Genomic DNA, 72,089 nt, shown 5'->3' with positions numbered 1-72,089 from the left:
CGAAGACCGCCCTCACAAACCCATGGTGACCCACTTCATCCCAATTCCACACAACAAGGCATAGCAATATCACAACACAAATAATCAAATAATGCAATTAAATGCAAGCATATTAAGTAATTAAACACTATCATGCAAGAGTGCAAATAAACATTCATATACCAATTCAAATAAATACAAGGGTATTAAATAATAAAATAATATAATAATTGGTTCTTCAAAAATAAATAAATAAATAAATAATAAAAATTAATACAGAACTTTATTTTAAATATATCGAGTTAAAGAATTAATCTAAATAAACTTATTAACTTAATTATTAACTATGATTAGCCTAGATTGTTTCAAAATTTTGGTAGGACCTCTCCTAAAATTTGATTAAACTACAATTCAATAATAAATTCTCAAAGCCCATCCATCGGGCCATTCACAACAGCTAATCCCATCCGCCATATCCATTATTCATCAATCATACCTCATCTACCATCTTTGTAACTCAATATCCACTATTGTACCATAGGTTAATACATTCTTTAACTAACAACTAAATTGCAAATTAATAAAGAAAACCAAGTGCTTATTATTGATTCATGATTCACACTTAGAGATAATAGGGTCCAGTATCATAATCATAAAGAGCTAAACATCCCTATCTTAAATTCACCACAATAATCAATTCTGGTTAATATAAATTATCGATTATCTAATTAGTTGACTAAGTCTTTCTAAGGTCACGGTAATTATTGCTTTACGTAACGATTTAGGGATTTAATTAAGTCGAATAGTGATTTTAATCACATATCCACAATCTACGAACTAATTCCTACATTTTGAGTTTAAGAATTTTTTGGACACTGGAAACCTTCGTAGGCCACCTTAATCACTGCCGCCCATGGTGACCGAAGAGTGGCAGTACCGGATTTCACGTTTCTCTACACCAAGTTGTTTCAAATTTCATGAAGCTCACAAATACCCTATCAATTTCTATAATTCATGCCCTAATCTAATATAATCACAATTTCTCACAGTTAAATCTTAAGTTCAAATTCTCCTAAAAACTCCAATTAATTCACAAACTTCAAAACCTAATATTTCAAAGACCTTCAATTAACTATCTGTTCGAAATCAACTAAATTACCCAATAAATTTAAATTTGGATTTTATACAAAAAAATGAGGAACTAGGTCTTAGAGCGTACCAATCGAAAATCGGACGACGATTTCACAGTCCACGCGAGGAGAAGATGATTTTGCCTCTTGGGGTCTCGTCGGAGACTCGCTGGCCTCCACGGTGACCAGTAAATTGATTTTTTACCAGAACTGTGTGATTCATACATCCCTAGACTCGAAATTTCATAGGGAGCTCGATTTTGTCGTCCATTTATTGAGCCAGTGGCTAGTTTGGCCGGAATAGGCATCAACAATCACTTCTATTCATCCCGTTGGAGATCCATTCAGCTTGAAGAAAGGCTGGAATCGAGTTCAGTGATAGGAGAGTAGCATTTCTACACCGGTCCCATCGACTGGGACTCCCCGAAAGTTAGGAAAAGAGTCGGCGAAGGTCAGCAATGCCATTGGAGAGACAGAGCGCTGATTTGCCTAAGTCAAGTTCCATCGATGACAAGAGACGCCAAGACTGAGATAGTCGATGTCTAGGGAGTCGACCGCCACTTAGTAGCCAGAAACTAGATTAGGAGAAGGGAGAGAGCCTCAGGTAGGTGGTGCCGAAGAAGAAAGGAAGAAGAAGAAGAAAAGAAAAGGAAAAAAAAAAGGGTTTCTAGACTATTTCAGTTTTATTCGAACTGGTTTTGTCCAATTCAGTGATTGACTCGATTTTTGCCTAGTTTACGGGTTTTCACCTGGTTTTTCAAAAATTCAAACTGGTTTACAGGTCTAGTTTAACAATAATAAAATATTTTTCACTGAATTTCATTGGCTAGAATTTATGATTACATTTTTAATTGAAAAATTTTTGAAAAATATTTTCCGGGTTGTTTCAGCCTCCTCCCTTATAAAAATTCGTCCTTGAATTTTAAAAAATATGATAAGGTAGGGAATGTACCATAAGCAAGGAGCATATAAAGATATTAACATAAATATCATCACTTGATTGACATCGAAGAATAAATGGAGGAGAGGTTTCATGATAACCCAAACCTTGAAACTCGCAAACAAGATTCCATCATATTCAGAATGAATTTCGTTCAACCATCTATAACATCAATTGCCACATGATTAAAACTCACAAGAAACTTATGCCTATTACCTTAACCACTAATTGCTATCATCAGTCAGCCACTAAAATCTTAAAAAAATCTTTCTTTGATAAAACCTTCCAATAAAACCGGGTTTAGCAGTAAAATGCATAATATATATATTTTTCTCAAGATTATTTAATTCTATTTGAAAATTTTAAAATTTATTAAATACCCCTCCATGAAGACCATGTTCCAATAAAGTTGAAAGTAAATAAAGCTAATGTTAAAAAAAAAAGCTTTTTCCATAAATCTAACCAAAACACGTATTTTATGAAAGCAAAATATTTATTTATGAAGACCAAACACATAATTTACAAAAAGTAAAACAACTAAAACTTGATTTATTTATAATAATAAGAATTTACTGATTTAATTCACATATACTACTATTAAGACTCTTCTTGATCAAAAATTTGAAAACTATTACTTTAATTCAAAATTTCAAGAAAAATCATCTTTATAACTTTCATTGTCTATAGTATCACAGGGCGATTTGAGCTCGCTCTCTTGGTCCCTATTTATACAAGTCCTATTCTCCCTAATATTCTTACCATATATCAATTCAACTATTAGATGGCTCATGGACTTTAAGGACCTCACTGCACTCCATAGCTATCTTATCTCTATGGAGATTTTACTGCTTTCTACTTAACCATCAATTTCTCTCAAATACTTAATCTCTCAAGTTATCCCAAAACTTGTCATTAATATTTAACCTTCATAATGACATCTTTTGCTAATTCACCTATTAGCTCTCTCAACTCTTTTTCTTTTTAATAACCTTCCATTCCACCTATGCTGCTTATTAGTCCATCCTAAGGATGTTAGAGTACTCTTATTAATTATTTCGTTTGCTTGGTTTCTTTCGTTCTACTAATCATCGTAATCATGATTTATCTAATTATCAGTTTTTCAGCCTATCACTTATTACCTACCCTAAATATTCACTGTTTACCTTGATAGGTGTCATTTTTACAGTATTTTTAATATAGTTTTTATTTGGAATTTTAGTAAATTTTATCACTTTAATTAATTTTTACTTCGTTTTAATTATAATTTTGTTCAAAGCTTCCTTGAATCATAATCCACTTGATCTTAAAGAAATTTGCAGGGTTTTGGCACAGAAAAGAACATTATAAAGCAAAACACTCAGGCTCTAGCACTCCCAGCCCGTGCACCTTAGCACGCCCATGCTAAACTTAAGGGAAATCAAGTGGAGACTCAGACTCTAGCATGGCTAGCCCGTGCTATCTGGCACGCCCGTGCCTAAAAGGACCTCAGGGCGTGCTTGCCTAGCACGCCTGTGATGCAATTTATCTTGGAAAGTAAGAGCCTAGCACGCCCTGCCCGTGCTATGGCTCACGCCCATGCCACAAGTACTCCTCTGAGCATGTTGCAGGGCACGGCCTGCGCTGAATCATTCATAGACTCAGACTCTAGCACGCCCAAGCCGTGCTATCTGGCATGCCAGTGCTACGAAGGCAAAACTGTCTTGAATAAAAAATGCAAGCCAGTCTTTTTAACGTACATGGGACCACCTCAGATATTTTCCTAAGAGAGAAGAGTCCTAACTAAGAAGAAATCCAAAGCCTAAACAGTTTATGATTGTTGACGCGTGTTTTTATGCCCCCGCCTAATCCAATGATGATATAAGGATGCGGAATAGGGAATCACGGTCAACCAGAAGTGTTTTTAAACCAAAATTTGATTTAAAACTGTTCAAAGAGTCTGACCTGCGTTAGGGTTGCGTCACGCAGCTATCGCCTGCGTGACGGCACTAGTAGTTACGTCACGCAACTCTAACCAGGCTGACATCACTTGGACAGGCCCGTGTAACGGTCTGCACTGTTTGTATGGATACGCGGCAACTGTATGAAAAGTAAGCTGCGTCACGCAGCTCGCGGGTCCGTCACGCAGCTGATGCCTACATGACACAACTTTGTTCTGTTGCCCTACCCATATAAATACAACATTTTCATTTTTAAACAGGACTTCTTTCACTTTTCTCTAGACTTTGGCATTTTTTTAGACTTAGAGAAATCTTATTGCGGCTAGGGTTTTCCCCAAGAACTCTAGTGAGTAACCTTGAGGAAGATAAAGCTATTAGAGATATAGATTGAAACTTAAAAAACCAAAAGTCATAAAAAGAGGAAAAAGAGAGAAAAGAAGAAAAGAAAAGTTTTATTGTTGAAACTTGGTACTAAACGCTTCTGGGATCGTGGAGTTCCATTTCTAAATCATCTAAACCGTATGCAATCCTCGAATCTGAGGGTTAGGTAACTATCTAAACCTCCCTTTTCATTTTTAGTTGTTTATTTGTGAAATATCTTATTTTCTTAGTATTTGATTAGTTTGGTTTTGATTAAGCAACATTTTGCCCATTTTGAGTGTTTCTGAGTTATATTAAACATCTGTTAATAAAAAGAACACGTAAAAAGAGTAGTTTGAAAGGTAGTTACGGACCAGAGCAGCTGCGTCACGCGGCTACTACCTGTGTGACGCAACTGTTCATGTCCAAAAGACCTTGACTTTGCTTGGACCACCTGCGTGACGGAACTGTTCGTGCGCATAGTTTTTATTTCGTTTTTATATTTTTATTTAATATTATGCTTAACTAAATAATTAATGAATATGGAGATTTTGATAAGGTCACGAACAGTCGCGTCACGCAACTAGGAGTTCCGTCACGCAACTGTTCTTCACAGAACAGCTGCATGACGCAACTGTTCTAGGGTTCAGAATACTTTATTTTATTTTATTTTAATTTCATGACATTAAATAAATGTTTAACTTCAATTCAAGAAATGACCAATAATGGGCAGATTGTGTTCTAATCAAATCAAACAAATTAATTTACTATGATTTTGAGATTTTAGGATTTATTATTTATATGGTTTAAATTGTATTATTAAATCCGGTTTGTGGCCCGCCTTTAACCATAAGGCAAGAGCGGGTCTTTTAATTATTTTTACTATGGGTGGATGATTGATGTGATTATGATTGATTATGAATGCAATGAATGAATCTATTTGGGGCAATTAATTAATTTTCCACATAGGAACTCGGTTCGATTTAATCGGGTTGGGTTTAATTAAATAATTTGGCTTTTCTAAAATAAAATCAATTAAAAATTGTATGGTAAAAGAGGCTGGTTTTCCGGGCGTCGGCTTCCAATGGGCCGACGTACCCAATTCCCTTACCTAGAACCGCACACGGTTCGCCTGACCAGTTTTTCAAATAATTGGCCTTAAATAAAAATTGGGTTAAATGGAGTCATTTTTATAAATTAAAATCGGAAACGGTCCCATTGCCGAAATAATGGGTGGCGACTCAAATATTTTATAAGACCGATTTATCGGCACCGCGTTCCCAAAAGGTTTTAACACCATTTTCCAATAATAATTCTAAACAAATAAAAAGAAGTTTTCCGAGGTCCATTTTCCGGGGTTTTAAAGGATCTCAACTCTCCATAAATAAATAAATTATAAATGGGAAGGAGGGGCGAAAACAGTTTGGCGACTTCACTGAGGATTTTTCACCCATTAATCCCCGGTTATTTTTAATAAATAAGTGGTTGCAATTAGGAATTGACTCTAAAAGCCTACTTTTTCTAAATAAAATTGGTTAGAAAAGCCGATGGAAAATTGTTAATCGTCCGTATGTGCTTAATTGCTTTATTTATTTTTTTTAGGATTTTTGCATTCATACCGCATTTCTCTCTTCTCACCACATTCTACCCGTATCACCCTTCGGTACTGGTGTTAACTTTGACGGTGGATCTAGCCTAAACTTCACGTTTTAGGTGCATCCATTCGAGAATTAACATTACTACCAACCGCAAGCCTAGTACCTTAAAGGTGCGTCAAAAGGAGTAGGCCCAACAAAGCCCGAATCCTGTTTACGGAACCCAGACTTTGTAAGCCTAATAAGACTAAAGCCAATGCATATAGTCAAAAAAACCATAGTTACTTCCCGTAAGGAAATACCAGGTTCTATTTGCTGTTGTTGTGCTGCATTCATTTCTGAGAGTTAATATCGTCAATCTCAAAATCCCCTGTTGGTTGTCGAGATTAGACCAATTCCTAGGAAACAGATGTCGAAATTTATACCAATGGAATCCGTGTGTGGGAGAAATAAGGTTGGAAGGCATGCATTTCCCAACTCCCGTTCCCCTATATGTTATAAACTGTACATATGTTGTGACATTCATGCACCATGTAACATTTTCTTTTTCAGCCATGCATCAATAAGAGCTAATTTTCGGTATGGACATTTGACCTTGGTCTTGAGACTGGACCTCAAATTCGTTTTGAATAATATAATGCAATCACTTATAGCGAATTTATACCCAAAAGAAAAGGGAGATATAAGGGGGTTGCGATTCCTTTATTTTTTTTATATTTCTCGCATTATTTGAAAGTAAGTGAGAGATTACAAAATTTTGTAACAAAATAAAATAAGATCCTGCATGGGGCCATATGTTCCAAGGCAAAAAGTAAGGATACAAAAAATACACAATGGAATAAAAATAATACAAAAATATCCCGCTCGGAAATTCTTTTATTCTGAGGCAAAAGTTAGGGATTCGAGAGAAAATAGTCGACCGTACATCCAAAAGGAATGGTCGATGACAGATAATGCCCGAAATGTTCAAATACAAAATAAGTTATTGCCATATTATTCACACCGAATTTTTGGATCCAGTCGTTGAAATTGAGATCTTATTTCCATACCGGTCTTTAGCACATTAGAAATGCATTTCTCATCCTATGTGCTTTCATTTTCTCATGCATACATGCAGGACCTACTTTAACTTAGACATTTTATGTCAGAATTGATCCTTCCCGGGAAGTTGCTTCGTGAACTTGGAATTGACGCCCTGGTCAGCGTTTAGTCAGAATATCCCCAATCCCCGAGTTTACTCCAGTCAGTGCTGTGGATTATTCAAGTTTGTCGGATTCAGACCCAGTGGAAATGGCTGATGATATGGAGAATGAGTCCAGATTCTCTCAAGCCCAGATAAGAACTATTGCTCAGATAGTGGCTGCCGCTCTCGCCCAAGATAGGGCACAAAATCAAACTCCTCCCGCTTCAAGCAGCCAACTTGTGGTTGAAGAGAGACAAATCCCAGAACCTGCTTCAGATAATCAGACTTCTGTGGGAAACACTGTCCCAATCGAGAATGATGTAATCAAGCAACTTGCTAAGCTGAAAGACAAGGTTGAGAAAATGTCTGTGGTGAAGGAAAAGGACCCGGTCACCAACTTTCATATAACCGAATATGTCTTGCAGCCAACCAGCTCCACTTCATTTAAAACATTCAAGCATACTGTGTTTGAGGGAGATAACGACCCCCGTTCCCATCTGTCTGAATTCCTCCGGGTTTCTCAAATGAACCGATACAATGAGGAGGATGTTTTACGAGCATTCCCACAAACACTACATAAGGATTATCGGAGGTGGTATGATGGTCTAGATGTGGAGATACAGAAGAATTGGGTCAAGTTGCAAACCGCTTTTCTTAAGCACTTTAAGACTGATGAGAGTGACGAATTTGGCTTGCGTGATTTGGAGAGTCTGAGACAGGGGAAAGATGAAAGTTTTTCTGAATATTACAGGAGGTGGAGAACAAAGCTATACAGGGTCCAGACAAGACCGAAGGACCAAGAGCTAATCAGAATTTTCAGTAGAAGCTTGCTACCCTTCTTTAAAGAGAGAATGTTGACCCAACCTCTCACTGATTTTGCTCTAGTTCAAAGAGCTGGTTTGAACATAGAGGAGCTGTATAAGGAGGAAAAGAAGAAGAACAGAGGGTTTAGCAACTATCGGACCTCCTACAATGACAGAAATGTCGGAAGCAGCAACCAGAATCAGTCAGGAAGTAATAATACAGTGGGGGCTTTCAATGAAAGAGTGAGAAGAGAATTCACTGACCTGGGAAGACCATTGAGTACAGTGTTGAGGTCATGTATCAAGAATGGAGTACTTTCAAAGTTGCCAGTCGATCCAACTAAACCTGTGCGTGGAAGGTATATGGATCGGAACTGTGATTACCACCAGTGCAAGGGGCATTCAACTGATGAGTGTTTCAAGTTGAGACATGACATCCAAGATCTGATTGACAGCAGAAAAATTACCAAGCCTTCTGATAGGAACAAGCCCAGCACCAAGAACAATCCACTCCCTCAATATTAGTACAACTATCCGCCCCGCAAGTCTTAGTCGGGTGGATCAGTCAATGCAATCGGAAGTGGATTGCCGGAAGAAGTTGTGTTGGCAGAGGCTGAGTTGGAAGAACGAATGTGTGCAATGCTAAACATATGGGATGATTGTAGCAATGATGAAGAAGGAAAGATACCCGTCAAAATAGAGATTGAGAAGAGCATTACTGTGAAAGTGGGCAAGGTACCGGAGGATGAAGACGAGTAGATTCAGCTCGCAATTCAGAAAAGCTTAGCCGATCAAGAAGAGCAATGGTATTATAGTAGCGAAGAGGATGTGAATGAGGTAGGCATCCAGAGCTTAACCCGGAGTGGGCGAGTATACAATCTCGATAGCAGTGTTCAGGCTAAGGGAAAAGAAGTTGCTGCTGATGGAACGAGGAAGAAGACAATAGAGAAGGGCGGAGAAGAGCCAAAAGAAAAGAAGAAGGAAGAGGAAGTAGTGAAAGTGCAGAAGAAGACTGTTGAAGTAGGTGAGAGTAGTCAAAACCAAGCACCCAGCGGTGTAACTGCCAGTTCAGTGTTAAGCCAATTGCAGAGGACAAGGGCAGATATTTCGTTATGGGATTTGCTGATTGCATCCAAAGAGCATAGGGAGTCTTTGTTGGAAGCCATGCTTTTGTCAGAGTGCCTGCTCGAATCCAGAGTGTAGATATGATCAATGTGCTGCAACGCAGAATTGGCGAAATCACTTTCTTTGATTCGGATCTCCCGCCAGAAGGAAGAAACCACTTCAAGCCATTATACATTCAGATTGCCGTTAATGGACGTGACACCCGAAATGTAATGGTGGATAACGGGTCAGCCCTATGTGTGTGCCCATTAAAGATGCTATCCAAGTTCAAAATCGAGGAGTCAGAACTTGAACCGTCAAACATGGTGGTCAAAGATTACGACAATACAATGCGTAATGCAAAAGGAACTTTCAGAGCGAAGATCTCCATAGGGGCTATAGAGAGCTGGGTGGATGTGGTTGTTCTTGATATTTTGGCCAACTATGCTCTGTTGTTGGGGAGACCGTGGCTCCATCCTCTAGGTGCAATTCCGTCTACCCTGCATAGAAAAGTGAAGATTCCATAGGGTACGGAGGTGGTGACCATTAACGCGCAAGAAGACTTGAATGTTGCAACTGTAGAAGGCTTGGAGGTGGCGGTGCCGTTGTCTGGTTTCCAAGTGGCAGTGATTGATGCGCCCACTAATGAGAGTAAGAGTGCAGTAAACAGAATGAGTCCTTTCTCGAGGAAAATGATGAAAAAGATGTAGTGGCAGTATGGCAAAGGGCTAGGCCGAGAGCTACAAGGAAGGTTTGAACCTCTCTCATCAGCATATGGACAACAAGATAGATGCAGGCTGGGATATTCAGAGAACAGAAAGAAGGAGAAGTATGAGATCCGGTCTCTGGTTAGAGGGCCAAATCTAAATCATATCTTCTTTGTCCCACAAGCTGCAGGAGAATTTCAGTGTAGGGAGAAGACTTACCCCGGCCTGGAAATATTCATGACAGACTTTGAGGAGAAACTGATCAAGTCTCCTGAACCTTCCTTGGAACAACTGGTTGAAGGAACAAAGTTCATGGTGGGTATGATGCAAGCAGATACTGAAGCTGAATGGTCGAAGAAGATATCCGAGTTTGAAGACTTCTTGGGGATTGGGGATGAAGCTTCTAAGATGGTGCAAGAGAAGAAAGCCAAGGCACGGATCCTCCAGTCGGTATTAGCTGCTGAAGACGCCGAAGAGGCAGAGAGGAAGGCGCTGAAGATGAAGCTTGAAGAGGAGAAAGCAAAAGCTACCCCGGAAGAAGAAGAAGATGCAGATGCAGATGAAGTAATTCAGGCAATAAAGAACACTTGTGAGGAATGTATTGAGCAGGCAATTAATCCTGTATTTTGTTTTTCTGATGTTTATTTTGAGAACAATATGGATGGTTTTCCTTTGTTATTTCAATTAATGGAAGTGAACTTTGACTATTTGTTTTCTTGTTTTCCTGATTGTCATGTTCATGGCATTGATTATACCACGCGCATATTTGACATAAATGCATTGCATCATTTTGCATTTAACTTAAGCACCACTGAAGATCCTAAAATAATCGAAATCGGATCAGACTTTAAACTTGAACTTAGACAGGATCTTCAAGAATGTATTAGAAGAAATTCAGAGGTATTTGCCTGGAGCTACGCTGACATGCCAGGAATCGACAGATCAATAGCAGAGCACTTCATTCCTACTGATCCGAGTGTTAAGCCGGTGAAACAGAAAAGGAGACAGGTCAGACCAGAATGGCAGGATAAGATCAAAGCTGAGGTCCAGAAGCAGTTGGACGCAGGATTCTTGGAAGTAGTACACTATCCGGAATGGTTGGCTAATATAGTCCCTGTGCTGAAGAAAGATGGGAGGATAAGGGTCTATGTCGACTACAGGGACCTGAACAAAGCCTCGCCTAAGGATGACTTTCCACTTCCGCACATAGATGTTTTGATCGACAGTGCTGCAGGAATGGGATGTTATTCTATCATGGACGGATTCTCCGGATACAACCAAATACTGATGGCCTTAGTGGACAAGCATAAGACTGCCTTCACCACGGACTTTGGTACTTTTTGCTATAAAGTGATGCCATTTGGACTGAAGAACGCCGGGGCAACATATCAAAGAATGGCTACAACATTATTTCATGATATGATCCATAAAGGATTGGAAGTATATGTAGATGACATGGTGATCATGACAAGAACACAGGAAGAGCATGCAGAAATGCTAGAAAAGTTCTTCACACGGGTCAAGCAGTACAATCTAAGACTCAATCCCAAAAAGTGCGTATTCGGAGTAACAAAAGGGAAATTGTTAGGTTTTGTTGTAGGACCTAACGGGATTGAGGTTGACCCCGATAAAATAAAAGCCATTCAGGATATAGAACCGCCAAGAACGGAACGTCAGGTAAGAAGCTTCTTGGGAAAAATTCAGTATATCAGCAGGTTTATTTCAAGGTTATCCATCACTTGTGCTCCGATTTTCAAGCTACTTAAGAAGAATCAGCCGGTTAAGTGGAACGAGGACTGCCAGAAAGCCTATGATCACATAAAGAAGTATTTGATGAATCCACCAGTGCTAAGTTCACCTAGACCAGGAGAACCTCTGGTCCTGTATTTGTCTGTAGGGATGCAGGAGTTGGAGCAATGTTGGTACAGCTGGACACCGCCGGAGTAGAAAAGGCCATTTATTACATTAGCAAGAAACTACTGCCTATAGAGGAGAAGTACAATTTGGTGGAGAAAACGTGTATGGCAGTAGTATGGTCGATAAAGAAGTTGAGGCCTTACTTTGATTCCTTCAGGGTCACTTTCGTTTCCAAAATCGATCCTCTGAAGTATCTGCAGAAAATGCCTACTCTAGAAGGACGACTGTCTAAGTGGTTAATTTAGATGTCTAGTGTGGACGCAGAGTTCGTAACGAAGAAAACAGTCAAAGGTCGGGTTGTGGCAGAGTTCCTAGTTGAAAACCCCATTGCAAATGAAGAATCATGGGAATTGAAGTTTCCGGATGAACACTTGCTGTGTGTCAAAACAAGAGCTTGAAAATTGTACTTTGATGGATCAGCCAACAGAAATGGAGCCGGAGCTGGTATTGTAATAGAAGCACCTAATGGCGAGGTCACCACAATGTGCAAAAGGTTGTTGTTCCCGTCACTAACAATATGGCTGAATATGAAGCATGCATCATGGGAATGGAAGCTCTTCTTGCATCAGGTGCTAAGGAAGTCGAGGTAATAGGAGATTCGTTATTAGTTATCGAGCATGCCAATGAGAGATGGAAAGTAGAAGAAGAGAGATTGAAGCCCTATGTTGAGTACTTGTTGAAGAAGGCAGCACTCTTTGATAAGATCACCTTCACTGACAGAGGAAGAACCTATAACAGAATTCCAGATGCCTTGGCAAATTTAGCATCGGCTTGGCAGGATTTGAGCAAAGTACCAAAGAAGCCGTTTATCATTATCGCAGCCAATATCTCGTGCTATAAAGATCATTTTGTGAACCAGGTTGAATCGGAGGAAGAACCCTGGTTTACGGATATTCTGAGGTGTATGAAAGACGGAACTTTTTCTGATGATGCGACGAGAGAAGACCGTGCAGTTCTCAGAAAAATGGCTTTGAATTATGTCCTGGCCGATGGTGAACTTTATAAAAGAGCTTGGGACCGGATGCTGCTAAGATGCGTGAGCAAGAAAGAGGGAGAAGAAATAATGAAGAACGTCCATGAGGGGGTTTGTGATACTCATTTAAGTGGCATGAGCTTAGCTAGAAAAATCATGAGGCAAGGTTATTTTTGGATGCAGATGGAAGGTGATTGCATTAATTATGTGCGTCATTGCAAAGCATGCCAATATCATGACAATAAAAGCCACTTACCTGCTGTTGAACTCCATCCGATAGCTCCCTCTTGGCCTTTTTCTGCATGGGGCATAGATATTATCAGGAAAATCACGCTAGCAACATCGAATGACCATCAGTATATATTGGTTGCAGTGGACTACTTTTCTAGATGGATTGAGGCTCAATCTTACAAAACCTTAACCGCCAAACATGTGGCTAGATTCATTGAACAGAACATTTTCTGTCACTATGGTGTGCCCCATCACATAGTTACAGATAATGGTTCTCATTTTCAAGTAGATGTTGGTTAGTTGCTTTATAGGTATAAGGTTGAGCATCACCACTCTTCTCCTTATCGCCCTCAGGCTAATGGTGCAGTAGAAGCTGCGAACAAGGAGATTAAAAGAATCCTGTCGAAGATGTGTGAAAGGTACAGAAACTGGGCCGAGAAACTTCCTTTCGCGCTCTGGGGGCATCGCACTACATTCAAATCAGTAAATGGAGCCTCTCCTTTTGAACTTGTATATGGAATGGAGGCAGTGCTACCGATAGAGCTCGAAAAGAAGTCTCTCAGGGTTTTGGTAGAAGCTGGTCTGACCGAGGAAGAATGGGTCAAGAAAAAATACGAGGATCTAGCGCTCTTAGATGGAAGAAGACTGAATGCTCGATTCCAGGATCAAATGAGAAAGAGAAGGATTGCTCATTTCTACAACAAACGGGTACATCCAAGGGCTTTAAAGAATGGAGATTTGGTATTGATTAGATTATTGGATCATGAAGCCCAGAATCACCCTGGTGGGAAATTCAAACCCAACTGGCATGGACCGTTCAGAGTTCAGAAGATACTAGCCAAAGGTACCGCTGAATTAATTACCATGGAAGGGAAGCTTGTCAACCGGATTGTCAATCAGGATCAAATGAAAAGATTTTATACCTGAAATGACGATTTCGAAAAAAAAAAAAAAAGGGAGCTAAGTTGAAAACCCGAAAGGGCGGCCTAGGCAAAAGTTAGAGCATGAATAAAAAATAATAAAAACAAAATTTTCGGGATCAACGCGTGGTGCTTAGTTTAAATGCGAAATCTATGCCATGCGTTCGTGACAGATTTGTGTTTGGTCGCTCAACGCCATCAACTTGACTTGAAGGAGAATAGGTAAATGAATAGTTAGAATAAATGACCATTGTATTAAAATAAGTTTTCTTTACTTCTGTATAATGTTGAAAAGAAGTAAGATTAATAAAGGGTTTGAATTTCAAATTTTTTTTTCTTCCTTTTGTTTCGGGGTTATGGTCAAAGAATGCAAGACCTTCCTCTCTGCTTATCTGCTTATCCGATCAAGATTGACTCATCTGGCTTAAAATGTTCTGGCTGTTGGTCCTGCCTAAGCAATGAATTCTCTTAAACATTGATCAGAAGGGCGAACACCATTTTCTCAGCGATTTCCCTGGAAAGATCAACATAAAACCTTGGATAAAACCCTAGTGCTCATATAGGTTCATGCATACATAATGAAGTTACATATGTTGTTTTTGTTTGATCTGTGCAGGTAATAAAATAGTCACCCCATTCTTTTTATTTCCAAGTGTAAGATTCTGTCTTTACAGAATAATTCATTTTTATAAGCTTTCATTTATTAACCCGGGGGCAGGAGGCCCAAATAACTAACACAACAAACGATTTCGTAAGAAAAGATTTGTTGTCTTTTGTTGATTCATGTGTGCAGAAAGCAGGAAATAATAAAGATAGAGTTATCGAAGTCATCAATTGAAAGAAAGCAGTACATTAATTAGGAGCTCATGGCTCGAGAATAAAAGAAGACAGAAAAAAAAACAACAAACAACATTTATTCTAGTAGGGCCTATTATCAGAGGCCGATATTCACAGAACCTAGCATCATCATGGGGTAAAGAACCAGTTGACATACACGGGCGTCACAATGTCCTGCATCGTTCCTTCATCTAGGTACCTGGTATTTCGATTTTGCCAACGGTCAGCCAAATTGGTCAATAGGTGCGGCGTTATGAGACCAGTTTCAAAGTGGTGGGTTCTGGGAACACGCTGTATCATTCCGTACTGACGGCTGATCTTATCTGGGAAATAAGCCATGGAACGGTCTAGACTGGCATACAACACGTAGTTGAGGTTCATGCTTCCGGTTGTGACCAGTCTGATCCTCCACCAAGGACAAGTCCACCGAATTATAGGGTTATCCCTAAAATCGAAACGTCCTCGAGTTCGAGACCGAAAGTTGGCAGGGCCATAGGTTGGGATCAAACGAACTGGGACCGGAAGAATCAGGCTTAACTTGTCTAGAGCCCAGGCTTGCAACAACATTGGACAATCGCGATGATGAACATTGAAGTTGGTGATGTGAAGGGCAATATCCCTAACCCAACACATCGTCTCTCCCATGATCATCATGAAGACAGTATGATGATACATTTGCATGTCACGAACCACTGTTAGAAGTCGAAAATCTCCAATGCCAGGTTCGCAGCTCTTCATGGCATACACATTCAACAGCAAGAAACAGCAAGCTCGAATCTAAGAGGGATCTATATCCATGGATAAAACCTTACTTAAAAAAGGATCCAAAGGAAGACCTTGATCCGTGTTTATGCCATCAAGGAGATAAACCGGACACAGGGTCACAATCTCGGATAGATCATACCTAGGGCCTGGGGGTAAAGCCGGAGTTTCATCTTGTTCAGGATGATGATCCATCACGGCACACATTTCCTCATAGGTCGGAGTTACTTCAGAGCCTTCAAACCGGAAAACCATAGTGTTAGGATTGAAATGTGTGACGAGCCAAGACAAGAAGCCATGGTCGGTGTAACACCCGCCGCCCGATCCCGAAAGACCCAACGGTGGATGCCACATTCGGTTCCGGAGGCACCGTCCTAACCTACATATAAACCATACAATCATATTATGAACGAGAAGTGACTTAGTATTCATAAGTTTAGCAAGTAAGAATATTTTGTTTTGAAAATGATTTGGGAGAGTCCTACAGAAAAACTGCAAGAGTTTCCCCTAAAAATAGAAGTTGCCAAACATATGAATACAAAGCACTCCCAAATCCAAACTCCAAACCCCATCAAACTCCAATAACAACACAATAGCACTTCTATCATTTCATATCCTCAATAACATTATAATATTCATCAATTCAATACATTCATTTAAACATATCAACTTCTAATGTTCTAACCATTAAATAAGTCCAAGTTTATCTCCCAATATATATACACCAAAATAATTTACAACAATATGCTTAAGTGATAAATTAAATAATACAGTCTTCAAAAATGTAATACTTATACATGCCATAATTCTTAGTTACAAAAAAAATACTAGGTAACTACCAAAATATCTCTTTAGCTTTGATGCTACTCTTCAGGTCTTTAAGCAGCAAGCACAATCTCCAACCTGCGCGTGATAAAATCAACGCGCTGAGTATAAAACTCAGTAGTGCTCCTAAACACAACAAACCAATGTTGTGATGACAACATACTTAAAAATCATTTATATACATAAAATCATTCAATTTGAACATGTATTACATATGTACACCAACACATCATGCTTTAAAAATTCATTTGATATCATAAATATGTTATGGTAAACTAAGAGTTATTAACATAATGTGATCTCATTTATTTCACTTCCTTAAAAATATTTTACAAGGGCTCACATACACTTAGGAGAAAAAGAAGCAGATAAGTTTTCATAGCTTATTCATAATGGCCTTAGGTCGCCAACCTTATCATAACATATAGAGCGCGTCCGCCCTAACATAAGACACCCACATGCCTAGCATATGATCATAGCTTCTTATCATAATGGCATCAAATGCCGAGCATGCTCATCATACATAATAAAATCAAATCATGCATCAAATCCACACCAAGTGTATTAGAGCCCAAAAACATTTCTCATAAAATTCATTTTCTTTAGTCTTCTCATAATAAAAACTTAATTTAAACTTAAGTAATTCATAAAAATTCTCATACTTAAACAAAATGACTTAACATAGAAAATTTCCAGCATAAAAGTAACATTGACCTTTGCTGTGTTTTTAAAACATAACTTGAGCTATGGATCTCCAAATTAAATGAAATCAGATTCAGTAGAAAGCTAAGAAAAAATGCTACAAATGTTAGGAAGGGATCACAGCCCAGATCAATATGGAAGATAACAAAACCAAGCTAGGAACACAAACTAACAGACCAGACCTGATTCAGCAGAACCAAGTCCAATGTTTATTGAATTCCTACTTAATCAAACACTCAAATGAAACCAATCCAGAACGAGGAAATTCTCAAGACACAGGGAAATAACCTTTATGAAGAACTCAGAACCTAATCTTGTCATTATAGTGGTCAAAATGGGCACTCAATTCAGTGATGCATGTGGCCCGATACAAACAGAGTCAGTTTGGGTGTTTCAGCCATAAGTTGAGCTATGTATCTCCAAATTGAACACAAGAGGATGGGTTGGAAAGCTAAGAGATAGACCTACAACTTTTGTCAAGGACTTAGACATAAATGGAAACTAGAAAGGATAAAAAAATGGTCCTTAATCTCACTCAAAAACACGTTTTTCCCAAATTCAGCTTACTTTACCCATGAAAGGAACATGAACAACAAAGATACAAGGGAGAAATGTCTACCACAACATAAATACTCATCAAACGTCACCCAAGAGCATGTTATTGCAACCAAAATTCAACAAATCAATCATTTCATACAAAATCCCAAAATATACACATGAGAGCATAAAGGCACAAAATCAAAAATTTGAGTAAGGTAAGTGTGTTTATGAATGCTAACCTTCAAAACAAGCTTTAACAAGCTTTAATCAAAGCTTCTCAAGCTTTGGTCTTGCCCTTATCTTTGTTAGAAGGCTCTCCACCCTCTACATGTAAGAAACTCAAAATCAAACAAAGAAAACAAATAAAAGAAGTAATTGGAGCATGATTAAGCATGTATATGCTAAAAGACAACTCTAAACCCAAAAATAATTAACTTATCATAAAATCACTTACTTGACCCAAGTAGGAAAATCACCAAATTCCTTGAAATTAGTCACCAAAAATGACTTCTCTAGCTTCACTCTCTAAGATTTAGTACTTAAATCAAGTTGGATGGGTGAATTTGATATGGTTACTAAGTGTTTACTAAGTAAGAATTGAAGAAAAGGAAGAAGAAGAAGAAGAAGGAGGAGGAGGAGAAGGAAACATGTAAGTAGAAGAAGAAGGTAAAATTTGTTGCTCAATAATTGATGGTTGCCTTTAATAAAGCAACTAAAGGGTATTTTGGTCTTTTCTCCAAATTGGAGGGTGTTTTGGTCTTTTCTCCAAATATTCTCTAATTAAATTCCTTCAAAATATTATTTATCTCCACAAAACTCTCTAATTTATTCCATAAAAATAATTCCTCAAATTTCCTCCATAAAAATAATTTCTCAAATTTCCTTACTTAATATAGCACCATAATTCACTATTCACTAAGTATCTAAATTCTCCAAAAATATTCCTTACTTTCTACCCATAAAAACCATGCATACATGCTCCAAAAATGTTAAATAAAATATAAAACATAAATAGTAATTTTTCCGGACAAAAAATAATACTAACTTCCGGACCGGTGGTACTATTCACAGACCGGTAAACTACTATTGAAATACAGGAAAAATGGGGCGTTACAGTTGGGTTTTAAGTCTTTGAAATATTTCAGCCAAACGAGTTGGTTCATAAGGGGAATTTGCCATAAGTCATCAGGGATGGATTGGACGAAGGATGACACTTGGTTTCTGAAGGCCATGGAAAATGATTATCTAAGAAATGGATGTGCTTTGAATGCTGGAAGTGAAGAAGACATAAAGGGAAGCCTCCATTTATAGAAGTGTAAAGGGTCTAACGAACAAAGCACCATACTTATTTGACCTGATATCTACTATCAACAGTGGATGAAAGGGCATTTATGCATGGATCGCTCCGATTGGTGGACATTTAAGCCTGCATTAATAAGAAGAACAGTTTGTACAATAAGGAGGTTGAGTCTTTATGACCACATTAACCGCCCTGTCAGGTAAATACTACGATCCACTTCTGATTATGAATTGATTTTTGTCGTATTTCATTTTAGGTTCATTATTTTATTCTTTATTTATTTCATTTTATTTCATTTATTCACTTACAATAAATTAGTCCATTGACTGCTAACGAGGTGGACCACTTTTGTGAATAAATGGGACACCTCTATTTTGTGTTTTTATGTTTGTGTTTTGTTTTTGCAGGAATAAGATCTCACAGTTGTAAAATATAAACATGTATGATAATGTAATAAAAGAAAAATAAAAGAAAAAAAAAATGTGTAAATGATATCATAGAATTAATAAAACTATACAATCAATCCTATAAACTACAAAATGTTCAAAAAAAGTTCAAAAATGGCTGAAACGTGGAAGCAAGGCTACCAACGCCTCCGGCTCGGACCAGCAGCCGCCTGAGGGGGTGGAGACGGTGGTGCGTCATTGGAAGAAGAACCGTCATCATCATCCTCTGAGAAGTCCAGCGGGATACCCTCCACCTCTAGCCTCGTCAGGAGCCGATCCACCTCCATCTGGAGTCGGGCCATAGCACCGGACTGGTGAGACTGGTGCCTCTGCAGTCTCCCGATCTCCAAATCCTGTAAAAGCAAACACATGTAAGAAGGTTTGCGAAGGAAAAGAAGCAGAAAAGAAAAAGGTAAAGAAATGCATACCCTCTTATGCCGCTCGGAGTAGAGTCGGCCAATGAAGGACCGGGTGAATCCGAACCGTTGGCACAGCTCCTAGTATCTCTGAGCTGGCACCTGCAAGCATAGAAAAGCATTCATTAAAGAACTATTCAAGTAAAATGTTCTTAACTTTGTAAATTCAGTTTACTACTTACGTGTGTGGCATGCTTAGGATCTAGTTGCGGTGGTGGAGGAGCCTGCCGAAGGTCCGCAGGAATAATGATGGCCGACCCCAGGCCCAGACCGGGATCCAGCACCACCTCCATGCCAGGTGGGAACGGGACATCGCCCAGTACTACTCCCGCCGGTCCAGCCGGAGCAGCCGCCGCCTCTGCCTCAGCCGTAGTCTCGGCTCTGTAATGGGCCGGTGTCTTATGCGTCTTCCGCTCCTGCGACAAGTCACAGAGGAAGATACTGAGTCAGTTGATTAAACAGTTGAAGAAAAATAAATAAGGTTAAAGATAAGAAGATCACCTAGGTGTACTCCAGGACCTCTGGAAGCCGAGCCTGCATCCGAGTGGAGAAGTACGCAGGGTAGTCACAAGCCGACAGAAAGTCACCAGCTGCGGAGCCCTCGTACTCCTCCTCCCTATCCTCTGCAGTCATGCCCTCCAGAATTCACATATGGCAAGGAGGAGCATGAGGCACTCGCCGCTGTGCCGGGGTCGCCGAGATATCAAAGACTCTCTCCCCCAGGAAGTACCGGTCAAGCCAGTACCCCTGCAGAAGGAGTCTAGATCGAGTGTGTAGCTCCGCGACCTCGCGACCCGGATAAGTACTCCAGGCTTCTCCCTCCCAGGGAGTCAAAAGTAGCTGCAAAACAGATGAATCAGTACTTATACAGTAAAAGAGATGGGAAATAAAGCTAAGTTATTCAGAAGGTTTTTGTACTTACATCAGACAGCACCCTATCATTAAGGAAGCTCCTCCTATACTCGGGATCCTCGGTACTGGCATAAGTATGGTGGCAGTGGGCCAGATACTGAGGGATCCGCCGAGAGTCCACCGGAGTATCACCGCTCGGACCGCCTGGGTAAATGCGGTACTCATAAGCCCACACCTGCAGTAAAGATTACAGTGATGTCAGTGTACAGTTGGACAATTGAAAATAAAATGACAAAGGAGAAAGGTGAAGAGATTAAGAATATACCTCTAGTGGCCGAATGAACTGCCAGTTCGACTCACCGCTACCACGTGTCCAGACATCCAGACCGTGATAGAGATGAGCCAAAGCTAAAGTGGCCCAGTCGAATGACCCGACTTGGCCCAAGTCCCTCAGGCATACTAGCACCGCTGGATCTCCCTTATTCTGGGAGGTGCATAGTAGCTGAGACGAGATCCTCCCGAGTATAAGCAGGGGCAGCAGGCTGGGCCTCCACTGGCAGCTCCCTCCATGCCGCCAGCCTCGTCCTAATCCTCTCGGCCCAAAATCGGTAAATGACCTCCCTGCACGGTATACCTGGTCTGGGTGGTCACACCGAGCAAGGAGCGGACCAACTGAGCTCCGAGTGTAGCGGTCTGGTACTGAACGTCCATGGGAGCGACTGGACCAGCAAATCGAAGACCCGTGATGGCAGCATAATCCACTAGTGTGAGTGTCATCTCGCCAAAGCCAAACACGAACGTGTGGATGCAGTCATTCCACCGCTCCATCAGCGCGTAGCGCATGGTAGGTGGAAAACGAGGCTGTGTGCGGCGGAGCCCCGCAACATAATCACCGAAGCCAGCAGCAACGACCCGAGCACGCATGGGCGGGTCCAGTAGATCCCAGAATGCCGATGTATCAGTGGACGATCCACCGGAGTGGGCCTTGCCCAGATCAACCTGTGTAAGAAAGATTTTCAATTTAAATAAATATTATACTGACAATTATTTACTTTTGTTCTATGACAGGGAAAATTAAAAATTCAAGCCTCGAGTTAAACCGTAGCTGCATCACGCAACTACATAGCCGCGTCACGCGTCTACACAGCTGCGTCACGCAGCTTGCCCAAGTTGCGCACCTTGAAGAATAGCTGCGTCGCGCACCTAAGTACCTGCGCCACGCAACTCCACAGCTACGTCACGCAACTGTTCAAAGTTTGGCATCCTAAGAACAGATGCGCCACGCACCCCCACAGCTGCGCCACGCAACTGTTCAAGACTTAGCCTCGTTGACGAACAGTCGCGTCACGGAACTATTCTTCCACAGAACAGTTGCGTGATGCAACTGTTGCAGGTACGCGAAAAACTAACTTATTGATTCAAATTCATTGTGTCTGTGTTATTTCTATGCATTTTTCAGGGCAAAATAAGTCACAGGGAAGAAAGGATCAATCATTCATCAACAAATCAAGCATTTAAACGCATGTAAGGGGCGAAATCTTAAGTTCAGGAAAGCTAGGGTTCTTTAACGCCTCGAACAGTTACGTCACGCAACTGTTCATCTAGAACAGCTGCGTCACGCAACTGTTCACGCAGGAACAGTCGCGTCATGCAACTCTTACCTGCGTGGTGCAACTGCCGACGCACATACAGACTGAATTTTCAACTAAAATCAAACACATTACGAATCAAAAGCAAGAAAATTGAAAAAAATTTTACTTACCTCAGTCTGAAAGCCGTGCATCCGGCTAGTCTCATAGCGGACCGGGAACTTGGTACCCGGCAACGGGAGAAGTTGCAGCGGTCGCGTCCCCGAAGTCAGTGGATTCCGGCTGACCGCCACCGGCTCGCCGTCAAAAGTCGAGATATCCGGGATCGCCCCTAAAGTCTCCATCTCCGGAGTATAGGCGGAAGCAGGGATTTCAGGAAGGTGAGACATTTTGGTTGTTTGAAGGTTCAGAGAATTTGCAGATAGCTTAGGGTTTGTGATAAGTGAAAATGAATTGGTTAAGAAGAAACTTACTTATAGTAATTAATTGGTCCCAAACCCACTTCTCCAAGCCCAAAGTAATGGACCCATCATCTTTTATCAAGCCCAGAAGGCCCACACGGCCCATCTAACGCCTGTAATGACCCGATCAAGCAATTTAACATCGGTATGCGGCTCGTACACTTCAACAATTTTGCCTACTCACCGCACAGGGGGCAAGAGCATCAAATTGCCCAGATTACCCTTAGGTAAGTTCTCTTCCAAACACTGCATCAGGAAGGCTATACCTGAAAATTCAGACTCAAAATTTTTTATGCCTAAATTTATGTTAAAATTTTTGCAAAATTATTAAACCAAATTTTGACAATAAATATTCAACAGTATGCCTTAAAAGCTAATATTTTTTATCCTAGATCGGAATTCCAGACTGGGGGCAAAAGTATAATCTTTTGCCCTGATGCAAATCCTTTATTTTACGATTGATGCATGGGGGCATGTGATGTCCCAACTTTTTTCTAACAAAAGGCAAGGTCTGTTTGTACACAGATATTGCTCTTTTGCTTGTGAACAATTTTTCAGGCCAATCGGTGATGGTTTTTCGAAGCTGATAGGGTCCACCGAGCAGTGATGCTGTATTGCGAAGCCGTTCGGATTAATTCTCCTACTGATTAGTGATGGTGCATTGCGAAGCTGATCAGAACAATTTCAACCTCCAAATAGTGATGGTGTGTTGCGAAGCTGTTTAAACTCTCTTTCCTGGTCAATGATGGTGAATTGCGAAGTTGACCAGGGCAAAACCAACGTCTTTCGAGCCGATCAAACCGAGTCTCGAGGATGTCTCTACTGATCTGACTGGAGCCGACGAAAGTCGATGAAACCGAGCTGAGTAGGTGGCCAGATGATCAAATTAAAACCCTTCAAGCCAATCAAACCGAGCTTCAAAGGTATCTTCATCAAACCAAATTTTGGATATCACTACTGATCCGACTGGAGCCGACGAAAGCCGATCAAACCGAGCTTCGAGGATGGTTGCCAAATTGAAGGCGAGTCAATGGACCACTTTAACATTAATTGTTTATACAATTAATGATAAAGTGGGGGGGCAAACTGTTGACGCGTGTTTTTATGCTCCCGCCTAACCCAATGATGATATAAGGATGCGAAATAGGGAATCACGGTCAACCAGAAGTGTTTTTAAACCAAAATTTGATTTAAACCGGTTCAAAGAGTCTGACCTGCGTTAGGGTTGCGTCATGCAGCTATCGCCTGCGTGACGGCACTAGTAGTTGCGTCACGCAACTCTAACCAGGCTGACATCACTTGGACAGGCCCGTGTAACGGTCTGCACTGTTTGTATGGATATGCGGCAACTGTATGAAAAGTAAGCTGCGTCATGCAGCTCGCGGGTCCGTCACGCAGCTGATGCCTGCATGACGCAGCTTTGTTCTGTTGCCCTACCCATATAAATACAACATTTTCATTTTTAAACAGGACTTTTTTCACTTTTCTCTGGACTTTGGCATTTTTTTAGACTTAGAGAAATCTTATTGCGGCTAGGGTTTTCCCCAAGAACTCTAGTGAGTAACCTTGAGGAAGATCAAGCTATTAGAGATATAGATTGAAACTTAAAAAACCAAAAGTCATAAAAAGAGGAAAAAGAGAGAAAAGAAGAAAAGAAAAGTTTTATTGTTGAAACTTGGTACTAAACGCTTCTGGGATCGTGGAGTTCCATTCCTAAATCATCTAAACCGTATGCAATCCTCGAATCTGAGGGTTAGGTAACTATCTAAACCTCCCTTTTCATTTTTAGTTGTTTATTTGTGAAATATCTTATTTTCTTAGTATTTGATTAGTTTGGTTTTGATTAAGCAACATTTTGCCCATTTTGAGTGTTTCTGAGTTATATTAAACATCTGTTAATAAAAAGAACACGTAAAAAGAGTAGTTTGAAAGGTAGTTACGGACCAGAGCAGCTGCATCACGCGGCAACTACCTGCGTGACGCAACTGTTCATGTCCAAAAGACCTTGACTTTGCTTGGACCACCTGCGTGACGGAACTGTTCGTGCGCATAGTTTTTATTTCGTTTTTATATTTTTATTTAATATTATGTCTTAGCTGAATAATCAATGAATCTGGAGATTTTGATAAGGTCACGAACAGTCGTGTCACGCAACTGTTCTTCATAGAACAGTTGCGTGACGCAACTGTTCTAGGGTTCAGAATACTTTATTTTATTTTATTTTAATTTCATGACATTAAATAAATGTTTAACTTCAATTCAAGAAATGACCACTAATGGGCAGATTGTGTTCTAATCAAATCAAATAAATTAATTTACTATGATTTTGAGATTTTAGGATTTATTATTTATATGGTTTAAATTGTATTATTAAATCCGGTTTGTGGCCCGCCTTTAACCATAAGGCAAGAGCGGGTCTTTTAATTATTTTTACTATGGGTGGATGATTGATGTGATTATGATTGATTATGAATGCAATGAATGAATCTATTTGGGGCGATTAATTAATTTTCCACATAGGAACTCGGTTCGATTTAATCGGGTTGGGTTTAATTAAATAATTTGGCTTTTCTAAAATAAAATCAATTAGAAATTGTAGGGTAAAAGAGGTCGGTTTTCCAGGCGTCGGCTTCCAACGGGTCGACGTGCCCAATTCCCTTACCTAGAACCGCACACGGTTCGCCTGACCAGTTTTTCAAATAATTGGCCTTAAATAAAAATTGGGTTAAATGGAGTCATTTTTATAAATTAAAATCGGAAACGGTCCCATTGCCGAAATAATGGATGGCGACTCAAAAATTTTATAAGACCGATTTATCGGCACCGCGTTCCCAAAAGGTTTTAACACCATTTTCCAATAATAATTCTAAACAAATAAAAAGAAGTTTTCCGAGGTCCCTTTTCCGGGGTTTTAAAGGATCTCAACTCTCCATAAATAAATAAATTATAAATGGGAAGGAGGGGCGAAAACAATGATCTCCAAAGAAGATTTCGTACTTAATAAGGATTCTATTTCCTAAGCGGAGTCAGATTTTCTCCCAGGAGGTCTATATAAAGAGAGGAACAATTCATTATAGAGCCATCTCGAGTTCTAGTATTTTTCTACATAGTTCTCTCTCTCTCTCAAAGATTTCAAGCATCCAATATTCGTGCCAAGATTCAAGGAAGCCATCCACGTATCTGTTGTCTATTTTTTATTTCTAAAATCTTAATCTTGTTTTCTTTTCATTATTCATTATTGATTATGAAGTTTTATTCAAGTATTATTGAGTTTTATTTAATTACTATGTCGAACTAAAACTCGCATACTAGGGATGTGATGTAGCTTAATTTGATTCCAATTTATAGTATTAGATTTGCTTTTCCTTGTTCATGATATAATTTATTATTGAACTTAATGCTTCCAGGCTGAGTTTCTCCCCTGGATTGATTTATTTCATTAATCACTATCGGGAGAAGGGTTTTTGATATAAAAAAAGTAATAAATTACATGAGAATAATAACTTGATGCGGAAGCTATATGGTTTGACTCATGGGGGGTTTTCATAAGTTAATGACCTTAGGTTATGAATTCACAAAACAAACCATAAAACTTAATGATTTAATTCATGCTTGATTGCGCTATTGGAAGATAGGTAATTAGACCGGATTAGAATAGCTAACAATACATCAGGTGAGCTTGTTAGTGATTTTAGGTTTGTTTCTCCTACTTCAACAATTAAAATTGATTAACAAACTAATAAAATAAATTGGATAGAATTAAGTGAAATCAAAATCCCTAGTAGTTTTAAAATCATTGATTTCTTCTCATCTAAATATTGATTGTTTGATTCCTTTCTATTTTATTTTTAGAATTTACTTTTCTTACAACAAATCTCTCTTGTTGTCGTTTAAATAAAAATAGGTTAACACAATTTTGGTACTTGATATACAATCCCTGTGGACACGATACTCTTTCACTCTATATTACTTGTTGCGATTTCGTACACTTACGAAAATCACCGTCAAGTTTTTGGCGCCGTTGTCGGGGATTGGCATTATCAATATCAATACTAATTACCCTATTATTAATTTAGACATTCTTTTTGTTTTATTTAATTCTTCTTTTAAGAATTATTTCAGGTGTTTATGCAAAGAAGATCAGGTAGGACTGAACCCCTAATCTTTGATCCAGAAATTGAAAGAACTTGTCGCAGGAACAACGCCGCAAGAAGAACACGTGAAAGCAAACCCGAACAATAAGCAGACATGGTCAACGAAGACGAACTAGAAAACAGACCTCCACCTCAACATCCGATCCGCACCTTGTGGGACTACACAACACCTAATCTTAATGGGACAACCTCAAGTGTCACAAGACCTCGGGTGGAAGCTAACAATTTTGAAATTAAACCTGAAATTATCCAAATGCTTTCCACCTCAATTCAATATGGAGGTTCACCTAGTGAAGATCCTAACGCTCATATCACAAATTTGTGATACCTTCAAACAGAATGATGTTTCCAAAGATGCCATAAAATTGAGACTCTTCCCTTTCACTCTTAGGGACAAAGCATGATCTTGGTTACAGTCAAGCCTTGCTGGAAGTTTCACAACATGGGAAGAATTAGCCCAAAAGTTTTTAGCAAAGTTCTTTCCATCTTCAAATACTGTAAAACTGCGCAATGAGATAATGACATTTGCCCACCATGATCAAGAAAGTTTGTACGAAGCTTGGGAAAGATTCAAGGACTTATTAAGAAAATGCCCACATCACTGTTTGCCTAAATGGTTACAGGTACAAACTTTCTATAATACATTATCTCCTAACATTAAAATTAATCTAGATGCAGCTGCAGGTGGATCTTTTGAGAAAAAAGAGATTGATGAGGCCTATGACTTGATAGAGGAGATGGCAAGCAATAGCCATTATCAAAACAACTCCGAAAGGAAGAAAACTGCAGGAGTCTATGAAATAGATGCCATTACAGCACTCAATGCCAAGGTAGATAATATGGTAAGAAAATTGGACTTATGGACCATTAATCCTGTAAATTCTATTATGCAAGTTTGTGACAGGTGTAATGGGCAACATGGGATTGGAGAATGCATGATAGACTCTTTGAATCCACAAACCTTGAAACAAGTAAACTACGTGACGAATCAAGGAAGGAAGAATTACCCATACTCCAACTCCTATGATAACAGATTGAGGAATCATCATAATCTGTCATATGGGAATCCTAACAATGCTTTGAACGCACCACCAAGTTTTATTCCTCAAGAGAAGAAATCTCATGATGATCTCCTTATTGCCCTTTCTAAATCGCACATGGATTTCATAAACGAAACCAGAGAAAACCACAAAATCCAGCAAGTTGCGATAAGGAATTTAGAGATTCAGCTAGGACAATTCGCAAACATGATGGCATCCCGACCTCAAGGTACATTACCTAGTAATACTGAAAAGAATCCTAAAGAACAGGTATAGGCTATTACCTTGAGAAGTGGTAAACAGTTAGAATAGCCACCAAAGATAAAAAAGAAAAAGGAAGAGCAGAAAAAAGTTCCCATCATTGACTTAGAAAAGCCGGAAGAAGTGAAACCCTATGTTCCACCTGTTCCCTTTCCATAAAGATTAAAAAAGGCACAAGATGACAAAAGCTTCCTCAAATTTCTTGATGTATTCAAAAAGCTTCAAGTTAACATTCCTTTTGCTGAAGCTCTTGCTCAAATGCCCAGTTATGCGAAATTTCTAAAAGAAATCTTGAGCAAGAAATGAAAAATTGATGATCAAGGAACGATAATGTTAATTGAGGAGTGTAGTGCAATTATTCAAAATAAATTGCCTCCAAAGTTGAAAGATCCAGGAAGTTTTTCTATCCCTTGCAATATTGGTAATCTTGATTTTGAAAAAGCTTTAGCAGATTTAGGTGCTAACATTAACCTTATGTCTTATGAAGTTTTTAAGATGCTAGGAATGGGAGAGCTAAAGCCAACAAGGATGTCTCTACAATTAGGAGATCGATCGATCAAATATCCAAGAGTAATTTTAGAAGATGTGCTTGTAAAGCTAGGTACATTTATCTTCCCTGTCGATTTTGTTATTCTTGATATTGATGAAGATAGAGAAGGATCCTTAATCCTTGGAAGACCTTTTCTTACAACTGCAAGAGCATTGATTGATGTATATGAAGGCAAATTAACTTTGAGGATTGGTCAAGAGGAAATTGTTTTTGATGTTCTTAAATCTTGTAAACTTCCTATGGACTATAATGATTGCTTTCGAATTGATGTTGTTCATGAATGTGTGGAAAACACTTTGCATATTAAAGATGACATTAATGAATCAAGCATCATGAATGAGAAAGAAAGTGAACCACCAAAGCAAGAACTGAAACAACTTCCATCTCATTTAAAACATGCATTCTTAGGTGAGAATCATTCTTTTCCTGTTATTATTTCTTCTCACTTAACACTTGATCAAGAGGAAAGGTTGTTGCTGGTTCTTCGAAAACATAAGAAAGCACTAGGGTGGTCAATTTCAGACTTACAGGGAATAAGTCCAAGTGTATGCATGCATAAGATTTTGATGGAGGAAGACTATAAACCTTCAATCGAGCATCAAAGGCGATTAAATCCAAATATGAAGGAGGTAGTCAAGGCTGAGGTCATAAAACTTTTGGATACTGGCATCATTTATCCTATTTCAGATAGCAGTTGGGTAAGTCCTGTTCAAGTCGTTCCAAAAAAGGGAGGTATGACAGTTATCTCTAACGAAAATAATGAATTAATTCCTACTCGAACAGTAACAGGTTGGCGTGTGTGCATTGATTATAGGAAGTTGAACAAAGCAACAAGCAAAGACCACTTCCCTTTACCCTTTATTGATCAAATGATTGAAAGACTTGCAGGTTATCCCTATTATTGTTTTTTGGATGGTTATTCAGGATACTTCCAAATACCTATTGCTCCCGAAGATCAAAAGAAAACCACCTTCACTTGCCCTTATGGCACTTTTGCCTATAGGAGAATGCCTTTTGGATTATGCAATGCTCCTGCAACTTTTCAAAGATGCATGATGTCCATATTTTCTAACATGGTAGAAAAATTTATTGAAATATTCATGGATGATTTTTCTGTGTTTGGTTCCTCTTTTGATGCATGTCTTTACAACCTATCTTTAGTAATGCAATGATGCGAGGACGCTAACCTAGTTTTAAATTGGGAAAAATGTCATTTTATGGTTAGTGAAGGTATTGTTCTAGGACATAAAATCTCACAAAAAGGAATTGAAGCGGACAAAGCAAAAATCGAGGTAATTGAAAAGCTACCTCCTCCAAATTCAGTGAGAGGAATAAGGAGCTTCCTTGGCCATGCAGGATTCTACAGGAGATTTATTAAGGACTTCTCCAAAATCACAAAACCTCTTTATAATTTATTAGTTAAAGATGTTCCTTTTAATTTTGACAAAGAGTGTTTGAATGCTTTTAACAGGTTGAAGAAAGAGTTGATCTCAGCCCCTATCATTGCTACACCAGATTGGACTTTTCCCTTTGAGCTTATGTGTGATGCTAATGATCATGCTGTTGGAGCTATTCTTGGGCAAAGAAAGGAAAAGAAGTTGCATGTCATTTACTATGCTAGTAACACATTGAATGATGCACAATTAAATTATGCCACTACTGAAAAAGAACTGCTAGCTATTGTTTTTGCTTTTGACAAATTTAGGGCCTATTTAATTGGAGCCAAAACAATAGTTTACATTGATCACTCTGCTATTAAGTATTTGTTAAAAAAGAAAGATGCAAAGCCAAGATTAATCCGTTGGGTTCTTTTGTTGCAGGAATTTGATCTAAAAATTCACGATAAGAAAGGAACTGAAAACCTCGTAGCCGACCACCTTTCCAGGCTAGAATTGGGAAAAGAGGATGCAACAGAATTACAAATCAATGAAAACTTTCCCCATGAACATCTTCTCCTATTGGCAAACACACAAGCTCCATGGTATGCCGATATAGTTAACTACCTTGTTTGTAAAATCACTCCTCCCAATCTTTCTTACCAACAAAAGAAAATGTTTTTTCATGATATCAAATACTACTATTGGGAGGATCCCTTTTTGTTCAAATATTGTAGTGATCAGCTATTTTGACGATGTATACCAGAAGGAGAAATGGAAAGTGTCCTTAGATTCTGCCATTCAATGGAATGTGGGGGACACTTTGGAGCAAGCAAGATAGCAGCACGTATCTTGGAAAGCGGTTTGTATTGGCCTAATTTATTTAAAGATACTTTTAACTTTGTTCGTCTTTGTGATCACTGTCAAATGTTAGGTAACATCTCAAAGCGACATGAGATGCCCTTAAATAGTATCCTGGAAGTAGCAATCTTTGATTTTTAGGGTTTGGATTTAATGGGACCTTTTCCATCATCTTACTCCAACCAATACATTCTAGTGGCAGTGGACTATGTCTCAAAATGGGGAGAAGCTGTTGCCCTTCCAAATAATCATGGCAAAAGTGTAATGAATTTTATCAAGTATATTTTCACACGTCATGGCACCCCCAGGGCAATAATCAGAGACAGAGGTAAGCATTTTTGCAACAAATATTTAGATTCCCTTCTTGCAAAATTTGGTGCTACTCATCGTGTAGGTACTCCATATCATCCTCAAACAAGTGGACAAGTAGAAGTCACCAATAGGGAAATCAAGAAGATTTTGGAGACCACTATTGGACAATCTAGGAAGGACTGGTCCAAGAAACTCGATGATGCTCCATGGGATTATAAAACTGCATTCAAAACACCAATCGATATGTCTTCATATCGCATGGTCTACGGTAAGGCTTATCACCTTCCTGTTGAGTTAGAGCACAAAGCATATTGGGCAATTCAATTTCTTAACTTTAATACTAAGGAAGTTGGTAAAAAACGATTGCTTGAATTGAATATGATGGATGAAATGCGCCTCCATGCTTATGAGAATGCCAAAATATATAAGGACCGCACCAAACAATGGCATGATAAGCATATTATCCTGAGGAATCTAAAGGCAGGACAACAGGTATTGCTCTATAATTCTAGACTCTGTCTCTTTCCTGGTAAGTTGCGCTCTAGATGGTCCAGTCCATTCACGATCAAAGAAATTTTTCCACATGGGGCCATCAAAATAGTGGATGGTAATCGAAGTTTCAAAGTTAATGCTTAACGTTCGAAAGTTTATCAAAATGACAACTTTGATCTAGTTAAAAATACCATCAGTCTTGTTTGACCTGAACTTGGTTGAGTGCGTCGAGCTTAAACGACGTTAAACAAAAGCGCTTGTGGGAGACAACCCATATTATTTTTCTCCAATTTCTTATTTCAATTTATTTTTGTTATTTCTGTTACAATTTTCCCCCAAAATTTCTCCATAATTGTTCCTCTGTTTTAGTCAAAATTCTTTCAGGTTCAAGTTAAAATCCACAGAGTGACACGCCCTAGCCGCCACGCCCCTTCCTCTCCATTTTTCTCTCTTTTTCTCCCTTTTCTCTCAAAAACACACTACACACCAAATTTCTTCACCATTCTCCTTCACCATGCCTCCCCGATATAAGCACAGTAGACCCTCCTCCTCGGTTGCCGCTAGACAACGGCCAATCGATCAGTCTTCAATTGCTCCTCCTCCACCGGTTCCACCTTCTTCAATGCCAGCTCCTCCTCCATTTGAGATTGCTTCGCCAGAATAGCAAGAGAGGTATAATAAACTATCCCTTCGACCTATTTTACCGAATAGATTTATTGATGAGTCTGCTCTAGCACAAGCGGGGCTTAGGGATGCTGTGATAGAACCACTTAGACGTGTAGGGTGGGGGCAGTTTATTGAAATGAAAATCTGGTTTATGCACCTCTAACCTTATAATTTTTGAGTTCTTATTCCTCTCTCATTAGAATATTGCCCATCGATTTCCCGAGCAAAATCCGCTTCAGGCTATTTGGTAGAACTTTTGATTTTTTCGTGAATGAGGTTAGCCATATATTTGGATTTCTCACTGAAAATGTTCAAAATCAAATACCTAAGGATTTTAATGAACGCGGTACATGGCGTGATTTGACTGGAGAAGATAATTATAATCCTAGGTTTTCAAAGGCATCAAAATTAAGAAATCCTGCCCTGAGATACATTCACAAATTCCTAGCTAACACTATTTTTGGAAGAAGTGAGAGCGATGGAGTACTAAGTTTAAACGAATTATATTTTGTATGGGCAATTGATCAGGGGATTTTGCTGAACGTTGGTTATTGGCTATGCTAACGATGGGCTAAGGTAGCTAGAGCAAAAAAAGGGGCTATTATGATGGGGTGCCTTGTGAGAGTTTGGAACTCCGCTAGACCAATCTATGATAGTGTGGGAGGGGGAAAAGGTACCAGGTTAGACTTAGATGTTATGATTCATATGAAACTGGTGGAAAAAATAGGAGACTCATACCGCTTAGTGGGTGCTAGAGAAGAAAGCTCTGAAGATGAGGAAGCTGAGGATGACGGTGACACTAACATGGATGAGGAAAATCTAACTCCTTTCCCTACTTTTACTTCCTCTGGTGCAAGTACCACTGCTGGACCATCCTTTCAGGGAGCCTCGAACATATCCACCGATGAAGTGCTAGGTCGGATGATGTCTTGAATGGACATGTTCAACAATCGTCTTAACGGAATGGAATCCATGATTGCTGACAGGTTCTAGTCTATAGAGATAATGAATGGGAGCCTCAACTCTCGCATGGATACCTTGCAAGGCCAACTCCACACTGTAATTTAGTTATTGCATCCACACCCGCCTCCACCACCGCAGTCTTGATAGATTTTGACTTCTTTTCGTTTGTTTTTTTTTTATTTCGATTTTTGTTCTTATATACTGAATATTATGTCTTGAATTTTTCTTTCCTTTTGTTTATGTTTTCCATTTCTTAGGATATTATTCTCTTAACTTTTTCTTTTATTGTTTTTCTGATCTTCTGGCTATGCTACATTCCAACACCCAGCTCTATTGTATTTTTCAATACAATTATGGTAATGCTTACTACACTCTCTTATTCTTTTCTTTTGATAATGTGATATGTTTGGGGAAGTAGGCTTATTTTGAACACATTGGGGACAAAGTGCTCGATTAAATTGGGGGAAAGAAAAATTTTAGTGAAAATTTTATTTTAGTTAAAAATTTTATTTTAGCTTAACATGTTTGGATTAATAGTGGACAAGCTTGAAAGTTATCATAATTTAGTAACTTGTGATAAATTTAGTTGATTTTCTAATCTAGAATGTTTGCGCCATAATTTTAATTTTTGGCTTAACATGATTCTTTGGTTTAACTATTTGTTTTTAATATTATAAACACTAATTTTTGTGAATTTTATGGTATATAGATATGTTTTAATCAAAATTTATTTAACCTTGGCATTCCTAGAATAAATTAGAATTCCCTTTGAGACAAAATTTTTAAATGCTTACATTTAGAAAGAGATGATTTAGGCATTCTTCATTGAACCCCTTATTTAGCCTGGGCCAACTAAGTTAAAATATGACTTTTGCAACCAATTTGAAGCCTATTTCCAAATTTTATTGTTCACCCTTATTAAGCCTAGCCATTAAACCAATTTAAATTCCTACCCTAAGTGCAATAATGTATAATTGAAGGATTTGATTTTTATTAAAACATAGTAACAAAAAGGGAGAACATTTCATTAATACTAGCAAGTGGACCAATTAGAAAACCCAAAGAGAAACACCCCATAGAAGAAGCAATCAATCAAAGAATTGAAGTTTGGGGAATTAAAAGCAAGGAAGAAGTTATTAAAGTATTATGAAAAGACCTTGCCAAAATATCTCTAATCGTGAGCTAGTGAAGAACTTCAAGATTAATCTCCCTTTACAAATTGTTTTGGTATAATGAAAATCTTGTTATTATACATTCTTTTATGCTCTTTGTCTATCTTTTTATCCTTTTTCTTTGATTAGCTAAATTTATACCTGGAAAACCTCATTACAACTTAAATAAAGACCTTTTGATCTTTTAAAATCATAAGCATTTCAATTGTGGAGAAGGGATGACTAATTTTGCATATGGGAATGTTAAACTTAAAAAGGATTAAATAATTTTTGAAATTTCATATTCTACTTATCATAGGTTGAATAAATTTTGGTGCTGAAAAATCTTTTTAACTTATGTTTAAATCAAGAATGTGTTTTATAAAAAATTGAATTCTCGCTTAGATATAAATTAGCATGGAAAACACTTGATTTATTCGCATATTAATAATTTTGATATCTTTTGAAACTTGTGAATAATTATCTCTAACCATAGTAAGCTAGTTTTGGCAGTTTGTTTTGTTCTTTCGTTTTTAGTTTTGTTGCTTGAGGACAAGCAATGGTTTAAGTTTGGGGAATTTTGATAGATGTCATTTTTACAGTATTTTTAATATAGTTTTTATTTGGAATTTTAGTAAATTTTATCACTTTAATTAATTTTTACTTCGTTTTAATTATAATTTTGTTCAAAGCTTCCTTGAATCATAATCTACTTGATCTTAAAGAAATTTGCAAGGTTTTGGCACAGAAAAGAGCATTATAAAGCAAAACACTCAGGCTGAACCATGCCCAGCCCGTGCACCTTAGCACACCCGTGCTAAACTTAAGGGAAATCAAGTGGAGACTCAGACTCTAGCACGGCTAGCTCGTGCTATCTGGCACGCCCGTGCCTAAAAGGACCTCAGGGCATGCTTGCCTAGCACGCCCGTGATGCAATTTATCTTGGAAAGTCAGAGCCTAGCACGCCCTGCCCGTGCTATGGCACACGCCCGTGCCACAAGTACTCCTCTGAGCGTGTTGCAGAGCACGGCCCGTGCTGAATCATTCATAGACTCAGACTCTAGCACGCCCAAGCCGTGCTATCTGGCACGCCTGTGCTATGAAGGCAAAACTGTCTTGAATAAAAAACGCAAGCCAGTCTTTTTAATGACATGGGGCCACCTCAAATATTTTCCTAACGTGCAAAACAAGATCTAAGCCTATTGAGGAAGAGAGAAGAGTCCTAACTAAGAAGAAATCCAAAGCCTAAATAGTTTATGATCTCCAAAGAAGATTTCATACTTAATAAAGATTCTATTTCCTAAACGGAGTCAGATTTTCTCCCAGGAGGTCTATATAAAGAGAGGAACCATTCCTTATAGAGCCATCTCGAGTTCTAGTATTTTCTACTTAGTTCTCTCTCTCTCAAAGATTTCAAGCATCCAATATTTGTGCCAAGATTCAAGGAAGTCATCCACATATCTGTTGTCTAGTTTTTATTTTTAAATCTTAATCTTGTTTTTCTTTTCATTATTCATTATTGATTATGAAGTTTTATTCAACTATTATTGAGTTTTAGTTAATTACTATGTCGAACTAAAACTCTCATACTAGGGATTTGATGTAGCTTAATTTGATTCCAATTTATAATATTAGATTTGCTTTTCCTTGTTCATGATATAATTTATTATTGAACTTAATGCTTCCAGGCAGAGTTTCTCCCCTGGATTGATTTATTTCATTAATCAATATCAGGAGAAGGGTTTTTGATATGAAAAAGGTAATAAATTACATGAGAATAATAACTTGATGCGGAAGCTATATGGTTTGACTCATGGGGGGTTTTCATAAGTTAATGACCTTAGGTTATGAATTCACAAAATAAACCATAAAACTTAATGATTTAATTCTTGTTTGATTGCGCTATTGGAAGATAGGTAATTAGACCCGATTAGAATAGCGAACAATACATCGGGAGAGCTTGGTAGTGATTTTAGGGTTGTTTCCCCTACTTGAACAATTAAAATTGATTAACAAACTAATAAAATAAATTGGATAGAATTAAGTGAAATCAAAATCCCTAGTAGTTTTAAATCCTTGATTTCTTCTCATCTGAATATTGATTGTTTGATTCCTTTCTGTTTTATTTTTAGAATTTACTTTTCTTACAACAAATCTCTCTTATTTTCGTTTAAATAATAATAGGTTAACACAATTTTGGTACTTGATATACAATCCCTGTGGATACGATACTCTTTCACACTATATTACTTATTGCGATTTTGTACACTTGCGAAAATTCCACCTATGTTGCTTATTAGTCCATCCTAAGCTTATTAGAGTACTCTTATTAATTATTTCGTCTGCTCGGTTTCTTTCGTTCCACTAATCATCGTAATCATGATTTATCTAATCATCAGTTTTTCAGCCTAACACTTATTACCTACCCTAAATATTCACTGTTTACCTAATACCCATCAGCACGAAGATCTTCGATAAAATTTCTTAAATCCCAACCTAATGCTGCCTTACCATCCAAATATCACATCAAACAAATAAACATTAGTAACTCAATTTCCTTTACCAAATTCTACGTTAAACTAAATAATTTATTCGTTTTTATATGAAATTTCAGTTTATACCTCAATTAAGAAACAATAACGAAGTTCCTATTTAGCATCTACATAAGCTAATTTTTTCATTTTCCATCAAAGTTTTAAAGTTTAATTATCAATCTCCTTCGCATTATATTAAGAACTCAAGCTAACGGTTAAAATAGTTGGTGTCATACTAAAATTGCAATAGAAGTAATAATCTACCTATTTCAACTTCAATTCGTATATTAACTTAACTATCTCACCTGTCTTTAGTCAATCAATCTTTTCCTTATTCAAGTCTAGCAAGGTATTTATAAATTCCTCTAATTTAATCTACCACTTGCTCCTAGTATATATATGTAACAACTTGTTATATATTATTCCTTATACCCTTAAACCATCCAAGTCCATTCCTAATGTTATCTTTTTCATTTAAACATTAAAGAGTCCTATACTCTAAATCTGGTTGCAACTTAGCTTTTGTACCAAAATTATCTTCTCAAACCTTTCCAACGTTCATGTTCTTAACTTGATTACGAACTGTCTGCTTACTTATTATCATTATTATCATCAACTATCTTATTCTTCTTCTTCAAATCTTCTTTTAAGTTTTAACTACCCTCGTGATCATTTCATTTTATTATCTCATCAACTTGGCCCCGTGATATAAATAGAAAATGATTTTCTATATAAATAGTCAATTTTAAATTATTTATCATAATATGATTTAAATTCAAAATCAAGCTGGGATTTTAAATTCAAATAATCAGTAAATAAAATGATAAAAATTTTATATTTTAAATAAACTCTAAAGGAATTCAGTAGCTGAGCTAAATACTTGAACACAGACTCCTAATTACCTTAAAGTTATTCACTCTTCCCCTACCTATAGTCTTAGACATGCAACAGAAAGACTCAAGATTATTTCATACAATTCACCCATTCCTGCAACTCTAATACAATCACAATCAATTGCATAACCATTTCACTTTGGTGGTGGTTTACGTGTAATAACTAGGTAATCTATTATCGATATTACTTCTATAGGTATCCATATTCATGAATCTCCCAAACAAATGAAAATCCTATTTATACTCTACACAATCCTACTCACTGACAGGAATAGAGTTCACATGAAAAGTAGTGTATTGGGTGATCAAGACAATCCACTATCATCAAGGTATTTACTCTATTCCCAAGCTATACGGTTGATACCTGCTTTAGCCCCAATAGGTATTGTGATAGGTTTATCCTATTGTTCATTACTTTCATTCAAATCCTTAACTACTTCTTTTATAGTTTACTGATTTACACAATAGGTATGGGTTTTCCTTCACAGGGTTTAGTACGTCCACCATCCCTAAGAAAGAAATCCCCAGGTTTCTTTCCTTATGTTGGTTACGGCCGATCCCAACATAAGGAAATCCCTATTCCATACCTATCCTAAAATGGTCATCCCTAAAAATAATTATTCAAACTCATCCTCATATAATCCAACTTCAAGAAATAGAACACACGCTCAACGAGATAGGGATTTATTCTATCCGTGACAATAAGGAAAACGCTGAAGTAGAAGGAAAGGAGACTGAGAAAGACGAGACGAGATTCCCTACACTCCACAGTTACATTGTAAGATTCTAACCTAAGATCTGATACCAACTTTTTCACGACCCATGTCCATAGGTCGGACCGACACTAGGGCATAGGTAAGTTTAAGGCCCCTGAGGCCCGTAGTAAGCCTAACCCATAAAATCCACACTCATTAACCAGATTTCTAGGAACAGCAAACCCATATTCCTAGCCCAACTTCAACATCTCAAATCAGTTTATGGTTCGGGCCTGTTTAGAATACACCTTGTTTATAAAATGGGCTATTGGTCCATATATGCATTAAAATAAATAATTAAAAACGTTCACAATTTAAGATTTTCATATTAATACATGATGAGAGACATATAAGTCCTACAACTGCGGAGTTCACTAATAGCTAGAAGTGAAGTTCTTACATATGACAATACATAAATTAGTCAATTAAAAAACTAGAAATTTACTTATATAGCCCGGCGGAGAAGATTGCAGAGCTTCAGTCAGATCGATAGGAACTCTACTTCCTGACAAGTTAAATAATAAAAAGAATGAGTTTTATAATGAATAATAATTATTGCATACACATGCATTCACACATTTGCTTAAATAAATCAATCTAGTCATCCGACTAGTTATATGATCACGCAAATGATCACACAAATCACATAACAATAGCAATCAAAAATATTAACACCTTCACATATTCACATCACGTGGAAATTGGTCTGTGGCGTCACCGAAACCCCCGATGAGCCATCCTCCCATATGGCCTATCCTCTCATGACGTGTGCACCAAGGAGCCGATCCCCCATACATGGCCGACTGGGCTAATCCTCACTTGACTATTGCTCTCATTTTTTTTATACTCTCTTCTGTTTCCATACCAACAGAAGGCCACCCTACGGTTTTCCATATAATCCATATCATCAGATGCACACGGGGGTGCCGATCTCCCCATACATGGCCGACAGTATCTAAGACTGCCCTCACAAACCCATGGTGACCCACTTCATCCCAATTCCACACAATAAGGCATAGCAATATCACAACATAAATAATCAAACAATGCAATTAAATGCCCGCATATTAAGTAATTAAACACTATTATGCAAGAGCACAAATAAGCATTCATATAGCAATTCAAATAAATACAAGAGTATTAAATAATAATATAATTTAATAATTGGTTCTTCAAAAATAAATAAATAAATAAATAATAATAATAATAAATAAAGAACTTTATTTTAAATATATCAAGTTAAAGAATTAATCTAAATAAACCTATTAACTTAATTATTAAATATGATTAGCCTAGATTCTATCGAAATTTCGGCAGGACCATCTCCTAAAATTTGATTAAACCACAATTCAATAACAAATTCTCAAAGCTCATCTATCAGGCAATTCACAACAACTAATCTCATTATTCATCAATCATACCTCATCTACCATCTTCATAACTCAATATCCACTATTGTACCATAGGTTAATATATTCTTTAACTACCAACTAAATTATAAATTAATAAAGAAAATCAAGTGCTTATTATTGATTCATGATTTACACTTAGAGATAATAAGGTCCAATATGATAATCATATAGATCTAAACTTCCCTATCTTAAATTCGCCACAATAATTAATTCTTGTTAATATAAATTATTAATTATCTAATTGGCTGACTAAGTCTTTCTAAGGCCTCGCTAACTACTGCTTTACGTAACGATTTAGGGATTTAATTAAGTCAAATAGTGATTTTAATCACATATTCATAATCTACGAACTAATTCCTACATTCTGAGTTTAGGGATTTTCCTAACATCGGAAACCTTCGCTGGCCACCGCAATCACCGCCACCCATGGTGACCGAAGAGTGGTAGTACCAGCTTTCACATTTCTCTACACGAAATTGTTTCAAATTTCATGAAGCTTACAAATACCGATCAATTTCTATAATTCATTGAAAAGGCTCAAAGCAGCCAACAAAAAAGGAATTTCATAAAATAGAAAGACTCAAAATTGAAAGAGGAGCTGATGAATGATAGCCTCCTCAGAATATTATTATTCCGTCATCTCTCCTCTGCATATTAGAGTAAGAATATATACAAGTGTGTATCTGTTAGAGTTATTGCTATTCTAACGCTACTAACAAATATCTGTTAGAGTTATAGCTATTCTAACGCTATTTTGACTATACAAAATAACCACACAAATCTACTTTATACTCCCCGCTCAAGCTGGAGTTGGTGAGAAATCAACCAATCCAAGCTTGCACACAAAATTCTGAAATAGCTGAGTAGACAAAGGTTTTGTGAACATGTCAGCTAGTTGCATGGAGCTGGGCAAATAAGGAGTACTAATGAATCCATTTTGTAACTGTGCCCGAACCACATGACAATCAATGTCGATGTGTTTTGTTCGCTCATGAAAAACGGGATTAGCTGCAATATGAATTGCTGCTTTATTGTCACAATGTAACAGAATTGGAGTAGGAACAGTAATGTGAAAATCAGTAAGTAAAGAAGACAGCCACCGAACTTCACAAATAGTTGAAGCCATAGCTCTATACTCAGACTCGGCGGAAGATCGACTGACAGTCGCTTGTTTCTTCGACTTCCATGACACCAAGGAAGTACCCAAAAAGATACAATACCCGGTAACAGATCGCCTAGTATCCGCACAAGAGGCCCAGTCGGCATCTGAGAAAGCTCGAAGCTTTAGATCATTTGAAGCTGGAAGAAATAACCCCTTTAAACTAGTACCATGTAAATACTTCACCACTGTCAATGCTGCCTGGAAATGCTGGTGGTGAGGAGATTGCATAAACTGACTTAGTTGTTGAACAACATAACTAATATCAGGTCTAGTGAGCGACAAATATAATAGTCTGCCGATTAAACGTCTGTAACGTTCTGGGTCTTGCAAAGGTCTGCCCATGTCGGAACTGAGTTTGAGTCCTTGAATGTAAGGACTAGACGCTGGTTTAGAATCTTGTAAACCTGTGTCTGCAACAATATCTATTATAAACTTATGCTGAGTTAACAACATTCCATCTGTTGACCGAGCTATTTCGATGCCCAAAAAATACTTGGCGTGTCCAAGATCTTTAATAGTAAATTTCCCATGCAAATAAGCCTTTAATTCATCAATCAAAGCAACTGAGGGACTAGAAATCAGGCAATCATCGACATAAACCAAGACAGCAATGAATGTATTACCGTTACCTCGAGTGAACAAACAGTGATCAAAAGAGGATTGGCAAAAACCTTCAGCTATAACTATGAGTTTGATACGGATCGGTCTCGTTACTTTTGGCGTTGATGGCGGCGATAATTTTCGCCAGATCGTCTGGGGACATCATCTTCTAAAAAAAAATCTCGACAAGGAGATACAAGAAATTGAATACAGGGATCAAATCAATCTATTATCCATGCTCTGATACCATGAAAAGGATCAAAGCAGCCAACAAAAAAGGAATTTCATAAAATAGAAAGACACAAAATTGAAAGAGGAGCTGATGAATGATAGCCTCCTCAGAATATTATTATTCCGTCATCTCTCCTCTGCATATTAGAGTAAGAATATATACAAGTGTGTATCTGTTAGAGTTATTGCTATTCTAACGCTACTAACAAATATCTGTTAGAGTTATAGCTATTCTAACGCTATTTTGACTATACAAAATAACTACACAAATTATAATCATAATTTCTCACAGTTAAATCTTAAGTTCAAATTTTCCTAAAATCTCCAATTAATTCACAAACTTCAAAACCTAATATATCTAAGACATTCAATTAACTTTCTCTTCGAAATCAACTAAATTACCTAATAAATTTAAATTTAGAATTTATACAAAAAAAATTGAGGAACTAGGTCTTAGAGAGTACCAATCAAAAATCGGATGACGATTTTACAATCCGAGTGAGGAGAAGATGATTCTGCCTCTTGGGTTCTTGCCAGATACTCGTCTGCCGGTCGCCAGAGCGTCGCCGGTTGTCGGTAAATTGATTTTTACCAGAAATGTGCGATTCATACATCCCTAGACTCGAAATTTCACAAGAAGCTCGATTTTGTCATCTGTCTATTGAGCCAGTGGCTAGTTTGGCTAGATATGCATCGACAGTCACTTCTATTCATTCTGTTGGAGATCCATTAAGCGTGAAGGAAGGCTTGGATCGAGTTCAGCGATAGGAGAGCGGCATTTCTACACCGGTCTCATCGATTGGGACTCGCTAGTAGTTAGGAAAATGAGTCGGCGAAGGTCAGCAATGCCATTGGAGAGAGAGAGCACCGATTCGCCTCCATCGACGACAAGAGGCACCAAGACTGAGATCGTCGATGTCCAGGGAGTCGATCGCCACTTCATCCCGTCGGTTTAGTAGCTAAAAATCGGATTGTGAGAAGGGAGAGAGCCCGAGATGAGCGGCGTCAGAGAAGAAAGGAAGTAGAAGAACAGAAAAGGAAAAAAATCTGGGTTTTTAGACTATTTCAGTTCGATTCGAATCGGTTTGGTCCAATTCAGTGATTTGACTCGGTTTTTATTTGGTTTATGGGTTTTTCACCTGGTTTTTAGAAAATTCAAACTGGTTTATAAGTCTAGTTTAGCAATAATAAAATATTTTTCGCTGAATTTCTTTGGCTAGAATTTATGATTAAATTTTTAATTGAAAAATTTTTGAAAAAAAGATTTTCCGGGTCGTTTCAATATGTAAAAAGCAAGCATTTTTTTCAAGAAGTTGACATATGATATTTTTTAAATGAATATTCTTCCCTTACTCTTGTCACATAAGGTTTTTAAATTTTAGTGATGACACATGAGATTATAATACCACATAGGACTTTTAAATTTTAATAGTGCCACATAGAATTTAATTATTAATTACAGTGTTATGTAAATATTGATATTAATTATCGTTCAATTATCATAATTACTACATGTTATTAAATAATTATAATTATTATAACATTGTAACCTATCTTTCTCAATTAAAATAACATAATATTTATATTAATTATCATTCAATCATCATTTTAATATGTATCAAATAATTAAAATTACAATATTATAAACTATATTTTAATTAAAAAATTATCATAATTTTGATGTTGATTATCATATTAATATGTATTATAACTTATCTTTTAAATTAATATTATTATAATATTGATATTGAAAATCATTATAATTGATCATAATTATCATATATTATTATGAATGAAAATTTTATATTTTAAAGAATGATAGAGAAGGTTAATGGTGAAAATATTTGTTAATAATTTTATTAACAATGAATAACCAAATATTTCAATATTTATTTGTCTTAAAATTGGAATATATAGTTGTCTTTATTAGTTTTAATGATAATATATTGAATTACCGTTAATTGCTTATTACTAAACTATAATTAGAGAGGGCTCTTTGAGGGTTGATAAGATCTTTTTTTTTTATTTCGATAATTCTTATACAATTTTTTTCGTCATTGACATATTTTTTTCTCTCTTTTAATTTCTATTACTCTATCAAATTAGAAAAATTTTGATTAAACAGCAGGGAAAGCGGTTTATATGAAATTATCTTTAAAAATAATATGTATACTTCTGTGGTACAATCTTTATTGTCCATTTTATTTTATTTATTTTATTATTTTTAATATCATCTAAGAAAATTTATTCATTCAAACATAAATTAAATCAATGAGTTTTAATATATATTTCCTTTTCTTTCAATTTTATTATAGACATTAATTTTTATATAATTAGTCTAATGTTTTGAATTTGAAATAGATGTTTTTTAATTTAAACAAGTTTCAACAAAATTAACAAATATGTATAAATAATTTAAATTATATATTTGAAAATATTATCACAATATCTCTAAGATTATAGATAAAGATATTTATTATGCATAGCACATGTATGCTGCTGAGTTTATATATAGAATAGATAGATTATAGATTATAAATAGATATAATTATAAAAATTTTTCTTATTTATTAAAGAAACATCATGAATAATTATATATTTTCTTCAACAATAGAAACGTAGGACCATATCTTTTTTTTTTTTTTTCAAAAAAAAAAAAAAAAGGAAACGTAGGATCATAGTATGGTGTTTACATCAAAATAAAAATAATTAAAGTTTATTCATCAAAATCTTAAAAGTTAGTAATTTATGGAGAATTTCCTGTTTAGAATTAAATTAAACTTCCTAATAAAATTTAGATTCAAATAGGAAATTAACATAATCAATCAAAATTAAACTATTTTTATTTTTAAATCAATAAAATACCAATAAAATTAAAAGTTTTCTAATTAGAATAAGAGTAAAATATCTTAATTAGAATGTGGCTAAATTATCTTTAATAATATTTTTAATTAACCAACAAAAATAAAAATTTTCTATTAGAACATGACTAAATTATCCCTAAAAATATTTTTAATCAACCAATAAAATTAGAGTAAGTAGGGGCATTTTAGGAATACAATGTTCCCTAATTTGCACTTTTATACATACCAGTGTTAGAAACCGCGCGATGCGCGAAGAAATATTAACGGATGAAATAATCTTTATAACATCATTTAAAAATAACAAAATTGCATAATAAAATAATTGTGAAATGTATTACAAAATTGTATCTCATTGAGATATGTTTAAAAAAATTGCAATGCTAAGATGTGTCTTTTTAAGTATCCTGCAAAACATTTTACCAAAGTATGCAATAGCAAAACCTATGCATGGTATGACCTATGGGTGTCAAAATGGATTGGCGTGTCAAGTTCGACACAGATTCGCCTAACACGTGACACGATTAGCGTCAACACAAACACGGCCAATTTAATAATTGTGTTAAATTTATCAACACGAACACGACACGAAAATTAGGCGAATCGTGTACACATGTCATGACCAATTTTGATACCTCTAGTATAACCTGCATTAAAATAGACACATACTATTAATATATTTTTCAATGGTGATAATAATTTTGAGAATTTAATTATTATATTGAAAAAGAAATTAAGTATTTTTTATTTTATGTTTATAATTTATTATAAATGATTGTTTATTTATTTGAAATATTAATGTATTATAACTATTTAGTATTTTGTGTCCTAAACGTGTGGATGTCCTACTTTTTTAAAAATTATCGTATCATGTATATTCCCGTATCTCTTGTCCCATATCCGTACAACCTAACTCTTGGTATATGAGACTACTCCATACATCAAGCTAATCAATCAAGATTTTTTTGATTACCAAGAAAAATGAAGTGTTTTTTTCTTTTGAATCTGTTTTTGTGTCTTTATTTTTTATTAATGAATGATCAGGAAAAATAAGAAGGAACTAAATTTTTTTTTCCAGAAAAAACTTACGTTACTTCTTTTTTGGATATAAAAAGAAAAATAAAATTAATTTTCGCTACAAATTAATTTTTATAATTTTTTATTTTCCCTCTAATTTGAAAAGATAATTATCAGAATTCTTTCCCTTATATTCCTTTCTTATTTCCAAATAAAATAGTTTTTCTTATTAATATTAGTTTTCTTTTCTTTTCTTTTTCCCCCTTATATGATATTATCTCAAAATATAAAATTTATCTTCTTACAATTGCTATCATTACAACTTATTTTCTTATAATTATGCTAAATAATTGTTCTCCTCATACTTGCCTGTCATTTAAGATAGACTTTTCTGCTTTTGTATATTATATAGATTATAGATTATAGATAGATTACATATATATGATAATAATATAAACACATGAATAGAAATTTTAAAATGGATGAACATTTTAATTTATTAGAGGTGTGATTAATATTGAAATAAAATAAAAATATGGTAAAATAAAAATGGGAAACTCTTCAAACAACAACAGATCAAGAAAAGGATTAAAATGAAAATATTAATATGTCAATGGCTTTTTAGTGATTTCATATTATTGCAAAGTGAAAAGAAGTTTAAGAAGCAATTTTTTTTCCATTGTTACTTAGAAAGAAAAAACAATTTAGTAGTTAATATTGAAAAAGTAAAACACCTCCGCTTAATAGAATTTGTTTATATATATATATATAAGAACAACATGAATTTTATAAGAACAATAATTAAAGATTGAAAATTGTAAGACAGACTCTTAACTTAGTATTTTTTTACTAAAGCTCATAATTTTTTTGGTGTAAATCATCGGTATTCGAATCCTATTATTAAGAACTGCCTAATTCTGCTCGGAGTTTAGTCACAGTTAAGACTCTTTGCCCCTCCCTGTAGTTGTGTTTAGTAAATATCGAACTTGAAAGCTCCTCTCACACGCCCAGCGTACATTGCCAGTTGTGTTTTGTAGACTCCATTTATTGGTATACTTTGGATTCCAACAATAAACAATGAAAAGTAAATTAACTATAGCCTATTGAATGTCGAATAAACAAAAAAAAAAAAAAAAAAGTTAGGAAATAACTCAAAATTAAAACTTAGTTAACGCTTAAATTATATAGTGCTACCCTGCAATTTTAGTTACAGCAAATAAATGCAAGAGAGGAACCAAAAAAAGACAAAAAGAAAAAAAATTATTTTGGGTTAAATAAATTCGTAAAATGAAAAAAAAATGTATTGATTATTGTTGATAAAAAAATCAATACCATATTAAGAAAAATAATAGGCAAAACTAATAGAGGAAATCATGTTAAAACAAGGAAATCTAACAAAGAACTCATGAAACTTTAAAAAAAAAAAATTAAATTGTAAAAGCAAAAGATAGTGATAAACACCGATCTAAACCGAGATTTGAGGACCATTCCACATAACGGAACAGAAGATACGTGCGTGATCTTCGGAGATAATACCCAGATATTTTTCCCCTGTATTCACGTAGCCTATTGTTACGACCCAAAATCATGGGTCAAACCGATACTAAGGCCCAAGTAAGCATAAGGTCCCTGAGGCCCTAGTAAGCTTGAACTACTAAAATTCAACCATATCAATATGAATTTCAAACAATCAACCAATAATGCCATACGTAACAAAATCTCATAATTATATTATACATTGGCCCAAATCTAGCATCTTAAACATTTCATAGTTCGAGCCCAACTATAATACGAAGCATCCATAGTATGGGCTAATTGGCTCATGCTTTCACATAGATGAACAACTAAATAACTACATAAGTTTATCGGTTATAATCCTCCATCTGCGGAATTCACTAACATATAAATATAAATAAGTTTTCTTACATATAACTATATAATAAGATAATTACTGAAATTAGGAAATTTTCTTTTCTAGCTCTACGGTGAAGAAAACAAAGCTTTAGGCAGGACAAAGAAGAATCTACTTCCTAAAAAATAAACGAAATGTGAGTTTAGTAATGAATAATAATTATTACATAACACAAGCATTCACACGAAATGCTTTCTAAAGTACTAAAATAAATACACAGCCGGTCAAGCATATGACACAACATCAGCATCCACAAGCAATTACACCTTCAGGTAATCAAACCAGTGGAAATTGGTCAATGGCGTCACCGAAAACCCGATGAGTCGTCCTCCCACATGGCTTATCCTCTCATGACGTGTGCACCAAAGAGCCGATCCCTCATACATGGCCAACCGGTCTAATCCTCACTTAACCAGCCCTCTCATTTTTTTTTTTTTACTCTTTTCTTTCATACCAACAGGAGGCCACCTGTGGTTTTCCGTATATTTCATATCATCAGACGCACACCGGGGCGCCAATCTCCCCATACATGGCTGACGGTATCGTAGGCAGCCCTCACAAACTCGTGATGACCCACTTCATCCCAATTCCACACAAACAAGGCATAGTAATATCACAACAAAAATAATCAAACATCGCACTTAATTGCAACACATTAATAAACAAAGATTATGCAAATGTACAAATATACACATATATACAATAAGTAGAAAAGTAATGAATTAAATAAGTAATAATCAAATAAATAGATAATTATAGCATATGTTGTAATGTAACTATGCATGATGCAGATGGTAGAGCACTGTTTATTATTATTCACAGTGATAAAGAAGATAAGCTTTTAGATTCTGATTCGCATGAGAGGTGGATGAACTCAGACGATTTAATAAATCATAAATGCAAAGGAAATAACTAAAGTAAATAAAGAGATTTATTTTAGATATATTAAATTAAAGAATTATTCCAAACAAACCTATTAACTTATCCATTGAATACAACTAGCTTAGATTCTATTGAAATTTTGGCAGCACCTCCCCTCAAAATGGAACTATCAACCTGTTCAAATATCCCAATAACACCAAATATTATTCAATCAATACACACAGTCCATCCATCGGGCAACCTGTTTAAATAACAGTAACACCAAGCATTATTCAATCAATGCGCACAGTCCAGTCATCGGGCAATCAAACAATTTTATTTCCCTTCCTCCATCCAAAGTAATCACATCAATATTTAATGGTCAATGTCAAACTTTAACTGACCATATAACGTTAAATAAATAAATAAATCAACTCAACGAAAATAGCTAAGCTAGCTGCTGCCATATAAAGGGAAACTTAGATTTCTGAGTAATTTCAATGCTACTTAGCACGTTTCCCTATTTAAGGGCTTGATTGCAACCTCTTATACTCGTGGTAAAAGCTAGAGTGATTAACAAAAAAACAAAAAAAACCTGTTGCCTTTAAAGAATTATTCTCAATTCTCATCAAACTCGATCATTAGAACATCTACTTTCGCAATAAATTATGAAAAGCAAATTCATACCACCAATATAATCTTATTTCTTATTTCAAGCAAAACCATGACTTTCTCCGGTTAGAGGCTGCCACCCTTAATTCATACATATTTCTAAGCTAGAACCACCTTAATCACACCAAAACACTTATCAAAATATGTTTTAACTATAACTATTCAGCTCTTTAATTTGTGAAATTGTATTATTATTATTATTATTATTATTATTATTATTATTATATATATATATATATATATATATATATTGGTTATTGCAAATATAAAATTGTCATCCAATAATTTATAAATATATGCATAAAGCACCGTATTTGTTAAACAATCCATTTAATAATTGAAAAATTATTTAAAATTACGTTCAATATATATAATTTTTTTAAGTTAAAGTATACAATAAGTGTAAATTCAATAACTAAAGATTTATCAGATGAATCTAAAAGTTAAAGGATAATATCACTGATTTTTTTTTAAAAAAAAATTAAATTGTAAATTTAGGTATTTAGCCTATTTATTGGACTAAGAACAAGTAGTTTAGATTCCACATCAATAGTTTACCTTTTATTTTCAAATTTTCATTAAGTTTCTATTTATGTATGTTTGAAACATTAATAAATAAAATATTTATATATATGATGTCATCTGATTACCTGGTGAAGGTTTTATTTTAAGCAATTATATTATTAGCTCAACGGAGAAATTAAACATTTGATTGGATAGCTTTTGTGGCCAAGTCATTATTGGCTGCTTTCCTAAAACTTTTTGAATGGAGATTTTGTTTTTGTTTGAGCAAAATAATATAATAATAATAATAATATTGTATCCATATTTCTATTCATATTATAATTTGTATTGGTCAATGGTCATAGTCAAATAGTCTGTAATATTATATTATACATTCATCTAATAATTTTTCTTCATAGTTTGTAACTTTATAAAAAGTTGAGTAACACAACTTTAATTTTTTTTTTTTTTTTTTTTTTTTTGAATATAGAGGAAGGGATGAAACCCAAAAGAAATATAAATAAACTCTCAAAGGATTAACTAGACATGGACTTATACCAAGAAATATCATATATATCCCAACTTAAAGGATTCAGAACTGAAAAAGATGCGTAATTTTTATTTTTGATTAATTAAATAATTGAATTTATAAAATTACATATATTAAAAATTTTAACTTATAATAAATTTTTGCTAATGAAACATAAATTTAAATATTTCGAATGCATAATGTGTAATCAATAAATCTAACTCTTTACGCATTATTTAGCACAAGTTTTCAACAATGATATTTACATATTATTGAATATCCAGTAAATATTTAATTAGTGCAACTTTCATAAGTTGGAATGTTAATAGAGCAATTTTACAAATTAAAATATTTAATAATTTTATAATTTAACAAATTCAACTGGATAAGCCTTTGATGGATTGTTTCACATTAACTTTCTATTATATTTCAATCTCATCCTAATTTAATTTTTATGTCAATTTTATCCAAAACTTTAATCTTCTGTAACAATAACACTCTTAATTGTAATTAGAACTTAAATTGCAAATACAAAATATATTTTTATTGGAACCACACTTGGACCTTCAGTTAACTTAATCTAAGTTTGCTCTCTCATACAAATTTGCTAAGTTTAATTGTTCTCTTAATTAAATATATATATTTTTTTTCATTTATGTATTTGCCCTTTTAGATACTTGGATGTAATAACAAGAAATCAAAATGTGAAAAAACGGAAATTACAAAACGGAAAAAACATATATATATATAAATATAATTAATAAAAATGTAATGACAAGATCTTTTAAAAATTGGAAATTACAAAAGCCACTTGTACAATTTTTTTTTTTCTTAAAGAAAGAACGAAATCTTCATTGTCTTAGGGAATAATAATCTACATATAATTTGGAATGCTATCTCAAATTTGAAACCGAGCATACTGGTAGGAGGCCCTAGTAAGAGTATGAGCGCTCCCATGTATTTGCTTCCTATCCCGTTTACTTGCTTGCTAACTCACTTGATCGAAATATTCGGTCTAGAATTTAAAATAAATTTACAATCCAAAAACTACCGGTGACAAGTTGAAGTAGGATTAAGATTAGGCTTGGGTTTCTAACACATTCTTCTAAGATGCTCATTCAAATTCTTTATCTCATATCTCATGTTTGTGATTTTCTTATAACCTATTATGTTTTCTGTCCTTAACATATATATTTAAATATAACGTGATTTAATCAAAGGTATAATGTAATGAAAAAGATATTATAATGAAATGTAATTAACATTCTATTACTATGTTTAGTCATGTAATTGAAAAAATTTATAAAATATAATCATCATTATCTCATTTTTATATTTGTTTGTGAATATGTAATGTAATTAACACACTGCTACTACCAACAATCACACTACCATGCACCACTCCATCACCACCAAGATAAAAATAAAAATATTCTTATATTTTGTTATAAGAATGGGAAGAATAGAATGAAAAATCACTAAAAAGATCAAAATACCCATAATTTTATATTGCAATTTAATTTATTCAATCAAAATATATTAAATTATATGTAAAAGAAAATAATTTCCAATAACTTTAATTTTTTGTTTTGTTACATTGCACCTTTGCAACTTATTTTCTTTTAATTTTCATTAGGATTTCTTATTACATCAGCGAACAATAATTATTCTAGTTATAATAGTTTTATTATATATCTGGTCTTCAGAAGAGTGGTCATGTCTTTCCTGTATTATATTTATTAAAAAAAATGTAATAGTCAAGAGAGTAAAAGTTATAAATTGGCTAATATCAATGGCAACAATAATGACTTTATTAATAGCAATAATACAGGGGCACAATAAGAAACTTAATTAAAAACTCTTCTTTGTTTAAAAAGTAAAAATAAAAAAGATTGAAAACCCAATATAGCATTTAATGACAACACTGCATACAAAAAATTCAAAGAGTCGCTACAATTTTAAGAACACATAATATTTAAATACGCCATACATAGGGATGGAAGCGCAATGACTATTCGCAAATTTTGAACTACCCGTAACCATATCCGTTTAGAATTTTATTATCTGTATCCGTTCCAAACTTGTTTAAATATTCATTTAAATATCTGAACCTATTTAAAATTTTACTACCCGTATGAGTAGGATATCCTTACATTTTAATCTATCTAAATCCAAACATATTTAAAATGTATTTTTTACTAATAAATGGGTACTCTCATCCAACGGATCGGAGCGGAACGGGTACCCTAAAATATTTGTCTCACTTCCGTCCCTAGCCATACAACTAAGAAGATTCCAAGAACTCAAAATAGGCCATAGAATTAGCTTTATTTACTAATAAAAAATCAGACCCATAAAGCATGCTTTAAGGCATAATAACGTCGTGAAGTAGAGAATCAAGATGGTTTATCTTCGGACAAAATTTTCCAACGATCATGCCTGACATTTGATTAACCAAGTAAATAAACTTTCAAAGATAAGGATATATAAATTTTAAATGTGAGAGAACAAGTAAATATGAATCTTAACCACGTATGACAACAAAGAATTTCGACAATTCGACTGCATTCTTACATATTGATTATTGAATTAAGCAATTGCAATAAAAGCATAAATTTATTCTCAACTTAGGGCTTCGGCAATATTAGCTATTAGTTATTAGCTTGTAGCTGTTTAAATTAGAAGTGATTGATAAAATAGTTGTTTAGTTAGCTATTTAACTTAAAATGACAAACGAAAAACATTAGATATTTAAATAGCTGAATTCAACGAAAAAAATGGATGTGATTGTCAAAAAAAATTTAATTAATCTATGTGAAACACTAAAATTAGAATGTTTAATCTTTGATAAAAAGCCCTCTTAAAATGTTAAAATCAGCTTTGTGTTAATGATTCTTCCTAAAACAATCCAAAAGTGTTAAAATAGAAATTTTAACAACTGCCTTGAATATGCCCTCTACTTGTCTGTTGGAATCATTGTAAGCCTTGATAACAACATCTGATAGTTCTAGATCTGACACTTCAAACTTAAACTTTGACAGAAGTTTAAATGGACATACATTCAGAGCTGGGCCATCATCGATCATAATATTGATTTTTCTAAAAAAAATAAAAATGAAAAAAGAAACTGTGGAATCTTGATCCAAATTAAATGAAGAAGGAAAGTACCATTTTTATGACAACATTACAACCAAGGCCTCAAGAGTCAATATACACCATTTGCTATTAGTTTTTGTCTTCATAATCCTCAACTTATTAAAAGATAAATGTATCAGAAATACGAATCAAGAGCTTAGGCATAAGTTCCATGACAAATACAAATTACTATTGGGGCAAAAGCTGTTTCTGTCATTTTATTTTTCTTTCCAGATTTGTACTCTTTTGGTATGAAACTAATCTTATTTTTAAGTTTTACATTCCCTATCTCTTTTGCCTTTGTTAGTCCACCATTTTCAATCAATCTTAGATGTTCAGTTTTTTTTTTTTTTTTTCTTTTTTCTAAATAGTGATTTTAACATATATTTTCATTACTCTTTTTACATATTTATGCCATACACTTAATAAGTTTTGAAATAATCACTGCCATAACCAATAATTCAATGTTACTATGTTAGAGTTAAAAAAAAAAAAAAACAAAAGTCCAACTGAATTAATATAATAAATTTGGATTTCTTTTTTGAGCTTGGGCGAGCTACTAATCAACTAATCAAGTCATATTAAACCAAAAATTCAAATATATATTAATTAAATAACTTGCAATAGTACACATCACTTAATGTAACATGAACTTGGTGAGAGAGGCATATATTAACCATACTCATCCTTATTATGCTACAATACTCTCTTTTGAGATTAAAAAAAAAGAAAAGAAAAGAAAAAGAAAAAGAAAAAGAGAAACTCTTTTTATTTACTACAATGTAGTGAATTATTATGAGGATATTAATTAACTTTCTGCTTGGAGAAAAACTCAATTAATAAAGCTGATCTGGATCAACCCATTCTTCTTTTTGAAGTTTAGTCACTAAATCCTTATCAAGATGGAATGCTCTTGTCAAAACATCAGGATTTACTGATGGGGTAGCTCCAAAAATTGTATTTGCAATAGTAACAACTCCTGGGTTTTGGCTATTCAATACAGCTAGAGCGACTGCAGGAGTCTTGCCAATATTTAACTGGAAGTGAATGAGTCCATGTGGAAACACAAGTGCATCTCCTGGCTTTAAGATTTTGGCGAAAAGGCGGTGATCAGGATTTCCTGTAATAAAACCCGCATAAAGAGTTCCTTCTAAGACAGTCAGTATTTCTGCTGCTCGAGGGTGAATATGGGGTGGGTTTAGACTGCCATTTGGAGCAAAATCAATGCGGACTATGGATAAGGCATTAGTGTTGAGTCCTGGAACTTGATCTACGGTTGAGAGGGTGAGACGTACTCCTAATTGTTTTGAGGTTTGTTTACGAACGTTAAGCCCTGTAATAAAGAAATCGTCTGCTGTCACTTTCTCTGGATCTTTGCAAAATTTTCCATTAACGAACACTGCATCAAAGTAATGGAGTTAGTTATATACTTAGAGACAATGAAAAAAGAAAGAAAGAAACACAATTAGCTCACACTTACCACCATGTTTGGTATCATTGGTTGCAACACAAATGTCCTGGAGAGGACTAGGGTCATAAGCCATGGCAGAAGAGAATACCAGAGCCAAGACTGCAAGAGCTACGAGGAAATTAGCAGTTTTCATTTTTGCTTAATTATAATTCTACAACTTGTTATTTGCTTCGATGAGGTGTGAGAAATCTTGCATGGCTATTTATAGATGAAGGCTTTTAGTTCTTTTTTTTTTTTTTTAATATAAATATTTGATAAGCAAAGAGACAATTGTCGCCATATTTGATAAGCTAAAATTAGATTTTCAAAGTACGTGGGCTGCTTTACAAATAGTTACAGTACTGTAACTTTACGGCCGCCAAAGGTAATCGATTTGTATTTGTTTGACAGTGCAAGCCATTAGTAGGGAGTTTGGGTAAGTATATTGGTGTTCCATTACTCCATGAGTTAGTTTTTCATGCTTATAATTGATAGTGGTTAATTGATAAATGTTCGTATTTGGTAAAATTTTGACAGCTGTTATTGTTAAAATATAAAACAACAAAGCATAATTGTTTTTTATATTTCTTTTAATTTAAGGTGAATGTATTATTTTACTTTACTGTATTCCATAAATAAAAATATTAATTAAATTTTTTAAAATAATACTTAATAAAAAATTTATTTTTAAATAAGTACGATTAAATTGTCATAAAAAATATTAATTTTAAAAGAATAAATTTATTAGCAATTATTTGTATGATAGTAATGAAATTCAAATATAATATAAATACAAATCAGTCATCAACTATTAAAAAAAAACTCCAAAATGTGCTTATCAAACACCCAAAACTTAATTAGTTATTAAGTACAAATAAACTATCATCTGCATGAATTAATTAAACTAAATGCCGGACTATTTGATTTAATTGTTACTGAGCTCAAAGTAGACTGTTGTTGCTATTATAAAATATCTCATATTATTTTTTAGTTAATTTATTATTCAAGTAAAAATTAGAAAATTTTGAGTAAACTGAATTAGCTATATTTATTGTTAAAGTAAATTTTATGGTAAGTGAAGAGTTGAATTCAGTTCCTCATTCATTGAATATTTCTAGAAAGATTGAAAAAATTTATACAGTAAACTGAATTTTGAGAATTCATCAAATAATATTTTCAATTCTGTTTGGTTTAATTTATAGATTTTTAATCTTTAAAAATAACTAAGAGTTAATTTTAAAAATATTTAATATTATTTAAAGTTTGATTTTGCTATCCAATCACAAACCACCAATCAGGCAGCTTAATTAACTTGGCTTTGAAAGCTATATAATATCCAATACTAGTAAATAGCTCAATGCAGTTTTCTTTGACTTATGAGACCTTAATCAAAATCGAATTTCCCTGCTGATCGCTGACACGTCACCACTCACAGAAGTCTCTGCTGTCCAACTGGAATTGCCCATAATCATCAAATTCTGAGCTCTTTTATTCATCGTGACTGCAAATGGCTAATTTTTTAAGTACAGAGGAGTAAAACTATATATTAAGAATGATTTTTATAATTTATTAAATATAAAATTCCATTTTACAAATAAAGTTTTTACCAAATTTATTTTCAATAAAGTAAATTCCATATAGATTTATTATTCCACAACAACAATGAGAGGCAAATAAGTGATGATTTGTATAACATTCTACCATTCATAAGGCATAAATGTTACCATATTATGAAAGAATATGCATTATATATTTATGGATCAGAAAACTTGAACATAAATTCCTGATCATATTTATTTAACAATCTATCAATTTGTTTATTTAGTGCAATTTTTTTTAAAGAAATCAAACTAGAAATTTCCTTAAGTGAAAACTGTATACAAATATGAGATACAGATCAATATGTTTCTATACTTTTATGTAGAAAGTCTAATAATAACCACTTATACAAAAAAAAAAAAAAAAAAAAAAAAAAAAAAAAAAACAGACAATCTTGATTTGAAGTATCTGATTAAGTTGACAGAGTACTTATGCCATAGGTGATCGCTTACTCTACTTAGTAGCGATTCATGGCCATTGTTCGACTCCATAGTCTTTCTACAAGTCTGATCTGATCTGGTCACTTTCAAATTTCTTCCTTCTACTAGAGAAGAGATTTGCACTTCTTTCTGCATAACTGTCCAAATAACAAAACACACTAGACAAAATCACCATAATGGTGACAAGAATAACTTAAAACTAAATCTAAGAATAAAATCCTAAAATATGAGTAATAATAAATCCCAATATTTAGCAATAGTAACACAAATCTATAGATCTGATGATTATTTAAGAAACAAACAAAAAAAAATGAAAAAGAGAAATGGGTGACCACCAGTGAGAGCTCAACGGTGGCCGCCAGTAGAAAAAGAAAAGAGAGCATCTAGGGTTTGAAAGAAAGGGATAGTCGGCTAGAAGAAAGGAGTTGAACAATAGAAAAATAAAATGTCCCTCTAAATTATAATTAATACAACAGATTTATTTAGTGCAAGTTTTAAGTTAAAATACTTGGTGATAGAATATAAATATTTATTAGAGACTTAACCGTGATTCAATAAGATCTAATTTTACTTTAGGATCAAATATTATATTTTCCATAGAATGAGAATAGGATTACAATATTTCATTTCTATTCCTCCACAAACACTCAATTGACGTCATCATTTCAAAATACTTATTTAATTAGTAATTCCAAATACGTATCCAACAATAATTCTAACTCCAAGTCTAATCAAAGTCTTTTTACCTCTATATAAAGGGGATCAAACTCCCTATTCAGGGACGCAAGATGTGACAGGTCATCTATTCAATTACGATTGTTTATTATTCTTTTATTGACTTAAGCATCAACGTAGTTTCTTGTGAGGATTAAAGCAGCCAGTATAAAGTTAAATTCATTTATGAAAGACGAGCCCACTTGAAAGCTACCTCTGTGTTCTTTTTTTATTTCTATCCTTTTTCTATTCAAGCTATTATGATTACTTATACATAATTAGCCACAGTCCTAACAGATGAGGAGTGTGCGTTAGTAGAGCTATTCTAACGGGAGTTAGGAGAGCTATTCTAACGGGATTACAATACAAAATGCAAATAGTTGCTGACACATCACATATCCGTTATACCCCCCCCCCCCCTCAAGCTGGAGTTGGTGAGAAATCAACTAACCCAAGCTTGAGAACAAAATCACGATATGAATAAGATGGCAGAGACTTAGTAAACATATCAGCCAGCTGCATTGTAGAAGGAAGAAAAGGAGTGCTAAGGAACCCAGCTTGAATTTGATTCCGAACCACATGACAATCAATGTCAATGTGCTTGGTGCGTTCATGAAACACCGGATTTGCAGCTATATGAATAGCTGCCTTATTATCACAATGAAAAGGAATAGGTCGATGAACAGGAACATGAAAATCAGTCAATAAGGAAGATAACCACTGAATCTCGCAAACCGTAGTAGCCATGGCTCTATATTCCGATTTAGCAGAGGATCGACTAACCGTAGACTGCTTTTTAGTCTTCCAAGAAACCAAGGAAGTGCCAAGAAAAATACAATAACCAGTAACTGAGCGGCGAGAATCCGTACAAGATGCCCAGTCAGCATCAGAAAAAGCTCGAAGCTTTAAATCATTTGTAGCGGGTAAAAACAAACCAAGATAACTAGTACCCTTCAGGTAGCGCAAAACTGTAAGAGCTGCTTTGAGATGTTGAGTATGCGGAACCTGCATGTATTAACTGAGTTGCTGGACTGCATAACTTATGTCAGGCCGGGTCATAGACAAATAAAGTAACCGACCAACAAGCCGCCTATAACTTTCTACATCGGACAATGGGTGTCCCATATCTGCTGTTAACTTAACACCTTGTATATAAGGACTAGCTGCAATCTTGGCATCTTGCAAGCCAGTATCAGAAATAATATCAGAGATAAACTTATGTTGAGTTAACATAATACCAGCGTCTGTACGTGCCACTTCAATGCCCAAAAAATATCTAATATCACCAAGATCTTTAACAGAAAATTTCTTGTCTAAATAATGCTTCAGATCAGAAATAAGTGTAACAGATGGACTAGTTATCAGACAATCATCGACATAAACCAGCAAGGCAATAAAAGTTTTCCCAGTACCTTTCGTGAAAAGACAATGATCAGAAGAGGATTGCTTGAATCCCTGGGATAATAAACTCGAAGTTAATTCTTTATTCCACTGTCTACCAGCTTGCTTTAACCCATAAAGTGAGCGCTGCAATTTGCAAACTTGCCCTGTTTCAGCTTTATCATAACCAGGAGGAACTTGCATATAAATATCCTCATCAATGAAACCATGTAAATAAGCATTATTAATATCAAGTTGCTTGACAGACCAGGAAAGAAAACCCTTACAGTAACAAGCTTGGCAACCGGAGAAAAAGTCTGATTATAATCCAGGCCCAGTAACTGATTGTACCCTTTGGCGACGAGCCTTGCTTTATATCTATCAACACTTCCATCTGCATTATATTTAACCTTGTAGACCCACTTACAACCAACATGTTTAGTATTAGGAGGCAAAACAGTTAATGTTCAAGTATTATTTTGTTCCAAAGCAGTTAATTCATCACGCATAGCATTCACCCAATTCACATTATTTTTAGCATCATTATAATTGCAAGGTTCTTTAATTTTAGATAATTGTGCAACAAAGGTTATATGAGAAGAGGAAAAATTGACACGAGAATTGGTAGTGGGATTAGTAACATAATCATCAAACCAAGCAAGTGTTTTCGTAACCCTTGTACTACGCCGAGCCAGCGGTAAAACATCAGGAACCTGTAATGGCAGCTCAGTATCATTATCCATAGGAAGGTCATTATCCAAAGGCAAATCTTGGAATTCAATGGAAGAGAATAAAGGGTCTGTACGAGGTTCAGAAACTGGTGTAGGTGAATTTAATAGAAGTGGTGGAGATGTATAATCAGCATGGGAAAGACAAGTGGGTAAAGCAAAAGTAGTGACATCTGTGGGTTTAGCATGGTGAAAAGGAAAAACAGTTTCCATAAAAACAACATCACGAGAATAAATAATAACCTTGGTAGTGAGACAATAAAGTTTGTATGCTTTTTGGTTTTGGGCATATCCTAATAGGACACATGGGAAAGCTCAAGGATCAAATTTTTTCTTGTGTGGTATGGTATTGGTGGCATAACAAAGACAACCAATAGTCCGAAAATAATCATATATGACAGGTTTATTATGTAACCGCTCAAAAGGAGTTAGCCACTGCAAATTTTCTGATGGTAATCGGTTTGTGATATGGGTAGCAGCTAGTAACAATTCAGACCAAAATAAGAAGGAAGTTTGGATTGGAAAAACAAGGTTCTGGCTATATTCAACAAGGTTCGGTGTTTCCGTTCAACGACTCCATTTTGTTGTGGAGTGTAAACACAAGTTCGCTGATGTAAGGTGCCCTGTTCCTGTAGAAAAGAACTACATGCTGAATTGACAAACTCAGTCCCTTTGTCAGTACGAATAATCTTAACTTTCTTGTCAAAATGGGTAAGCACATAATTGAAAAATGATTTCAAAGCAAGCAACACTTGGTCTTTCGTTTTCAACATATATGTCCAGCAAAAACGACTAAAATCATCGACAATTGTGAGCATATAAACAGCATTTGTAATTGATTTCAACCCATAAGGCCCCCATAAATCAACATGGATGAGATCAAACGCAGTCTTAGAAGCAATAATGCTAGTAGGAAATGATAACCGAGTTTGTTTTGCAACTGGACAAACAGGACACATTAACTCTGTATAATCACACTTAACTACCCCATCCACATGTTTCAGTCTCTTGAAAGAGACGTGTCCTAGCCTAGCATGCCAAAGCATTGCTAAATGTTTATTATGCTTAGAACAATGACTAACAGAATTACAAGAGCTGATATTATTAAAAGACTCTTTTCTCAAATAATAAAGATCTTCAATCACTGTTCCTTTGGCCAAAACTTCTTCAGTCTATAAATCCTGGAACAAACAATATTCAGGAAATGAGTGTACTGACATTCCACAGGTCCGAGTAAGCAAACTCACAGACAACAAATTGCACCTAAACGAAGGTACATATAAAACATTATACAAAATGATTCTAGAGTTGAGCTTAATAGTACCAATGTAGATGACCAATCTGGTTGAATTATCAGGCAAGCGAATAGTCTTAGGAGGGTTCAATTTAATGACTTGGTCATAAAAATGAAGATGGGGTGTGATGTGATCAGTTGCACCAGTATCGATTATCCAATTGTCCTTGCAATTAAAATTGATGCTAGTAAATACAGAATTGAGTAAAGTACCTGCAAAATTCACGTTTCTGATATCTCCATCTTCGTGATCTGCACTGCTACTCTTGGATTGAATAAATTTCTGATATTCGTGATGTAGAAAATCAGTCATTCCTTTATCTATCCTATCGGTGCCCTTCTGCTGCTGCATAACCTGCAAAGGTGTTTCTGCTATTGTACCACGAATAACATTGTTTGCTCTATGATATTTACTAATGTCAATACCCTTCTTCTGCTATAATTCAAGAAACCAGTCTGGATACCCATGAACAAGAAAACAATCATCCACAGTATGACCCCCTGTTTTACATTTAGTGCAGTACTGCTTCCTTTTATCTTCTTTGCGTAAAGAAGAATAATTCCGATTACCTCCAGACCCGCCACTACTTCGACCTCCTGTGGTATTCCGTCGAGCAAGCATTACTGCAGCTGTTTCAGTAGAGGCTGTGCTATCAGTCTGCACCTCTCTCTGCTTCTCAATGCTCATGATCATTGAATAGGCTTTATTGATAGATGGCAACGGATCTTGGAGAAGAATTTGATTCTTGACGTTATCATATTCATCTCCTAATCCCATCAAAAACTGCATCAATCTACGATTATTATCATAATCTGTAATCGCAGTGCCGGTATCACAACAAATAGGTAACGGAGCTAAACACAACGACTCGTCCCATCGCTTCTTTAAATTAGTATAATATTCAGTTACTGAATTATTACCTTGTCTGTAACTAGCAATATCTCGTTCAATCTGATAAATCATTGGTCCATTGCTCTCACCATAACGCTGCTTCAATTCATCCCAAAGAGCCTTGGCATTCTTGCAAAATACGAAGGCATCAGATATATCCTTTGACATGGCATTCAATAACCAAGACACCACCATACTATCTGCTGTCAACCATTTATCATAGTCATCGGAATCAGTCGCCGGAGCCTTAATCTTCCCATCAATAAACCCTAGCTTTTTCTTAGCTCGAAGAGCTATTTGAACTGACTTACTCCAAGAAAGGTAATTTGGCCCTTTCAAAGGTACACTCACCAAACTAAATCCAGGAGCTTCAGAATTGCTCACATAATACGGATCATCTGCACTACTTTTTGTAGTAATAGCTGCGAGAATTTTCGCGAGATCGTCTGGACTCATCATATTGAAATCGTGGATCAAAGAAAGAAAGAAGGGAAAAAAAAACTGGAAATCAAAATTTACCAACCAGGCTCTGATACCATTATGAGGATTAAAGCAGCCAGTATAAAGTTAAATTCATTTATGAAAGAGGAGCCCACTTGAAAGCTACCTCTGTGTTCTTTTTTTATTTCTATCCTTTTTCTATTCAAGCTATTATGATTACTTATACATAATTAGACACAGTCCTAACAGATGAGGAGTGTGCGTTAGTAGAGCTATTCTAACGGGAGTTAGGAGAGCTATTCTAACGGGATTACAATACAAAATGCAAATAGTTGCTGACACATCACATATCCGTTATAGTTTCAAGCCTAGAACTCTTCTCCTCTTTCCTTTTTCCGTTCATTTCTTGTAGCTTTTATGGATGGATTTATCAAAATCTATCACTTGGTTATAATTTTAAATATATTTTAAAATAATAAAAATATTTAAATAATATAAAAATGAGTATTACTAAACAGTTTAAAATAAAGATTAAATGTTGATGGGTTATATATTAAACATGTGAGTTGTCATTTGTCTCCGAAGCAACTCATGTGAAACAATCTCCCAAATCTATTTTCCATGAGAAGTTATTTAACTCTATCACATTTATGTAAAACTCATCATTTATATTTGTTGCAAAAATTTATGACACCCTTAATTTTTTACTTTGATGAGTTGAAAACCTCTATTAATAAAGTTGCACATATTAAAAAATCAACTCGTAAAATCGTTTATTAAACACTTCAATTCCAATTTGATCAATTTATTAAATACTTATTAAATAGTTAAATATGTGAAAATTATTATTTTGCAAACCACATATCAAATCAATATTTTGCATATAAAAATCAAAATTCTTTATTAGTATCAAGAGATATGCAATATTAGCAAAAATCATAACTTTAAGATATAATAGATCTCCAATAAAATTTAGAGTGTTACAATTTTTTTGCAACAAATATAGGATACTGAATTTTGTGTACTTGGTTTAATTTCATTTTGTAGTGCACCCTTATTATAATTTCTTATCCATTTCTTGGGGCCAAAAGAACTTTATAAAAAAAATTTAGTGGCATTATCAACTTTTAGCTTAATTTGTTCAACTCTTCAATTATTAGAATTACATCTTTTTAAATATTTTAACTTACAAAATTATAACTATTGAGCACTTTAATTTGTGAACTTGTATTATTATTATTATTATTATTATTATTATTATTATTATTATTATATATTGGTTATTGCAAATATAAAATTGTCATCCACTAATTTATAAATATATGCATAAAGCACCGTATTTGTTAAATAATCCATTTAATAATTGAAAAATTATTTAAAATTACGTTCAATATATATAATTTTTTTAAGTTAAAGTATACAATAAGTGTAAATTCAATAACTAAAGATTTATCAGATGAATCTAAAAGTTAAAGGATAATATCACTGATTTTTTTTTAAAAAAAAATTAAATTGTAAATTTAGGTATTTAGCCTATTTATTGGACTAAGAACAAGTAGTTTAGATTCCACATCAATAGTTTACCTTTTATTTTCAAATTTTCATTAAGTTTCTATTTATGTATGTTTGAAACATTAATAAATAAAATATTTATATATATGATGTCATCTGATTACCTGGTGAAGGTTTTATTTTAAGCAATTATATTATTAGCTCAACGGAGAAATTAAACATTTGATTGGATAGCTTTTGTGGCCAAGTCATTATTGGCTGCTTTCCTAAAACTTTTTGAATGGAGATTTTGTTTTTGTTTGAGCAAAATAATATAATAATAATAATAATATTGTATCCATATTTCTATTCATATTATAATTTGTATTGGTCAATGGTCATAGTCAAATAGTCTGTAATATTATATTATACATTCATCTAATAATTTTTCTTCATAGTTTGTAACTTTATAAAAAGTTGAGTAACACAACTTTAATTTTTTTTTTTTTTTTTTTTTTTTTGAATATAGAGGAAGGGATGAAACCCAAAAGAAATATAAATAAACTCTCAAAGGATTAACTAGACATGGACTTATACCAAGAAATATCATATATATCCCAACTTAAAGGATTCAGAACTGAAAAAGATGCGTAATTTTTATTTTTGATTAATTAAATAATTGAATTTATAAAATTACATATATTAAAAATTTTAACTTATAATAAATTTTTGCTAATGAAACATAAATTTAAATATTTCGAATGCATAATGTGTAATCAATAAATCTAACTCTTTACGCATTATTTAGCACAAGTTTTCAACAATGATATTTACATATTATTGAATATCCAGTAAATATTTAATTAGTGCAACTTTCATAAGTTGGAATGTTAATAGAGCAATTTTACAAATTAAAATATTTAATAATTTTATAATTTAACAAATTCAACTGGATAAGCCTTTGATGGATTGTTTCACCATTAACTTTCTATTATATTTCAATCTCATCCTAATTTAATTTTTATGTCAATTTTATCCAAAACTTTAATCTTCTGTAACAATAACACTCTTAATTGTAATTAGAACTTAAATTGCAAATACAAAATATATTTTTATTGGAACCACACTTGGACCTTCAGTTAACTTAATCTAAGTTTGCTCTCTCATACAAATTTGCTAAGTTTAATTGTTCTCTTAATTAAATATATATATTTTTTTTCATTTATGTATTTGCCCTTTTAGATACTTGGATGTAATAACAAGAAATCAAAATGTGAAAAAACGGAAATTACAAAACGGAAAAAACATATATATGTATAAATATAATTAATAAAAATGTAATGACAAGATCTTTTAAAAATTGGAAATTACAAAAGCCACTTGTACAATTTTTTTTTTCTTAAAGAAAGAACGAAATCTTCATTGTCTTAGGGAATAATAATCTACATATAATTTGGAATGCTATCTCAAATTTGAAACCGAGCATACTGGTAGGAGGCCCTAGTAAGAGTATGAGCGCTCCCATGTATTTGCTTCCTATCCCGTTTACTTGCTTGCTAACTCACTTGATCGAAATATTCGGTCTAGAATTTAAAATAAATTTACAATCCAAAAACTACCGGTGACAAGTTGAAGTAGGATTAAGATTAGGCTTGGGTTTCTAACACATTCTTCTAAGATGCTCATTCAAATTCTTTATCTCATATCTCATGTTTGTGATTTTCTTATAACCTATTATGTTTTCTGTCCTTAACATATATATTTAAATATAACGTGATTTAATCAAAGGTATAATGTAATGAAAAAGATATTATAATGAAATGTAATTAACATTCTATTACTATGTTTAGTCATGTAATTGAAAAAATTTATAAAATATAATCATCATTATCTCATTTTTATATTTGTTTGTGAATATGTAATGTAATTAACACACTGCTACTACCAACAATCACACTACCATGCACCACTCCATCACCACCAAGATAAAAATAAAAATATTCTTATATTTTGTTATAAGAATGGGAAGAATAGAATGAAAAATCACTAAAAAGATCAAAATACCCATAATTTTATATTGCAATTTAATTTATTCAATCAAAATATATTAAATTATATGTAAAAGAAAATAATTTCCAATAACTTTAATTTTTTGTTTTGTTACATTGCACCTTTGCAACTTATTTTCTTTTAATTTTCATTAGGATTTCTTATTACATCAGCGAACAATAATTATTCTAGTTATAATAGTTTTATTATATATCTGGTCTTCAGAAGAGTGGTCATGTCTTTCCTGTATTATATTTATTAAAAAAAATGTAATAGTCAAGAGAGTAAAAGTTATAAATTGGCTAATATCAATGGCAACAATAATGACTTTATTAATAGCAATAATACAGGGGCACAATAAGAAACTTAATTAAAAACTCTTCTTTGTTTAAAAAGTAAAAATAAAAAAGATTGAAAACCCAATATAGCACTTAATGACAACACTGCATACAAAAATTCAAAGAGTCGCTACAATTTTAAGAACACATAATATTTAAATACGCCATACATAGGGATGGAAGCGCAATGACTATTCGCAAATTTTGAACTACCCGTAACCATATCCGTTTAGAATTTTATTATCTGTATCCGTTCCAAACTTGTTTAAATATTCATTTAAATATCTGAACCTATTTAAAATTTTACTACCCGTATGAGTAGGATATCCTTACATTTTAATCTATCTAAATCCAAACATATTTAAAATGTATTTTTTACTAATAAATGGGTACTCTCATCCAACGGATCGGAGCGGAACGGGTACCCTAAATATTTGTCTCACTTCCGTCCCTAGCCATACAACTAAGAAGATTCCAAGAACTCAAAATAGGCCATAGAATTAGCTTTATTTACTAATAAAAAATCAGACCCATAAAGCATGCTTTAAGGCATAATAACGTCGTGAAGTAGAGAATCAAGATGGTTTATCTTCGGACAAAATTTTCCAACGATCATGCCTGACATTTGATTAACCAAGTAAATAAACTTTCAAAGATAAGGATATATAAATTTTAAATGTGAGAGAACAAGTAAATATGAATCTTAACCACGTATGACAACAAAGAATTTCGACAATTCGACTGCATTCTTACATATTGATTATTGAATTAAGCAATTGCAATAAAAGCATAAATTTATTCTCAACTTAGGGCTTCGGCAATATTAGCTATTAGTTATTAGCTTGTAGCTGTTTAAATTAGAAGTGATTGATAAAATAGTTGTTTAGTTAGCTATTTAACTTAAAATGACAAACGAAAAACATTAGATATTAAATAGCTGAATTCAACGAAAAAAATGGATGTGATTGTCAAAAAAATTTAATTAATCTATGTGAAACACTAAAATTAGAATGTTTAATCTTGATAAAAAGCCCTCTTAAAATGTTAAAATCAGCTTTGTGTTAATGATTCTTCCTAAAACAATCCAAAAGTGTTAAAATAGAAATTTAACAACTGCCTTGAATATGCCCTCTACTTGTCTGTGGAATCATTGTAAGCCTTGATAACAACATCTGATAGTTCTAGATCTGACACTTCAAACTTAAACTTTGACAGAAGTTTAATGGACATACATTCAGAGCTGGGCCATATCGATCATAATATTGATTTTTCTAAAAAAAATAAAAATGAAAAAGAAACTGTGGAATCTTGATCCAAATTAAATGAAGAAGGAAAGTACCATTTTTTATGACAACATTACAACCAAGGCCTCAAGAGTCAATATACACCATTTGCTATTAGTTTTTGTCTTCATAATCCTCAACTTATTAAAAGATAAATGTATCAGAAATACGAATCAAGAGCTTAGCATAAGTTCCATGACAAATACAAATTACTATTGGGGCAAAAGCTGTTTCTGTCATTTTATTTTCTTTCCAGATTTGTACTCTTTTGGTATGAAACTAATCTTATTTTTAAGTTTTACATTCCCTATCTCTTTTGCCTTTGTTAGTCCACCATTTTCAATCAATCTTAGATGTTCAGTTTTTTTTTTTTTTTTTTCTTTTTTCTAAATAGTGATTTTAACATATATTTTCATTACTCTTTTTACATATTTATGCCATACACTTAATAAGTTTTGAAATAATCACTGCCATAACCAATAATTCAATGTTACTATGTTAGAGTTAAAAAAAAAAAAAACAAAAGTCCAACTGAATTAATATAATAAATTTGGATTTCTTTTTTGAGCTTGGGCGAGCTACTAATCAACTAATCAAGTCATATTAAACCAAAATTCAAATATATATTAATTAAATAACTTGCAATAGTACACATCACTTAATGTAACATGAACTTGGTGAGAGAGGCATATATTAACCATACTCATCCTTATTATGCTACAATACTCTCTTTTGAGATTAAAAAAAAAGAAAAGAAAAGAAAAAGAAAAGAAAAAGAGAAACTCTTTTTATTTACTACAATGTAGTGAATTATATGAGGATATTAATTAACTTTCTGCTTGGAGAAAACTCAATTAATAAAGCTGATCTGGATCAACCCATTCTTCTTTTGAAGTTTAGTCACTAAATCCTTATCAAGATGAATGCTCTTGTCAAAACATCAGGATTTACTGATGGGGTAGCTCCAAAAATTGTATTTGCAATAGTAACAACTCCTGGGTTTTGGCTATTCAATACAGCTAGAGCGACTGCAGGAGTCTTGCCAATATTTAACTGGAAGTGAATGAGTCCATGTGGAAACCACAAGTGCATCTCCTGGCTTTAAGATTTTGGCGAAAAGGCGGTGATCAGGATTTCCTCTAATAAAACCCGCATAAAGAGTTCCTTCTAAGACAGTCAGTATTTCTGCTGCTCGAGGGTGAATATGGGGTGGGTTTAGACTGCCATTTGGAGCAAAATCAATGCGGACTATGGATAAGGCATTAGTGTTGAGTCCTGGAACTTGATCTACGGTTGAGAGGGTGAGACGTACTCCTAATTGTTTTGAGGTTTGTTTACGAACGTTAAGCCCTGTAATAAAGAAATCGTCTGCTGTCACTTTCTCTGGATCTTTGCAAAATTTTCCATTAACGAACACTGCATCAAGTAATGGAGTTAGTTATATACTTAGAGACAATGAAAAAAGAAAGAAAGAAACACAATTAGCTCACACTTACCACCATGTTTGGTATCATTGGTTGCAACACAAATGTCCTGGAGAGGACTAGGGTCATAAGCCATGGCAGAAGAGAATACCAGAGCCAAGACTGCAAGAGCTACGAGGAAATAGCAGTTTTCATTTTTGCTTAATTATAATTCTACAACTTGTTATTTGCTTCGATGAGGTGTGAGAAATCTTGCATGGCTATTTATAGATGAAGGCTTTTAGTTCTTTTTTTTTTTTTTTAATATAAATATTTGATAAGCAAAGAGACAATTGTCGCCATATTTGATAAGCTAAAATTAGATTTTCACAGTACGTGGGCTGCTTTACAAATAGTTACAGTACTGTAACTTTACGGCCGCCAAAGGTAATCGATTTGTATTTGTTTGACAGTGCAAGCCATTAGTAGGGAGTTTGGGTAAGTATATTGGTGTTCCATTACTCCATGAGTTAGTTTTTCATGCTTATAATTGATAGTGGTTAATTGATAAATGTTCGTATTTGGTAAAATTTTGACAGCTGTTATTGTTAAATATAAAACAACAAAGCATAATTGTTTTTTATATTTCTTTTAATTTAAGGTGAATGTATTATTTTACTTTACTGTATTCCATAAATAAAAATATTAATTAAATTTTTTAAAATAATACTTAATAAAAAATTTATTTTTAAATAAGTACGATTAAATTGTCATAAAAAATATTAATTTTAAAAGAATAAATTTATTAGCAATTATTTGTATGATAGTAATGAAATTCAAATATAATATAAATACAAATCAGTCATCAACTATTAAAAAAAACTCCAAAATGTGCTTATCAAACACCCAAAACTTAATTAGTTATTAAGTACAAATAAACTATCATCTGCATGAATTAATTAAACTAAATGCCGGACTATTTGATTTAATTGTTACTGAGCTCAAAGTAGACTGTTGTTGCTATTATAAAATATCTCATATTATTTTTTAGTTAATTTATTATTCAAGTAAAAATTAGAAAATTTTGAGTAAACTGAATTAGCTATATTATTGTTAAAGTAAATTTTATGGTAAGTGAAGAGTTGAATTCAGTTCCTCATTCATTGAATATTTCTAGAAAGATTGAAAAAATTTATACAGTAAACTGAATTTTGAGAATTCATCAAATAATATTTTCAATTCTGTTTGGTTTAATTTATAGATTTTTAATCTTTAAAATAACTAAGAGTTAATTTTAAAAATATTTAATATTATTTAAAGTTTGATTTTGCTATCCAATCACAAACCACCAATCAGGCAGCTTAATTAACTTGGCTTTGAAAGCTATATAATATCCAATACTAGTAAATAGCTCAATGCAGTTTTCTTTGACTTATGAGACCTTAATCAAAATCGAATTTCCCTGCTGATCGCTGACACGTCACCACTCACAGAAGTCTCTGCTGTCCAACTGGAATTGCCCATAATCATCAAATTCTGAGCTCTTTTATTCATCGTGACTGCAAATGGCTAATTTTTTAAGTACAGAGGAGTAAAACTATATATTAAGAATGATTTTTATAATTATTAAATATAAAATTCCATTTTACAAATAAAGTTTTTACCAAATTTATTTTCAATAAAGTAAATTCCATATAGATTTATTATTCCACAACAACAATGAGAGGCAAATAAGTGATGATTTGTATAACATTCTACCATTCATAAGGCATAAATGTTACCATATTATGAAAGAATATGCATTATATATTTATGGATCAGAAAACTTGAACATAAATTCCTGATCATATTTATTTAACAATCTATCAATTTGTTTATTTAGTGCAATTTTTTTTTAAAGAAATCAAACTAGAAATTTCCTTAAGTGAAAACTGTATACAAATATGAGATACAGATCAATATGTTTCTATACTTTTATGTAGAAAGTCTAATAATAACCACTTATACAAAAAAAAAAAAAAAAAAAAAAAAAAAAAAACAGACAATCTTGATTTGAAGTATCTGATTAGTTGACAGAGTACTTATGCCATAGGTGATCGCTTACTCTACTTAGTAGCGATTCATGGCCATTGTTCGACTCCATAGTCTTTCTACAAGTCTGATCTGATCTGGTCACTTTCAAATTTCTTCCTTCTACTAGAGAAGAGATTTGCACTTCTTTCTGCATAACTGTCCAAATAACAAAACACACTAGACAAAATCACCATAATGGTGACAAGAATAACTTAAAACTAAATCTAAGAATAAAATCCTAAAATATGAGTAATAATAAATCCCAATATTTAGCAATAGTAACACAAATCTATAGATCTGATGATTATTTAAGAAACAAACAAAAAAAAAATGAAAAAGAGAAATGGGTGACCACCAGTGAGAGCTCAACGGTGGCCGCCAGTAGAAAAAGAAAAGAGAGCATCTAGGGTTTGAAAGAAAGGGATAGTCGGCTAGAAGAAAGGAGTTGAACAATAGAAAAATAAAATGTCCCTCTAAATTATAATTAATACAACAGATTTATTTAGTGCAAGTTTTAAGTTAAATACTTGGTGATAGAATATAAATATTTATTAGAGACTTAACCGTGATTCAATAAGATCTAATTTTACTTTAGGATCAATATTATATTTTCCATAGAATGAGAATAGGATTACAATATTTCATTTCTATTCCTCCACAAACACTCAATTGACGTCATCATTTCAAAATACTATTTAATTAGTAATTCCAAATACGTATCCAACAATAATCTAACTCCAAGTCTAATCAAAGTCTTTTTACCTCTATATAAGGGATCAAACTCCCTATTCAGGGACGCAAGATGTGACAGGTCATCTATTCAATTACGATTGTTTATTATTCTTTTATTGACTTAAGCATCAACGTAGTTTCTTGTGAGGATTAAAGCAGCCAGTATAAAGTTAAATTCATTTATGAAAGACGAGCCCACTTGAAAGCTACCTCTGTGTTCTTTTTTTTATTTTCTATCCTTTTTCTATTCAAGCTATTATGATTACTTATACATAATTAGCCACAGTCCTAACAGATGAGGAGTGTGCGTTAGTAGAGCTATTCTAACGGGAGTTAGGAGAGCTATTCTAACGGGATTACAATACAAAA

General features: G+C 34.3%; 3 protein-coding genes and 1 non-coding gene across 4 annotated transcripts; 1 reads left to right on the top strand and 3 right to left on the bottom strand.

Annotated features, from left to right (window-relative positions):
* Nucleotides 1-9,132: 9,132 nt before the first annotated feature.
* Nucleotides 9,133-9,558, top strand: LOC149492611 (uncharacterized). The gene has a single exon (XM_089715887.1). The coding sequence runs from the start codon at nt 9,133-9,135 to the stop codon at nt 9,556-9,558; it is 426 nt and encodes a 141-aa protein (XP_089572013.1).
* Nucleotides 9,559-27,163: 17,605 nt separating this feature from the next.
* On the bottom strand, nt 27,164-27,270 carry LOC149492610 (small nucleolar RNA R71). Its single transcript, XR_016319038.1, has one exon. It is a non-coding gene; the product is annotated as a small nucleolar RNA R71 (small nucleolar RNA).
* Nucleotides 27,271-53,994: 26,724 nt separating this feature from the next.
* Nucleotides 53,995-55,053, bottom strand: LOC105645192 (germin-like protein subfamily 1 member 13). Its single transcript, XM_037639815.2, has 2 exons — nt 54,894-55,053; nt 53,995-54,812 (listed from the first exon to the last, which is right to left on the bottom strand). Exons 1-2 carry the CDS (start codon nt 55,015-55,017, stop codon nt 54,250-54,252), a joined length of 687 nt encoding a protein of 228 aa, XP_037495743.2. The 5' UTR covers nt 55,018-55,053; the 3' UTR covers nt 53,995-54,249.
* A 13,309-nt stretch (nt 55,054-68,362) lies between these two features.
* Nucleotides 68,363-69,113, bottom strand: LOC105645148 (germin-like protein subfamily 1 member 13). Its single transcript, XM_089715886.1, is given in 4 exon segments — nt 68,363-68,445; nt 68,448-68,589; nt 68,591-68,928; nt 69,009-69,113. Coding segments are annotated over 4 exon segments (627 nt in total). The 5' UTR covers nt 69,073-69,113.
* Nucleotides 69,114-72,089: the final 2,976 nt, after the last annotated feature.

Source organism: Jatropha curcas, chromosome 11 (assembly GCF_041381405.1).
Source record: "Jatropha curcas cultivar XTBG-Jc1 chromosome 11, XTBG_Jcur_1.0, whole genome shotgun sequence".
NCBI classification, from domain to species: Eukaryota; Viridiplantae; Streptophyta; class Magnoliopsida; order Malpighiales; family Euphorbiaceae; genus Jatropha; species Jatropha curcas.
Note: the sequence above shows the minus strand (reverse complement) of the source record. Positions and strands in the feature narration are given on the sequence as shown.

What these genes read in the sequence shown, in the direction of transcription:
- LOC149492611 (XM_089715887.1), top strand. Translation starts at nt 9,133, where the DNA reads ATGATCAATGTGCTGCAACGCAGAATTGGCGAAATCACTTTCTTTGAT.
- LOC105645192 (XM_037639815.2), bottom strand. Translation starts at nt 55,017, where the DNA reads ATGAAAACTGCTAATTTCCTCGTAGCTCTTGCAGTCTTGGCTCTGGTA. An exon ending in CAATGATACCAAACATGGTG is followed by an intron (nt 54,813 to 54,893) that starts GTAAGTGTGAGC and finishes ACTTTGATGCAG; the next exon opens with TGTTCGTTAATGGAAAATTT.